General features: G+C 38.0%; 3 protein-coding genes across 3 annotated transcripts; 2 read left to right on the forward strand and 1 right to left on the reverse strand.

Moving 5' to 3' along the window:
* Window positions 1-19,011: 19,011 nt before the first annotated feature.
* LOC149404857 (uncharacterized) lies at window positions 19,012-22,228 on the forward strand. Its single transcript, XM_089606682.1, has 3 exons — window positions 19,012-19,680; window positions 20,841-21,754; window positions 21,840-22,228. Exons 1-3 carry the CDS (start codon window positions 19,149-19,151, stop codon window positions 21,954-21,956), a joined length of 1,563 nt encoding a protein of 520 aa, XP_089462808.1. The 5' UTR covers window positions 19,012-19,148; the 3' UTR covers window positions 21,957-22,228.
* Window positions 22,229-25,064: 2,836 nt separating this feature from the next.
* LOC149404858 (uncharacterized) lies at window positions 25,065-27,136 on the forward strand. Its single transcript, XM_089607701.1, has 5 exons — window positions 25,065-25,158; window positions 25,438-26,486; window positions 26,561-26,636; window positions 26,724-26,813; window positions 26,934-27,136. The coding sequence occupies exons 1-5, from the start codon at window positions 25,065-25,067 to the stop codon at window positions 27,134-27,136; spliced, it is 1,512 nt and encodes a 503-aa protein (XP_089463827.1).
* Window positions 27,137-68,857: 41,721 nt separating this feature from the next.
* LOC149404859 (uncharacterized) lies at window positions 68,858-70,550 on the reverse strand. The gene is made up of 3 exons (XM_089607702.1): window positions 70,056-70,550; window positions 69,423-69,938; window positions 68,858-68,911 (listed from the first exon to the last, which is right to left on the reverse strand). The coding sequence occupies exons 1-3, from the start codon at window positions 70,548-70,550 to the stop codon at window positions 68,858-68,860; spliced, it is 1,065 nt and encodes a 354-aa protein (XP_089463828.1).
* Between the last annotated feature and the right edge of the window lie 1,539 nt (window positions 70,551-72,089).

Consider the following 72,089-nt stretch of genomic DNA (forward strand, 5'->3'; position numbering starts at 1 on the left):
ATTTTAATGAATGAAAGCCCATGACAACCATAAACATACGATACAAGATCTAAGTTATAGCATACAAGCATGGCAAAGATGGTTTGATTTGTGTTGATCGTATCCTAATTGACTCTTATAAAGTTAAAACGAGATGAACCCAATCACATCGGTTCATGGATATTGGTTGAGCACAATCATATGTCTCAATAGAAAAATAAACCATTATCAAAAATATTTAATTAATCAAGGCCCAATCATATGTCCTTTAGAAAAACAAATCGATATCAAAATCATTTATTTTTCAATGTTTTAAATAATATTTACTTGGGCCCAGCCCATATAAATAATTTAAATAAAAATTCAAAATTTTTTTTTTTTTCTTTCCGGAAATTTTTTTTTTTTTTTTTTAATTTTCGGTGGGCCTTAAGGCCCACCGGGCATCCAGGCCCAAGCCCGGACTATCGTCGAGCCCACCCGCCACGGTGGGACTCGACCCGAGTCATCGGCCCGTGCGCCAGGAGGGCTGCACGGCCGACTGGTGCAGCACGGAGGCAGGGGCGGTCTTTTGGCCGTCCCTTGCGTTCTTCTTGTCCCGCCTTCACGGCGGGATTTTCCTTCCGTCGTGGTGGTTCTCCGATGGTCCCTCCATCACTCCTCGTTGTGGGTCCGTCTCTCGCCGATCGTCGTGATCAAGAACGTCGCTCGTCGGATTACAACAATAATAATAATAATAAAAGATTTACAAAAACAACCTATACCCTTTGAATTTCGGGTGTACAAAAAAAAATCTAGAAAAGCGAGAATCAAAAATTCTACGATCAACCACAAATCACAATTCACATAATCATATATTGAATTGCATGAACTTCATATCAAAATATAAATTCATTCAAACCATATTAAATTTAATCACATGAACGAATCAATTAATTAAGTAAATCGACTAGCTCTGATACCACTTGTCGGGGATGATTCCCCCATATAACCATATAAGTGCGGAAAAGTAATTAATTACGCTAATCATGAGCTAATTAATTTAATGATTATATGACAAGATCTAGATTTACGTTAATTAATATTATGAGAGAGCATATAAGTCAAGCAACCGAAACAAGAGTAAACAAGTACTTACATTGATTTTCGGTTCACGAACTGAAAGCTTTCACAATCCGTCTTCGTCTTGAACGTACAAGCTTCCACACGATCAAGCAAAGAACTCATTCTTCAAGGACTCGATGTGATGACACCTTAGTCTTCCGAAACGTAATCTCCGAGATGAATAAGAAGGATGAGTGGGCACAATCCTTATCTCACTAGATCACGAAACTAGGTGTTTCGAGATCTCGCTCTTATTTTACTAAGAATGGAAACGAATTTCCGAGGGGATGAGAAGTAGAAGTGCACGGCCAAGGAGGCTAGGTTGCACGAAATTTTCACTCAAAATTGCTTCAAATAATTACTTATTTTTGCCTTCTCATGAACCCCTATTTATAGTAGTAAAAGGAGATATTCATGGAATCTTCCAGAATATTTTATTTCCTTTTATTGTGTTCACACTAGAGGATTTAATCTAGGCCCTTGGATCTCAACAAGTGAATCCTACTTTTTCTCTCATCCATCAGATCAATATCTATGGGATATTATTCTTTTATTTAAATAGAGAATAATTTATTTAGTGAGATAATAAATGAGAATATATTATTCTCCTAAATACTTTCCTTTAAGTAAGGAGAAAATATATGACAATATCTTATATTTTTCTCTCTCCTTTATTTAAACAACTAAAGAGAAAATATTGGTAAATACCAATATTATGAAAATCGAATTTGGAGGCACACGGCCAAGGGATTTGCGCAACTTCTAATGCCGAAACCCTAATTCGATTTTTCATGTGTGTAAGGCCCAATTGCTTAAAACCCAATTAATCATTTATTTACTTGGTCCAACAACAAACAAATAATTAATAATTGTTTATTTACTTGATCAAACAATAAATAAACAACTCTACCATAAATATTTATTTAATTCTGCGAATACCTGTTTTCCAGAATTAATGCTGTCAATCACAATTACAACAAGTGAGATTTAATAATGATAAACATTATTATACGAAAGTCCTTATCCGCCTTTATCAGATCCGAATCGGGGACTATGGACCTAGTAATAGGAGCTTAACAAATCCGATGAAAAAGACCAAATAGTCATTTCTCTTTTATCCAACGATTCGTCTAATCTTGGTCAAATACTCCACCATGTAAGCCAAGACTGAACTCTCCTTTATACTAGAATTATATTTACTCATCGTGACGAGTGTCCACTGATATAGTCAGTTCGTGATCAAGATCCTCCAGGTTCAACCCGTATCGAGAGAAGTCAATTTTTCCGTTATACTTCTCTTGATACATATTAGCCCTAAGCATTGTTGCTTACCCAGCGAAAGATTCTTTCGAACGTTACTTACTTCGAAAGTGCGCGCAATCTATCGGTTCTGGAATCAACCCTTAGGTGAGAGAACATTAACCTTCTTTCAGGAAGGCTGGATTCCGTATCTGTAAATCACTTCCCACTCGAATTATGCTCTGAGAAAACTCCCAAGACAAAAGCTATGATTAGCATGAATAGCCTTTTAGCGAATGAGTCAAAGAGCTCAGTAACATAACCCAGTGTCCATGATCACTTCAGGATTTAGATCAAGTCTCACTGTGACCATCATAGTGGCCTTGGTTAGTGTGTCGTAACGGTCCTTAAACGACACATCTACACCAAGACCTGTCCAGGTCGTACACTTACCACAAGTGTAGAATGCTCCCACATAGTGATCAGCCTTCACCCATGTGTTCCACATATATGACTTTAGATATAGTTTTCCAGGCGTATATCAGTCATCGACCATGTTTTAGCACACCGCCTGAACTCAGGTGCCCAGCACGTGACTCAGTTAGATACGGAGGCTATGGAATAATGAATGTTTAATAAATCTCATTAAATAAGAAATAACGCTTTCAATTCAAATAGATAATAAATGTCAAACTTTATTTTATTAATAATTTCAACGAGAATTTACATAAGTATCTTCTCGTGGGCAAGAATTCCTAACACTTTACTCACAGCGAAGAAGATTCAAGTACACAATTGCAAGATACCTCTTCTGAGTAGGTCAAAATTTACATTCAAAGTCTTAAGGATTGAAAGGACAATCAAATCCGATTACTGATTGTTAGGAGAACTATTGATGTTTGATCTTGAGAGATAGAGAGTTGCGACTCTATAACTTTGTCACAGTTATCGTAAATGTACATATTTAACGAGACCAGTGACACAAGGTTCAAAGGAAAAACATATAAATGCTCAATACCTTAGTGGCACAAATGAAAAGTTACATTTGTAACTACCACAATCTTCAAGTAAGACAAAACTTCTCGTGACACATCATATTCATTTAACATGTCAATGAGTTAGGTCTTGATTGGTGTATAAAAAAAATCAATAGTTGGTGATATCACTATGTCTTGTTGGACTTGTGAGACTTACATATATATAATTTGTGTATAAGATTGCTGAAAATACAATGTATATCTTGTCATACTTTGTTCTTAAGAATTTGACTAAATAAACAAACGCTGGTAATAATGAGTGAATTCATTTTACTAAAGCATAGTGACATGTTAGCTATATCTCACATTGTTTTTCTTATTTATAAATGATAAAGGAATTGAAGAAAATAATATCTAGAAGGGTAAACTGTTAATTATGAATCCCGTCGAATTAGTGATATTCACGAAGCGTAACTGATAAGTACTACGTGGACCAATATAGTCATTATAGTATTGCATAAAAAACGCAAACACGTATAAATCAAAATATTTTCGGCATCATTCCTTAAGTGGAGTTGAGTAATATAAAAATGAAAGCACACAAAATGTTTGTGAACTTTTGAGTTCGAACACATACTCTAAGTTTTATTCATATGGATCCACGAGTTCTCAACACTAGACAAAATTATTAGGAAATAATGAACTAGCATAAAAAGTCCAAAAAACAGATTTGAACATTACTTCGGAAACCGAAATGAGTTTTAGGCAATTTTCTTCGGGACAATTATTGAATTTGGGCATATAGTTTCACTAGCATAAATTAGGATGGCAAACCCTATATATGTGATCTATGGTCATGTGTCACTTAATTAAAAAAAGGCAAAGATTTGTCGCAAATTGATCACATAGTGTCTGCTTTGGCTTAGAACTTTTGAAGAACATTGATGTTGTGTCAACCAATAATTGTGTCATGAATTTATTTGTACATATATGGCCATGTATAATTGTTATAATTTCGCCAAAATGCTAAAATTGAATGGTTAAGAATGTATACCAAAATGACACCTGTAATTATTTCATGAGTGATTTGTGAATTGATTTAATAGATATAAGCCATGTATAAGGAATTGATGAAGTGTATAGGGTCGAGTAAGGCATCCATGATAAGTTCATATTTGGTAGGATCACTTAACACCTTACAAAATTTAAACTAGTTAGAATTTCGGTATTTAAAGGCAAGGAGAGAAAAATGAGTTAATTAACTCATTTTTTGGGCTAGCTCGTGCTCACCCTCCTCTATCCTGCTCCCTTAATGTCTGACCTAAGTTTTGTGCTTTTGGTGCATATTTGATTTGATATCATCGTTTGTTCACTAAAGCCCACACTTATATCCTAATGAGCGGTGCCTTGAATTTATAGTGTTGAATTCTAATCATGGTTGTATGATGTTTATAAAGACTCTCAGAGCTTGTGAATCTAGAAGGGGAGGATCACCATCAATCTTTGGTATTATAAAGACCATTTTCAGCTTATGGAAATAAAGAGTTTTTTTTTTCGCCATGTTAGAAAGACTCTTAAATTGTTTAAAATTATTATATATGTTTCAAGAGTATATGTGTGTGTGTGTATATATATATATATATATATATATATATATATATATATATATATATATATTATTTAGGTAATAAATATGTGGCCATTTAAGACAAATGTATCGGTTTACAAACCTTTGAATTATAGTATTTAAATTATATGTATATATATGCGTGCACAAAAATTATTTAGTATAATGAAAAAAAATATAGGAGACGTCTTCTTTCATTCCAAAATCAATTAACTTTATTTAGATATAATGTTCCTTTTCCAAATTTGTTTCAAAAGATTTTGCCTCTTCAATGTATGTAATAATAACATGTGCAATCTATTTGAGTTTAGAAAAGTTTGACATAATAACATATTTTGGTGGAATTCGAAAAAAATCACATTTAATAAAACCATTATAATGAAACATAAGCAATATACATAATAATATGTAAATTAATAACAAATATTACTACCAACCTCTTGTAGCGTGTTTGATCTTTGAGAAGCCTTTAGATATCTTTGAGAATCTACAAATAAGCTCTAAGAAAGTGTGTATAATTTATTTGTGGGTACAAGTGAATCAAGTGACAAAAAGTTATTTTATTAGTCATATGTCTACTTGAAATTCTCAACAAACTTAAAACAATGAATAGTAGAGTGCCTATAAAAAGAGAGAAATAGAGAAGACTTATTTCAAAAATAAAATGTTGTTGCAAGACGTATTTTTGGTTGTTGTTTGTAAGGCTATTTATATCCTTCCAAAACCGTGTGTAGGTGTACTTAAATCCATCCATTATAGAGTCAAGGCCAACACCCACATCAAGATTGAAACTATCTCTCTCTCTCTCTCTCTCTCTCTCTCTCTCTCTCTCTCTCTCTCTCTCTCTCTCTCTCAGTTAGGTACATGGCAAAGTCAATGATCATTGTGAAAAGGGAATGAGCAAATGATGATTAAGCACACAATTAAGTCATTTATATTGAAAAATTAGATGTACTATTTTTGTGATGTCTCTTAATGATGTTTTAGTAAATTAAGCAACACCAACTAATTTTCCAGATTGATGCAACATATTAAACTGTAAATAAAGAGGCAATGAATTGGTAACCCAATTCGGCCAATCGTGCCTACTTCTAGAGGGATGATACTCCTAGTGGAAAGAGAACTTCACTAGCTAGTAGAATAAATATAATAGAGAAAAATCATGAATGATCACCTTTCAGGTTTTCTAAACCTCAAAACTACCCATGTGAATTATAACTCAGGCTCCCCATGTATTAGAGCTCCCATCACTTTTCCACTCAACTCACTCACCAAGTGATTGAATAACGCTTATAACAATGCGTGTTTTGAAGTACCAATAAAAAAAACCCAACTCTGTATATTACTCTAACAATGACAATTACGAAAAAGACACAGTATTTCGGCAGTGGCAACTCAGATAAAATCTTAAGTGTGTAACCCTACTCAAGTTGGTAAACATTCATTTTTTACATGACACATTTCCAACTACGAGTCCTTTGCTAGGCTTTCCTAAAGCTGTCGCTGAAACCTCATTGGTCAATAAAAAAACGCGGAAGCAAATTAGACAAAAAATACTTTATGGAATTCCACGTCACAGATGCCGACTTAAATTTAGACAAGACATGTCATAGCATAGATTTCCAACATCACAGAGAACAATCGTTTTTCCAATAACAAAAACAGTCAATCCATAGTAATAACAAACTCCCATTTTGGTTTTTTGTAGGCAAAAGACTCAGCAACCAATGAGACTATAAACTCAGCAAAAACTCACTCATAATCAAAGCCGAGAGTCCTTAGAAGGACAACAAGATAGAGAGAACAATGCAATCAATCACACACAGTACATATCATCATGTCACATTGATGACTAACCAAGATAAGAAGAGACTTAAAAGCAGAAGTCTTCATGACATAGAGAAAACAATGCTTCAAACATACATACTACGCCCTCTATTTGCCTCAAGAAAGACGAAGTGATCACTAGGACAAATAACATAGCCAAGTCTCATGAACATAACTAGAGAGTAGAGAGCTATAAATAATATAAACTTAAAGAAGAGATGTTCATGTGGAATCCAGGAAAAGAAAAAGATGAAAGAAGGAGCAGTTTAGAAGCTGGGTAAATACCTATATCTAACCATCCTCCTAGGTGCTTTCCACCAGTGATTTCTTTAACTACATCAACCTTGGAAGGGAGCCGATCAACTGAAGAAGGAGCAGTTTTTCCTAGAAAATCATTGATGGCATGCGAAGAGAACTCAAAACTATTGCCACACACATAGGCCTTCATATAATCAGGAGATTCTGGATCTTTGATCTTCTCAGTAAGATTCATTATGAACTCTTTGACCAATGGTAGTAACACTCATCATCAAGTCAGCATCCTTGATGTACTGACTGATCTTAAAACACTAAAATGCCTCTTCAAAAAGTACAAACTCATGAGCTATACTTCTCTTCATAACAAACTTTCATCTGCTAGCGTCTTGGAGAGAATGGAAGGAGATACCATCTAGATGCCCGTCAGGAACGTCGTTCCTTGGTTTCTTATTCTTTTTCTGTGATTTCCTCTAATCTTTTTCTTCCTCTTTTAGGATGTTCGCTACATAGTCAGACACATCATCTGGAACATCTTATTCCTCTTTTACAACCATCTTTTTTTCCTTCTCAACAGTATTCTTCCTTTTGGAAGCAGGTTCTTCTTTTGCATATCTCTTTCTCTTCTTAACTTCTTTCTTCTTTTAAACAGGCTTCTTCATTGTAGAAGTCTTATTCTTAGTAGTCTTATTCTTCTCTTTCTCTTAAATGGAATTGGGATCCTTAACACAGTGGGGATATCACTAGCCATGGCATTCATGAAATCTTCCTTTGAGATGGTTCCCACAATCTTGAATCCAACATCACCTTGCTGAATCCGCTTAGCGATATCAATAGAGTTATACCCAGACTCTTTGAGATCAGCAACCATCTGAGCTAAGGTGAGATTATCATCAGTGACATGTTCTTCACTCTAAACTTCAGGATTTTGGACTCCCTCAGAAGTTCTAGGAGATGTTGTCACAATAGAAGTAGGGACATCAGGTTTAGGAATCCCAACTCCAACTTCGACGTGAACACCAGAGGGACACGTGTTCTTGGGCTCGTTAGATCCAATTCCTAGGTTCATCATAGCACCTATAGAAAGACCCTCTAGGACATAATCACTAAGAACATCAGGCTTAGAGACATTTTATGAAACCTAATGTCTTACTCAGGAAGAGATTACCTTTGTCAGCATTTCCGCTAACCTTTTCCTCAGGTCTTTCCGGAAGGGATGCATACGAGTCAGACTCAGTGGATGAGATTTCAGAGTAATCACCGACAAGATCAGTAATTCCGAGTGGTTCTTGGAAATTTGAGAGGAAAACACAATGTCCTTCACAATCACTCCACGCATGACTGTGTGAGGAGAAAGATCAGCCTTTAGATCAGTGGGTAAATCCTTAGAAGATGAATCTCTAGCCTGACCATCGATTCCCTGAAGGGTTTTTCCCACGAATGTCCTCACTCCGTACTTGTTGATCACAACCTTCTCAGACACACCTTCTTCTTTGAATCCTTATTCTGAGCATCAAAATTCGAGGTTCCTCGTCGAGTGAACACCATTTTCTCGAACAAGAGATTTCTGTAGAAAATTAGGGCGGATTTGAGAAACACACTGAGAAAGAAATATGGATTCTTGAAATTTGAAATGAATGTGAAATAGGTCTGAGCATAGCAGGTGGTTGCAATCAAATAACATTTCCTTGAAAAATAAACCATCCCACAGAGGTATGTGCCAAAATACATGGACAAGATAGCTTGACTAAACAGTATACCATTTTTGAACACTGTGGGCCCAAAATGAAATGAAAACTTGGCTCGCACAATCTTTGACTCATCAATTAATCGCTATAAGTCATATAAACACACCCCCAAAGCTGCTCTTAATTTCCCAAAATGAGCATGTTAAGAGTTTTGGTGAAGATATCTACCAATCGATTTTCAGTGCTAACATGCTCAACTGTGATAATCTTGTAATCAACAAGATCTTTGATAAAATGATGGAGAATATCAATGTGTTTAGTCTTGTTGTGCTGAACAGGATTCTTCGCTATGCTGATAACACTCATGTTGTTGTTGTCAATGGTGCCCACAAGAAGAGTTGTAGTCTTTACTTATTTACATTTGATGTAATAAAGTCTCACGAAGAGTCTTGTAATTGCTTATTTATTAATAAAAGTTGAAACGTTCATTCATTCTTCCTTGTCTGAAGCTTTATGATAAAACCTTAGTCTTTAGTCCATAAACAAATCTAACAACACATGACGAGATAAATGTAGATTTGCGTGAACAAACTCTTCATGGTTTGCTTAAAACAACATATTCGTAATCTAAGGATCAAAGGACTATTGATCTAAGTACGATTGTTAGGAGAATCTATGATGTCTGGTTATGGGACAATGAGAGTTGGAGACTCTATAGTTCTTCTAGGTATCTTCTAAAGGTACTGAATTGACCAGTGCACTTCTAGAGACAAGATAAGAACAAACCATTCAACCTCTTATGTCTCGAGGTCACTACATATGAATTGCATCATGCTTACCTCAATCCTGAAATGAGACATGCCATTTCATAGCTTACGTATTCTCATTTGAGAAAGTCAGAGTTTGGATTCACTATGTGATTCTTAACAAGACCTATGGGTGAAGTAGTAAGTTATAAAGATGTCATGAGTAACTTTGTGAAGTTCTCATAGATATGGAATTCATGTACAAGATTGTTTAAATGCAATGTATATCACCTCATGTTTTGTTCCTTGGAATGTGAATAAATGAACTGGCCAGTGTCCAAATTGAGTCATGACTCTTTTGGATGAATCAATGTGACTTGTTAGCTCCTCGTCAATACATTGTTTCTAACTTATTCACAAGCGACAAAGGAGTTGAAGAAATAACAGCTAGAAGGGTAAAATTGTAATTTTGTAAATCCCGACTAGCTGATGATATTCATGAAGGGTAAACATAGATAATATTCAGTGGATCCACTCATCACAATTTAGTTGAATTCTTGAGTAGAAAATAAATTCATTTGAACCGAGAGATTCTCAGTGTCAACTCTTTAGTGGAGTCAGTTGACATTAAGCTAAACTTGTAAAAGGTTTGTGAACTTTTGAGTCCAAGTGTTTTAGCTCAAGCTTTGTTCATTTGGATCCATGAGGTCACTGTCACAAATCATATCGAGTATGAATAATTAAACTAGAAGCTAAGTCAAAACAAGAACGAGACAAGTTTTACGAAAATTGTCTAAATGGTATTTTTGGACATAGGACGAAATGAATGTTAATAAATTTTTTGACATTGTCATATGATGACAAATGAAACTTAAACCACTCGGCCATGAATAGTTTATTGGGGCTTGAAGATTAATTTCATTTCATGGAATTTTATTTGAAAATTCTTAATGGGCTTTTCTTATGTTGTCATGAACAAATGAAGAAAAATCTAGAAGCTCCTTGTAGAGGCCTTGCACGTCCAACCCAAGGAAAAGAAGGCTGAATTTCGTTCATGTCATAGTGTGAAAGAGAGTTTATTTTGTGCATTAATGTATGTAGATACTTGCCAAAAGAAAAAGAGGAAACAAATTTCCTCTATGAGGAATGTATTTGGGCGGCCAACAAGGAGCAAACAAAAGAGGAAACAAATCCAAGGTATTCTAGAAGACTAGCTTGGACGTCCATGAGGTAGAAAATGAAGAAATAATATTTGCTCATGAATATGTGATATTCTATAGAAGAAGAAACTACCTTATTGAAGGTAAAACCTCTCCTATAAATAGAGCCCTTATTCTTCTCATTTTTCTCATTCCACATAAGTTAGAGATTGAGAGCTTCTCTCTCTAGACCTTGTGGCCGCCCCTCTCCCATTCTCTCTCTAAGTTCTTTTCGTTTTTGTTTTGGCATCTAGGTCCACATTTGACCTAGTGTTTTAGCTCTTCGACTCTTAGACTTGTTCTTGAGTCATCGTGTTTAAAAGTGCCCACACACTAATTCCTTTCTTTCTCGAGTGATTATTGTGATAGAAACTTTCATAGTTGCTCGAGTTCCCGATGAAAGAAGAGAGACGTGCTGCGAGGGGAGACGAACGTTTCAACCTTCCAAAGGCTTCTCAACGTTCAAGCTTCACAGAGGTTAGTAAATAAATAATGCTCTTAATAGTTTTAATTTGTATGTACTTGCTCTTTGTCTAGGTTAGTAAAATCGTTTTACTTGTTTAAAAGAAAATTTTTAAATTCCGCCGCTTGCTTGAAGCGTTAAATCTTTTCTTACCCTAGATCAATTCCAACAGTTGTCACAGTAAAGTGTCATGACATCATGAGAGGCATCATATTCTTCCAGAATATCCTTCATCCAAACAAGTTGAGTGCAACTGATTCTTACTGCAACGTACTCAACTTCTGCAGTAGACAGGGAGACACAATTTTGTTTCTTACTGAACTTGGATATGAGATTGTTCCCGAGAAAGAAGCATCCACCACAGGTACTCTTTTGATCATCAATATTTCCCATCCAGTCAGCATCACATAAAACAACTACGAAGGAGTTGGTGTCATAAGAGTAGAGAATCCCATAATCAGAAGTTGCATGAATGTACTTGATGATTCTCTTGACAAAACTCAGGTGACTAGCCTTTCGATTGGCTTGATATCGTGCACAGACACCAACATAGACAGCTATATCAAGTCTGCTTCCAGTAAGATATAGAAGACTACCTATCAGACTTCTGTAGATGTTGGTATCAATAGCCTATCCATTCTCATCCTTAGAGATTGTAACATGAGTGGTAGCAGGAGTTCTCTTAGGTTTTCCATTTTTCAAACCGAATTTCTTCTCAATATTCTTGGCATATTTGCTTTGTGAGAGAAAATTTTTGTCCTCCATCTGTTTGATATGAAATCCCAAGAAAAAGGTGAGCTTACCAACCATGCTCATCTCGAATTCAAATTGCATCTGTTGAACGAAATGCTTCACCACAGTCCGGGACATTCTACCAAAGACAATATCATCAGCATAAATTTGAGCTATTATTAGTTCAGAGTTGGAATTCTTGATGAATAGAGCTATATCTGCCTTCCTCTAGTGTATCCATTCTGAGTAAGATATTATGTGAGACGCTTATACCAAGCACGAGGGGCTTGCTTGAGACCATAGAGAGCTTTTCTGAGTTTGTAAACATGATTTGAAAACTTGGAATCCCTAAATCCTTTTGGTTGTTCAATAAATACATCTTCATTAAGAAATCCATTTAGAAAGGCACTCTTGACATACATCTGGTATAGCTTGAAATGAAGGTGACATGAGTCACCAAGCAGCAATCTAATGGTTTCAAGATTTGCCGCAAGAGCGAAAGTTTCTTTGTAGTTTACTCCTTCTACTGAGAGTATCCTTGAGCAACAAGTATGACCTTGTTTCGAGTAATATGTCCATGCTCATCGGATTTTTTCTTAAAATTCCACTTGTTACTAGTGACATTTACAGTCTCAAGTCTTGGAACAAGTTCTCATACCTTCATTCCTTTCAGACTGAACCAATTCTTCCTGCATAATATTTACCCAATATTCATCATAAAGAGCTTTAGTGACAATCTTTGGCTCAATCTTGAAAGTGAAGCAAACACTTTCGATCATCTCCAAGTTGTTTACTGGATCCTTTCTATGAGTAGTGACTCAATCATTTAGAATTCCAATGATGAAGTCAGTAGGATGGTTCTTCTTGACCCTACTATAGGGTTTTTTGATATGGGCATTTACAACAACTTCTTCTTCACTTGAGCCAGAGTCAGAGTCTTCATTGTCATTGCTGGTGTTAGTAACACCATTTGAGACATCACTAGTGAAAGAGCTGGGAGTAATCACCACTTCAACTTCATCTCTAATACTCTCAAGTCTCTACTCGTCATTAATGATAACATTGATTGAATCCATGAAAACCTTGGTACGCTTGTTGTAAACCCTGAATGCACGGCTGTTGATGGAGTAACCAAGAAATATACCTTCATCACTTTTCGAATACAGCTTCTTTCTAGAGTCACGATCAGACAAAATGTAACTACAATGCCAAAAACATGAAAATAATTGAAACTAGGATTTTCTCCCCCTCCATATTTTATAGTTTGAGGAGAATGTATCTGGTTGAATAGAAACCCTGTTGTGAATATGACATGCAGTGTTGACTGCTTCAGCCAAAAATCTGTAAGAAATCTGTTTAGCAGGATTTCTTGCGTTCAACTATTCCATTCTGTTGATGAGTGATAGAGGCAGAGAACTCATGCATGATTCCCTCTGAGTTGCAAAAGTCAGTGAACTGACTATTATCAAATTCTCTATCGTAATCACTTTGATCCTCACAATTTTGCCTGTAATTGACTCTTTCTCGCGTTGTAACATGAGACAAATGGAGTGAAAGCCTGGAAAGATTCAGTTTTCTCACGCAAAAACTCAACCGAAGTGTATCTCGAATAGTCATCAACACAAATGAAAAATGTATTTCTTTTTCCCCCAAGACTCTCAACTTGCATAGAACCCATGAGATGTATATGAATGAGTTCAAGAATTCTACAAGTAGTGATATGACTTACACTTTTGTGAGAAGCTCTGGTCTATTTTTCAATTTGGCATTCCCCACAAATATTTCCTTCCTTGATATTCAACTCAGGAAGACCACGAACAGCTTCCTTGAAGGCAATCTTTATTCCTAGGTTTGTAACCCTGAGTAGCTTTATATCTGCTGAACAATGCACCAGATTGACCATTGTTGGCACTTGGACGCTTCTCAAGCCTTCTCATGATCCTGCCAAAGTTCTTAGCAAGAATTGCTAAGGTATCATCATTAGAATCATTAGCAGCATTAGAATTATGAGCGATGGAGTCAGAATTCACTGCTTTGAATGGAGCCAATGAGTTGATCCTCTTTCATCTTCGAGGTATCATGCACTTCATCAAATTTAGTGACTTTGATCTTGAATCTCTATGGTAAGGATCGAAGGATCTTCTTTACCATCTTGACATCAGACATAGGTTCACCAAGAGAGTGAGATTCATTAGAGAGATCTCTCACATGAACATAGAAGTCGTTGATGGTCTCATCCTCCAACATCTTCAGGTCCTAAAACTTTGTAGTTACTAGTTGAAGAGGCAAGTTCTTCACTTTGTCAGTGCCCTCATAAGAAGTTTCCAAAATCTTTCAAGCTTCTTTTGCACTTACACAAGTGTTGATCAGCCTCAAGACATTCTTGTCCGCTTCATTATAAATACATTGAGTGCTTTGGAGTTAGCAAGAAAAAAATCATCTTCAGTGGGATCCCACTATCTCTTAGTCTTCATGACAGAGTTAATTCCATCTTGGATGAGCTTTGTTGGAGGACTTCATTCATTCACAACAGCTTTCCAAGTCTTATGGTCGATTGACTTGATGAGAACATTCATCCTGCGTTCCCATAAGTGTAGTTCGAGCCATCGAGTAGCGGAGCACGACTCACAAAACCACCTTCACTGAAAGCATCCATCTCAACGAAAATAGTCAAATTACCAGACCATTCCCTAAATAGGCAGGGTGCTCGATCTTATATCAATTGAAAATAGATGTAATATTTTCTTGATGTCTCTTAGTGATGTTTTAGCAAGTTAAAAGCAACACCAATTAATTTCCCAGATTAATGCAACAAATTAAATTGCAAATAAAGAGGCAAAGAACTGATAACCCAGTTCGGCCAATCGTGCCTACCTTGGAGGTATGATACTCCTGGTGGAAATAGAACTTCACTAACTTGTAGAATAAGTACAATGGCAAACAACCCTGAATGATCACCATTCAGGTTTCCTAAACTTCAAAACTACCCAGGTGAATTCTAACCCAGGTTCCCCTGTGTTTGAGCTCTCCTCACTTTCCACTCAACTAACTCACCAAGTGATTGAACAACGCTTATAACAATGCATGTTTTACAGTACCAATACAACAAAACCCAACTCTGTATATTGCTCTAACAATGGCAATCAAGAGCAACAGAGTAATATCACACAAAAGACAAGGTATTTCGGTTAAGGCAAATCATATTGAACCCTAAGCGTGCAACGCTACTCAAGAGGGTAAATGTTCATTTTTTATATGACACATTCCCAACTCAGAGTCCTTTGCTAGGGTTTCCTAAAACAATCGTTGAAACCTCATTGGTTGATCTAAAAAAGCACGAAAGCAAATAAAAAAAAAAGAAATTTTTCATAAATTCTACGTCACATATGCTAATGTGAATTTAGACAGCACATGTCACAACACAGATGTTCCAACCTCATAGAGAACAACATTTTTTCCAATAACAAAATGTGGGTGTAGAGTTAGACCTTCCTTCTTAAAAATACTATTGGAGCGTCAAGCCCAATAATCTATGAAGCCCATTTGATAAACGACTTGTGAGATAAGGAGTTCGACATAAAGCTCTTGTCGTTTATTACTTATCGTCGTAAACATCTAATGAATTACTTGCGCCTGGCCCATACCCTGCTACGAACTCGGTCCACATTCACCAATGACCATCAAGCAATCGAAGTCAGCGTGGAGAAGCGACCTCGCCCCAAAATCCGTAGAGTTGACTACTTGTACCGAGCCAATCCAATCAAGGGATGGGAAATGGCAGAATGAGAGACAATAAAGGACGAAGTCGCCAGTACGTGTCTCCGGAGATATCGCACTTCATCATACTATAAATTTATTTATTTCGTGAAGAAATGCTCGTTCTTTTTCATTATTATCATTATATATACATACATATCTCGATTATATCTCTGAGCTCATCAATCATATTTGAATTGCTGAGTTCGGCTTTAGTAGTTGAGATCGAACTTTTAATACAATCGTCCTTATTCTTGCTTTATTCTTGCATACTTTATAATATATATATATATATATATATATATATATATATATATATATATATAACTTTAAAATAAGAGAAACTCGTAACTCTAACATGACCAAGTCATTTCGCAAACTACCTAATCAAAGATTCGTAAAGAAGAGCATTGATCATTGACTCATAAAATGAAGATGAATAATCATAACAAATTATGTCTAATTTCAGGATTTTGGTCAACTTCTGTGTATTTATACATAGTAACTTTAACAATTTAAGTGTTAAATGGTTTTGGTATTAAGTCTTAGAAAGTACACTGATCATATTCAATATATTCATAAGATGGAAAAAGTATAAAGTCTCCAACACACTTAAATTGTTTTGATATTAAGTCTTAGAAAGTACACTGATCATATTCAATATATTCATAAGATGAAAAAAGTATAAAGTCTCCAACTCTCTATGTTTCATAAAGAAACATTATAAGTTCTCCTAACAATCATCTATTGGAATATCAATTGTCTATTTGTTTATAAGATTGTGAATATTATTATAAACAACCTCATAAGATATGTTATGCAAGTCTGTATTTGATTATTTACATGTGGTGCGTTGTTTCAAGACAAAGACTATTTAATCATATCATAAATTTAAATGAATAAGAATGGATGTTTAATTTTATTCATTAAAATTGAGCTTTACATAAAGTTGTCTTTGAAAATGACTTATAACACACAATTAAATACATTATTTACATCTACTTGTGAGCATTTAACCCAATATATATATTTGCGCAACCACTAATGCTCTTTGACTACCCATATGATGCTAGTTTCCTACCTCATAACTCAACAAAACACATATGCATTAACGCAACACAGCTTCATCATCAAAAGTTAGGGAACATATCTATACCATCCAATTTTTTTTTAATGTCACATGTTATAACTTTCAACACTCATTCTATAATTCTCGTTAGTCAAGTATATTGATGAGGCCATTGTATATTCTATTTTAAGTTCTCTTCACTAAGAAAGTGTGTGTACTAGGCTACAAGTTCTTCTTTATTTCTCTCACCTATCGGCCATGAATCCGATCAAGTGGTTCGACACTCTTGGTACCTATTTCTACAATAGATGTTATGATGAGAGTGAGTACCGTTGGATCATTCAACGTAATATAATCCCACCTTCTAAGATGACTAATTATCGCTTACTTACTTTATGAGATATCTTTCACTCACATTACCCACAGATGTTCAATATTAATATCATCAACATCGCAACAACATTTTAGTTGAGAACTTCTTTCTCATATTTTATGGGCCGACATAATCATCTTTTAATTATATTTAGTCAAAACGTATCTTTTCACGTACGCCAATTGATCATTTTTTGTAACTTTCAACAACAAAGCATATCGTGACATGAGATAAACCCAATAAGATATGGATGTGATACATGTACAAAATGGAAGTGAGAGAACTCCAGAAGTTGTCTAGTAGTAAGAGTGATTCTTGAGACCTTGTTAGTCTCTGAGTTGATTCTCTCTGGACGTAATAATTGAGGTCACTGAGGTAATCTACTCGTCAATTATGTCAGAGCCTCGTAAATTTTAGTCGGGTGACACAGGTCTAACTTATACAATAAAAAAATAGAAGTAATATATATATATATATATATATATATATATATATATATATATCAAAACGTAAAAAAAAAAATAGAAGTGATATATATCAAAACCTAAAGAGGAGCAATGTGTTGAACTTCTTGATTATTTTTGTTCAAAAAGGAAAATATAGGTGTCATTTTCTAATTTCACAATTATCAGATACACAAAAAATAAAGTGAGAAATTTTTAGTAGATGAAATTGGGATATATAAGAATAATGTCCACATGAACTATATAAACCTCTAGGTCTTAACTGCAATGTATGATATATTTCCTTTTTAGTTTTGATCAGTGAGTTAATTATGATTAGTTTGCTGATGATAGTCTAATTGCAAACAGAATGATGTTGTCTATTATTATCATTTGGAGTTTGGGCATACTCACATCACATCACATACACATACACGCGATACAAGAAAGAAAAAAAACAATACAACTGGTAAAGGCTAATAAGTAAAAAAAACACACGTACACATACACTATGAATTTTCCAAAAACAATATCATGTACTTTTTTTTTGGTCAAAGAAAAAACGATGTCATGAATCCATGATAAATAATTTTTTTTTTCTTCAATCCATGATACATAATTATCAACTGTGATAATAGATATTTGTGTGGGAAGCAGTTGATTTTTTTATTTTGTTTTTTTTAGCTTGAAAAGTTGAAAAATAATAAAACTCAAAAAGACAAAGAAAGTTTGGGATATGCCTTGTTGGCAAAACTGGCATAACACCATATGCTTTGGCTGCTTTTGTTTGTGTGATTGAGTGATCTCTTCTTAAAGTTAGCAATTTCTCTACAGTCAACATACAGTATGAAAACAGTGTGTTACATGCTATATATCAAAGTATTTCTTTTTGTATTGACCGTTTAGAAACTAGAAAATACCCACCCTTTATTTTTCTTATTCTTCTTCTTCGATCTTTCAACTATTTTATCACAGAACCGAAATAATGACAGACAATTTAAAAAAAAAAAACCAAGACAGCTCAATTTTTGGTGTAATAATATGTCATTAATGACATATATTTGGTTGTAAGTATTTAAATATATGATAATAAAAATGCGACACTCTATTGTATAAAATGTGGAAATTAGATTGCTCATTGGTGGTAGTCTCAGCACCGTCACTCTATAGCATACTATAATATTTTGTCTTTTTTGCCAACCATTTTACGCTTGTAAAAGCATAAATTGACAACATGAATTTCATTATTGATGCGAACAAAAATAAATTAATTTGCAAGACATGCGAAAAAAAAAAAACAATAAAATAAAAACTTAAGAACCCTATCCGGAATTTTAAAAAATAATGATATAGCGCCTACGTCTTGTAGTAAGGAAATATAGAAAATAACTATTATTAGAATCTCGTAACACAGAATTTCTCGCTGAATCAATGGCAACAAATATAATAATTAAATAAATAAAGCCAAAATAGATATATTTGTTTTGGCTTTCGCTCGTGTTATCATTATTATATATAAATGGTCTAATCTAGAAGAATTGCCATGCCATCAAAGCCCATAGAAAATAACAAGTAAAGAAAATAAAAATAAATCTAAAATAGAAATAACTGTTATAATCACCATTCTCTCTCTCTTCGAAGCAGAAGAAGAAACCAAACCAAACCTCCATAGCCATGGCTGTGATACCGGAGAAGGTCGTGGAGACAGTTGAGGAGATCATGAGGATTTTCAAGTCGCTTCCTCCGAGGCCGACCATTGAAGAGGTCGAAGCGGCGGCGACGGTGATTAAGTCGGTCAACGCCGACGAGGAGACGAGGCTCGCCGAGATCGACCGCCGTCAGGCTCCGACGGAAATCCCTCGCGAGCTCTTCGGTGTGCTTCAGGAGGTTCGCCGGAACGAGGTTCGGGTTCGGAGCTTTGAGCAGAAGCGCGAGGCTCTCCACGTCGTCGAGGTCGACCGAATGTTTCAGATCTTCGACGATCTGATCCAGAGAGCGTCGGATATCGTCTCCGGTCACGGAGATCCGGGCCCGAGAGTCGCCGCGATCTCTGCGGCGCCGATTAAGGACGAGAGTGTGGTTTCGGCGGCGAGGGTGAAGAAATCGGCGGTGAGGGGTGAGAGCGTGGAGTTCGAGAGTGTGGAGAGAAATGGCGGTCCCAAGGTTCTTGAGAGGAGTTCTTCGGCCAAGGCTTCGCTCTTTGCAGGTTCGTTTCGTTTCATTTCGTTGATGGAAGATTATGCATTATTGTGGATAACCGCTGCTGATTATTTTATTTCTTAGGTATGTTATTTATTCGTCTAACTTGTCATTTAAAGAGGAAGAGGAAAAATCTTTTGTGTTTGAGATATTTATGTGTTTCCTGCGAACTGCTGATTTTTATTCCTTTTTCCTTTTCTGCCAAAGAAGATTCTTAAATCGGTTTTTTTAAGTTAGTTTTGTTCTTTCTTCTTCTTGAACGTAGCTTTTTGTTGATTCTGTACTGTAGAATTGCGAGAATTGTCTATTCTTCTCCTCTAAGAAACTTTCATTTCCTCTGTATTAGCCCCGGTTTCAAGCCTATTTTATTTAAATATTTTCCTGTAACGTAGTAGAGAACCAAACCAGGTTAAGCCTAATTCAGAGACTGTGTTTCAGTGTTTGAACTTAGAATATAGTTTTTGGTTTGTTTATGGGCATTGCGTTTGGAAATTTTGTTCTGAAGATATCTCGATCGACATGGATTTCTCTTAACATGTTTGCCTGATGTTGATAGTCTTAAGAGATCTTTGAGTAGTTTAGGAGGTACCAAATTGTTTTAGGTCCTTAAACTAGCTGTGTAGAAGTTGGGTCAAGTTAGGTAAAAATTGGGCGTTCTCTAATCGCCACGGTAAGATAAGTCTAAAGGTGGTCAATGCACAACTTGTTAATGAGTGTTGTTTTAGTTGTTAACTAAAACTAGCCATAATGAAGAAGGAACTTTATGTGGATAAGAGATATATTTTCAAGGGACTAGTTTATGTCCACATTTGGTTGAACCCTACAAATCTAGAGCAGTTTGTGGTATTACGCAGGTATAAGAAAATTTTAGTTGAACATAATTACAAACATGTGACTAAGCAAAAAAGTGATGGAAGCTTTTTCTCAGCAAGACAGTATCTAGAAGATTAACATGTGATATCCAAGCTTTTTTTTTTTTAAAATATAATAAAAGGACTTTTGATATGGTTGGCTTCTTACAAAGGACTTTTTTGCTGTGTGTCCTTTGGTCAGCAAGCTATTCATAGGTTTTTGATGTTCTATTTAGTAGATATGTCATTTGTGTTGAGTTTTCTTTGATGGGTTGGTCCCGTTTCAGCTTTTCTGATTATTATTCTTTGGGTTCAGGAGGAGACTCTAAGAAACTGAACCTGATGAAAGTCGCTGCGCTCATCGAAAACATTGCAAAAAGTGGATCGGTGGTTCTTGATCTCAAAGGGAAATTGACAGATAATATGGAGTGGCTTCCCGATTCTATCGGGAAACTATCCGAGATCACAACATTAGACTTGTCCGAAAATCGAATCATGGCTCTTCCACCGACAATTTGTCGCCTGAGAGCCTTAACGAAGCTCGATATCCACTCGAATCAAATCGTCAACCTCCCCGATTCCTTCGGCGACTTAGTCAACCTCACCGATCTCGACCTCCACGCGAACCGGTTAAAATCCCTTCCGGAATCCTTCGGAAACTTGAAGAAGCTCATCAATCTCGATTTGAGCTCAAACGACTTGACCCATTTGCCAGAGTTCCTTGGGCAATTGACCTGTCTGAAGGTGCTGATTGTCGAGACCAACGAGCTCGAGGAATTGCCTTACTCGATCGGAAGTTGCACAAATCTCGTGGAGCTAAGATTAGACTTCAATCAGTTGAGGGCTCTTCCAGAGGCTGTGGGAAAGCTCGAGTCCCTTGAGATTCTCACTTTGCACTACAACAGAATCAAAGGGTTACCCACAACTATAGGCAATCTCACCAACTTGAAGGAGCTTGACGTGAGTTTTAACGAGCTTGACCACTTTCCTGAGAACCTAGGATTCGCTACAAATCTCCGAAAATTGAACGCGGGGAAGAACTTTGCAGACCTTCGAGCCTTGCCACGATCAATCGGAAACCTCGAATTGCTTGAAGAGTTGGATATAAGCGACGACCAGATCACACAATTACCTGAATCTTTCAGATTCTTATCTAACCTCAAGCTTTTCCGCGCCGACGAGACTCCCCTAGAAATCCCGCCTAGACACATAATCAAACTTGGAGCCCAGGTAACGAGAGAAATATTTCGTAACAACTTTATTTTTTTCTTTCTTTAGTGACAAGGTATTGATAAAATTTCTTTGGATTTGCCAGGCAGTTGTTCAGTTCATGTCCGATTACTCTGCCAAGAGAGACACCAAAACAATGCCATTGCCAAAGAAGAGTTCTTCTTGGCTCTTGTGCTGCGTAAATCCTCAAGCTGAGGAGTAGGTCAGTCCACCAAGGAAGAGCACATAATTAAAAAAAAAAAAAAAAAACCTTGCCTAATTCATTTGTTGTTTCCCAATTCCCTTTCTGTTCAGTTTAAATAATTCAGTTACATAGTCTACCACATCAAAAATTTCAGGTTGTTTATTAATTGGATTGAGAACGAGACCTTGTATATATCTACATGATCATATGTACATGTATTGAGAAAGAGTATGTATTGTGTATTAAAAATTTATTTTAGTTCCAAAACATGTTCATAGATTCCTAAATAATGTCCTTTCAAGTTTTTCCTGTTCTGTTTCCATTTTTTTTATATATTTTATTATTATAAATCATGGTTTGTTGTTAAATGAGTTCGGGTAGAAGAATCCGGGTTCTGCCAGGTAAGCTCTTACGTCATTATTGGGTTTTTAAACCAAAGTCCGAGGCAAAGACCAAAGAGAGACAACAAAAATTTCCCAATTGAATATTGACTATTTTCCTGAAGGAATAGCATCAGATCTTAATATAGCTGGAGTGCTGGACTGATCATTTAAGAAACTCTCGGGGCCTTATACTCGTTCCTCAGCTTGGCATGCTTTTGTTTTCTCTCTCTCTCTCTCTGGATATTTCCAAGCATTATATACATATATATATATATATATATATATGTATGTGTGTATATATATACAACTTTGTTTGAGCTTGTTTGGTGGTGAAATGTGGACTAGACAGCTGTGTTTGGGTTGTGAAGACAAGAAGCAAATGAAGTGTCGTGTGAAGTAGCATTTATGTGAGAACTTGCCATGCGAGGCATGGGATTCGGATCGGTGACAGTTGGATCTGTTGTTGGTTATATAATTATTGACCAATATTTAGCTGTCTAATATCAGATTCTCTCTCGTTTCTCACAAATTTCTTTTTATATATATATATACTTTTTTTTTTTTTACTATATATGAATTTTATATTTCTTTTTGTATTGGGTTGTTTGAAGTAGGCTTACTTTGAAGTTTTGAACGCATGAAGCGAACTAGTCCAACAGGATAACTTTTAAAGTTTAAAACCACGTAGGAAGGTGATAAAAGTTATGAGTGTATCGTTTTCGAGATTATTGATACTGCAATATTGTTGACTTTGATATGTTTTCGTGACTAATGATGATGCGATTATTGTTGACATAACTTATGTTCGGTATACGTCGGTTTATAATATTATTGATCAGTTTCGTTAATATTTTTAAGCTGTAATTGGTCAGATCAGAACTAACAAAAATTAATGTATAAAGACTCGAGTCTAACGAATGATTTTTATCCGCATATATTTAAAACTAGTAATTGATTAGAAATATAATTAGCAATAAAATATTGATTTTATTATTATATCATTAAAATAATTATTCATTACTGTCATTATAATAACAAATCAACATCATTCTTGATATATTATAAAAAAATAATATGAATTTATATTTGATGTTTAAAAAATCAATTTCGTATCATGATACAGACTTTCAAACGTTCTCTACATGCATCCAATATAATATTTAATCTACCAATTTAAAATTTAAACCATGATAGTTTTTATTTGGAGTCACCCAGCAACATAAGAGTATAATCGGTATCTTTTTTACAATTAAATCAAATCACTTCATTTGGATCGTATTTTATACATGAATATTAATTTTAGTAGGTTTAACCAAGGTTTTAAATTCCGGGGGAACCGGACGGGAACCGGTCCGGTTCCCCCTTTTTTGAAGTACCGGCACCGGAACCACCAAAACCGGACGTTTCCGGTGATTCCGGGGGAACCGGACCGGGATCCGAAAAGGAACCCGGTTCTCACTTCCCGGTCCGGTTCACTTAAAAAAAAGGAAAAAACCGCCTATTTAAACCCGGATTCCCCCAAATGTTCTTCATTTCTGTCGGTTTGAGCTCGCCAAGATCCCGACTCGTCCCAGGCCAAATCTTCTCACTTCCTGACCGGATCCCGCCAACCCGCCAGGTTCCCGACGCCACAGAGGCAATTTCTGCCCAGATCCTGGCGGTATCGTCATTTCCCGGTGAGCTTCCCGACCTAAATATTTTTTGGATGATTCTGAGTTTAATTTTTGAAATTTTTTTATTATTCTTGATGATTAAGTATAAATTGATAGTTGTGAACTTAAATGTAATGTTAATTTAAGGTTTGTGTTCATGTTTATAATTTTTTTGTAATTAATCCGAATTATTTGGTAATTTGTTGATTAGTTAGTGATGATTAAGGTTATTTTGAACTTGTTTATTGATTTATGGTATATTGTTATGAATTGTTTTTAATTTTAGAGTTTGTGTTCATGTTTATAATTTTTTTGTAATTAATATGAATTATTTGGTAATTTTGTGATTAGTTAGTGATAATTAAGGTTATGTTGAACTTGTTTATTGATTTATGAAGAAATTGTTATGACTTGATTTTAATTTTAGAGTTTGTGTTCATGATTCTATTTTTTTTTTTGTAATAAATCCGAATTATTTTGTAATTTTGTGATTAGTTAGTGATGATTAAGGTTATGTGTTGAACTTGTTTATTGATTTATGAAGAATTTGTTATGAATTGTTTTTAATTTTAGAGTTTGTGTTCATGTTTATGATTTTTTTGTAATGATTATGGTTATATTAAACTTTGTTATGAATTATTTTAAATTTTCATTTAGATCCGGGAACCCTTTAGAGTTTGTGAATACGATTCATGATTGTTAGTGTAATTTAATTTACTAAAGGTAATTTGTTAATTGGTAGATTACAACTTGAAAGAATGTTGGCCCCCGACCCAGCTAGGAGGTATTGTACACCCGTTCCCGGAAAAAGTAGCGCACACCAGTGTATATTTTGCGAGCACATTATGGGAGGTGGCGGCATCACGAGAGTGAAAAACCACCTAGCCCATGTAGACCCAACGAAGAGTGTCAAATTCTGTGAAAAAGTCTCTCCTGAAGTGAAAACAGAGATGCAAGCTTTACTTCAAGGCAATGTCGTAAAAAAGAAGAAGAAACAGTTGTTGGATTCTACGTTTCGCAAGACATTGGCTAAAAATGTTGGCGTGGAAGAATAAGACGAAGATGACTACGAAGCGCAATTACGAGCAGTGATGAAGAGGTCAAGACAAGAGGCGGCTAAAGACGGAATGCGAGGCTCGGATGATGTCGGGGCCCGGCAGTGGTTCTACGGCAAAATCTCCACCAGTTGCTCCGTCATTATATAAGTCAGCGAGTGCGAAGAAAACAAAAATTGATGAGATGGTGGATCCGAAGAAGAGAACGTGGCTCGGAAGACACATAACAAAATTCTTTGTTCACCAACATGTGCCGGCGAGTAAGGCCGCCTCGCATGAGTTAAAAAACATGATAGCGTCCGCTCAAGATCTAGGTAATCCTCAATTCGTGATAAGTAATTCTATTTTCATATTGTCGAATCGCATGTGTTCTTGAAACGTTAGCATGATGTATATTGGCATATTGCAGGTCCAGGCGTTCCTATACCAACTCCGTATGAAATTCATAACAAGTACCTCGATATGGAGGTTGCAGACGCGGAGAACTACCTTGAAGAACAAAAGAAGCGGTGGGTAAAATACGGCTGCACCATACTCACTGATGGTTGGACGTGGCCGACCAGACTGAGCATCATAAACATTATGGTTTATTGTGCTGGTGCAACGGTGTTCTTAAAGTCCGTTGATGCATCAAAGCATTCGAAAACAGGGGAGTACATCTACGGAATATTGAGGTCAGTGCTCAAAGAAATCGGAAAACACAATGTCGTCCAAGTTGTGACCGACAACGGTTCAAACTACAGGAGTGCCGGGTTGAAACTACAATGCAAGTACCATGTGTACTGGACACCTTGCGCCGCACATTGTCTAGATCTGATGTTTGAAGATATTGGGAAGAGAGATAGTGTTAAGCATACTATCAAAGCTGCGAGGGATGCGACTAAGTTCATCTACAACCACATCACTGTGTTGTTCAAGTTACGGGAGACATCCCCAGGTGAAATCATCCGTCCCGGCGCAACAAGATATGCCACGAACTATCTAGCTCTCAGAAGTCTCCGAGAGAAGAGAGCTGCGTTGAGGACGATGTTCAGTAGTCAATGGTGGGATGATTCCAAATTGAGTGCAACTCCTACAGGTAGATCCATATCCGAGACTTGTTTAAATCCCAGATTTTGGCATTCGGTGGACGAAGTGTGTGCCATATTCGAGCCGATGTACACCATTCTTCGATTAGTCGACACTGAGGTGCATCCCACGATGGGATTACTATACTACGTCTTCCACGAGATGAAAAAGAAGTTGGAAGCGATGAGTGGGAAGAAATGGGTTGTCGACATCGTGAACCACAGATGGAGTACTCAAATGGAACATCCATTACACATTGCAGCTTTCTTCCTAAATCCAAAGTTGATGTTTAACCCGGATATAACCATGAACAATACTCACATGGCCGCTGTCACAACGGTATTCGACTTCTTGCATCCGGATCTTGATGCGTCAACTCTTGGGAGAGAGGTATAAAACTATAAATTGTTACAAGCTATATCACATTATGAATATATGAGTCTTATTTGATTTTCTAATTATAGTTAATCGCATTTCGAGACGCTCGAGGGGACTTCTCACAAAGAAGTGTTGTTTCGGTACGAGGCACCCTTTGTGCATGTAAGCTTGTGAGATGAATTGTATGCATTAACTATGTCATGGAATGGTAAGAAATGACATGATATGATTTATGTCACATGATTGCAGGTGAGTGGTGGGAGCTTTACGGAAATCGGACCCCGACTTTACAGACGTTGGCCATTCGAATTTTGTCACAAACTTCATCCGCCTCCGCTTGTGAGAGGAATTGGAGTACATTTGCCCTCGTCCACACAAAACAAAGGAACCGTCTAGCGTACAGCAGACTCGAGAAGCTTGTTTTCTGCTCATACAACATGAAGTTGCAGCTCCGTGAAGCAAGTTGGATTCACGACAACAACCTCAACCCGATGGATCCTTTGGATATCATCGAACGAGCTTTCGAACGCTCGGGGAATGACAATGAGGGAGACGACGAAATGCTCCGCTGCATTGACGAAGTTCACATGGACGATGTCAACCAGAACCCGGATCCGGCAATAGCTGAAGCGGCTCGAGAGCATGGAGTTGATCCGGAGTGAGTGCTGAACGAGGACGTCCAACCTCAACGCGGATCCGGAGACAGTTCGGATTCAGATGGTAGAGGTTCAAGCCGTAGATCAAGCGGAGCAGGTGGAGGTGCAGGTAACGGTGGATCAGGGAGAGGTGATGGAGGTTCCTATCGGTCTGGGGGTTCTTTTACTGCTGGAGGCACTTCATTTGGTGATGTCGGCGGTGCTCAAGTTGGATACGCACCATCGCAAGAAGATTTTGATCGTCTTCATCACCCTGCCTTTTTTGATTCAGGATACAGGCGCGGAGGTCAGGGCGGAGGTATGAATGATGCCATGTCATTCACGTCTAGCAATGACGTTGATGACTTGTCCTACAACTTCGGATCGGTATCAATTGGTCCTCAAGGCACGGAGTCCTCTTATGATGACGGATCTTCCAGTTACAACCAGGACTACTATCCATCAAGTCACGCTCCCGAAATGGTGCGACCATTTCCAGGTTATCCCATCCACTCCATGTCTGTTGCTTCATCTCAGTATGAGTACGACTATCACTTGGACAGGTACTTTCATGCATGTGCTCATTATATGACTTGATATGATTACTGTATGACCGGTGCATACGATCGCTTTAAGTAGTCATTTGTATTCCTCCTATGTTGAATTTGTTGAACTATAATATTTGGTGGATTGTGTTGAACTTTATCATTTTGGTTTGTACTATTGAACTTACTTTTTGTTGTGTTTGTAATTTGGTATTGTGTTGAAACATTCTACACTATTTTTAATTTTATGAATTTTATCCTACGTACTTTGTATGTTTTTTTGTATATTTCTTTTCTGAATTCCCCTCGGTAAATACAGTATTTGACGGTATTCCTCTACGGTAACGGTAAGTTCAACGGTACCGGTTTCCTTTTTTTTCCTGCTTTCCCCGGTATTCCTTTACGGTACCGGGGGTTACCAGTAAATTCGAAAGCTCGGAACGGTAACGGTAACGGTAACGGTATTTCGATCCTTAGTTTTAACCACTTTGGACGTGTTCTAGATAAAGCTATTAATAAATATTACTATTAATGATTTTGATGGAGTGAGAAACAGTGATTTAACTTACTAGCCAATTTGAATTAATGAACTTGTAGAATACTCCATGTTTGTCTAAAACAAAGAAAATAATCAAAATTAAAAAAAAAATAGAAAATTTATATACAAATGTAGTTATTTTACCTACCCTTGTATATTATTATTTTACATGGGTAAATATTTTAATTAAACTCTAAATGTTTTCTACATAGTATCAAATTTTGAGCATTTTGCTATTAAAAAAAACAGTCTACTACGTTTAAAAACTCAAAACCTTGGCTATTTTCTAATCATTTATTTAAGCACGACTATTTTATCTAATTTTTACATATAGAAATTAGAATTATGATAAATTACTTGTGATGGACAATTCGTTTAGATAAATAACTAAGATTTGTACTAATAATTTGGTGTAGTAATTTCATATTAAAATTTGAAAGCGGTAATATTTTTGTGTTCAAATTTGGCTGATTTTAACAAATGTGGAATATTTATTAGAAAAATTAGTCGATCTAAGCCATAGCAAACGTTGTAATTGTAATATATCCAACGTTTCGTCAAAATTTCAATTATAGCCAAAATTGATGACGTGTCATATTTATGTAAGATGGTAGTGGCTATATTAACCTTGGATTGAATTTGGCTTAGCAAAACTATAGCCCACGTTTTGTGCGTTTATTTGTTGTCGATTATTATATATTCGGTAATTATCTTATTATGTATTTATTTATATTAATTAACGTTATTTACCCTGATAAGTTGACTTTCCTATTTTATAGCCACATATAATGGAAATGATTATATTTCCTGTTTGGTTGATATTATAAGCACTTCAATCTACATTTACAGAAATTAACCATTGTTAATAACACTAAGAATACAAGATGATTTGTATTAGCAAGCAATATAAATTTACAGAAATTAACAACACTGAAATAATCAATTACACTAAGTATTCCTAATTTATTTCCGAAATTTGAACGGGTCATGAGCCATGACGTGTATTCATTATTCTGTTTTACTTTCCTTCAATTTATATTTACTTTCCTTTTTGTATACATTACCCAATACCAATAAATGTAGTTGACTTATTCAATCAATTAATATTTCATTTCCCTTTTAATTACATTACCGAATATCCTATTATGAATTCAAATATCTGAAATTAAATTGTTGTATGCACTATAATTGGGTCAAACCTGTGCTACTGTTTTGTTCACTTAAGTATAAGCATAAGGGTAAACTAGGTATTTTATAGCCGTAAATTTCAGTAAATGGTTAGATTGCAAAATTTACAAAACTTTGGCAAGATTCCAAAAACCATGTTTCAAAATGGCTACGTTGCTAGTTTGCCCTATTTATTATTTTGGAAAAGCTTAAATTCAAATTGCTAATTGTTGTAGCACTCTTAAATGATTTGAATTATACATATGAGATCCAAAATTTACACTTGATAACGAAAATTTTTTATGGTTATGTTCTTACAAATAATTTCAAGAAAAAAAATTTAGATACCGGAAAATTTTAATATCGTTTTCGATAGATTATTTATAAATCATAAATTAAAAAAAAATCAGGGTTTTCGATGAAATTTATAAAACAAAAAATTAGAAAAATAGCCAAGTTAAACATTTGATATTGCTAAATAGCCAAGGTTTGGTAAATATTAGGTAAATATCCATAAATGATGACGTGACATAATATGACAATGGCTATTTACTTGATATTTACGTTTGTAAATATATAAAAATGGCTATTTACCTAATATTTACCAAACCTTGGCTATTTAGCAATTCTCAATGTTTAAGTTGGCTATTTTGCTAAATTACCCTTTATAAAATATGTTTGATTGTTTTAACGTTACTATGCCATTTTTTTGGTGTCGGAAATGGGTGTTTGACTATGTAAAAATAAGTACAAGGGTTTCAACGTAAGAATGATAGACCTACGGCTAATGCATTAGCCAAAGGGTCTTTAAATAGATGTTTATGAGAACTACATTCCACTCTATTGAAAAAAATAATTATGCAATCGTCTTCGCCATTAAATACTCGTTGAAGTCATGGGTCGATCTCATTCTTATCCGCGTAGCATAATAGCCATTTACGCCGTTTACAGTGTAATCGTTGATGATCTCGAACGATTGACTTCAGGTTTTCTAATATCTACATTTTCTTTGTGATATTTGAAATTACTAAATGTGTATTGTGAAGGTTGTTCAACTATATCGGCTTGAGCAACTATTTTAACAACTATCCTGCTGGTGCAAGAATAATTAAACAAGCAATCGAACAAGCGTATAAACAAAAAGTAATAAAGGACACATAAAATTGGTAACAATGTTCGGTGATAAAGTACATACTCAGGAGGACTAATACGACGTCCAGTGGTTGAAAGCAATTCACTATAATAATCAAAGGTACAAGGATTCAAATTTGTAGACTCCCTCTCAAACAATCGTCTCCTCCGATCTCCGATGAACTGCAATTTGAGCTTCCCTCAGATCTGAGACTCTCTCTCACTTCCACTCTACTCTTCCTCCCGATAATCGCACAATCTTCTACTGAAGATCTTCTCAGCGTATCAACGCAAAACATGGACTCACAACCTCTGTACGAATTGAGCACAACAACAGTAAGAAATCTTGAACCAATTATCGATGTAGATCTCCAGGGTATAGAGATTGATTCAAGAATAAGGTCGGCGTGTATTGACCTAAAAGTGCCAGTTGACCTAATGAAGCCCTAGGCGAGTTTTATTAAGGTCAATAATAGAATCTCCGCGAATTAAATTGATTAGGAAACCAAATCCGATCGTATGTCTATAAGAATCAGAACTTAAAATATTATGTTTTTAGTTCAGTTCGCGCAAACTGCCTCGTCTCTTGTACAACTCAAGTCTTGAACAAGTAGTTGCGCCATCGTCTTGAATAACTTAAAATACACAAGTTTTCCAAACTAAGACCATGCCACAAAAGGAATCAACACTATCAACTAGTTGAGCTCATGTAGTCAAACATCGATGATCTCATTATTTTGCTTTTATCTTTTCGATGAGTTTGAGCATCTTGAACTATTATGTGGAAGTTTTAGATACATTGAGATATATTTATCAGATTCGAGGTTAGTTTTTCGGTTTCTGAATCACATGAAACACACAATTAGATGTTGAAAACAAGACTCGTGGTGGAGGTATAATTTAAGTGATGCTTTTCAGTTTTATTTCTGTGGTACACGATTTATTTCTCTAATTTTCATTTTTATATTTAAAAAATTAGATGAAGAAATTGCATTATTTAGGAGTATAGAATGTGAGAGTGTCTCGTGAGAATGGAACCGAGTAGGGCATATTGATGGCTAAGCCATGATTCTCATGTTGCCCAAATATGTTGTGTGGGTTGAGGAAACTCCCACGTGGGGTTGCTTCCCTTTCGGTAGTTGATATTTATTACTATTTTCTGTTCGTCGGATATAAAAATAACTTGTAAACCAAAAAAAAAAAAAAAAAATTGTACATTTTCTTTATACCTGTTTTAATATCTTTAGACAGAATGATGCAGTTTATAGCAAAAATGATCATAGTTCACGTAGCAATAATGGCAACCGAACATGACATATCATTGTAACTTATCTCTATGGTTTAGTTTGGCAATACGAGGTCATGAACGTCTCATGTGATGCTACATTATCAAAAGTCTCATGTGATGCTACATTATCAATAATGATACTTGATGTGCCTTTTTATACTAAATTAGTTTTTTTTATTGCGGGCTTTGGTGAAACTATTTTTTTAATAAAATAAAATTTTGACTAGAATTTTAAAAGTTAAGAATAAAAAAAGTTAAGAATTGACTAATTAATTGCAACAAATTCTTCGTAGTTTCATGTATATATAGAAAAAAAAAGATAGTAGCATTTTCAATAACAGAAACGAAAAGAGAATGAAAGATAAAACATATCTATTTCACACAGTAATGCAACATAAATCAAGATATCTTTGCACACATGAAAATAAATAAATAAAATATGAAGGGAGAGATAAATAAATATTGACGTTAATGTACATGTGGAATGAGTAAACCTATTCTGAATATACTAAATGTAATAAATATATGTATAAGAACCTAAAATCACAAAATTGCTTGACAAAGTGTCACCTAAAACTACATTTGAAATCATGAAGTTAAATTGGGTTTTAAATACTAAAGAGTATCAATTGTTGACCCTCTCATTTTCCTTCACTGCTTTGCATGCATTAAAAAAAAAAACCATAATAATATCCATATGAAATAGAATCATGTATATTGAACAAATACTCACCCATCCTATCCACACAAAAAACACGAAGGAATAAACACAAAATTATAAGTTTTAAATATTCCCTCGATCCACACACGCATACAAACATTATGTTGTCTCCATAAACACGAGTAGCAATTAGAATCATTGTCCATAGCAGATTAAAGCATATTAGCAATCTCGCGGATTTGTTCATTCATTTGAGTGGAGATTTCAGCACTTCCTTAGTCATGATATTTACTCCAAAAAAATAAAGATTTTGCTTTCCAAACATCATTCCTCCTACAACAATCAAATACTAATTCATATGAATTTGACTGTATTAAAATGTTTTGGAAGTAATCTCTAAGCATGTTTTTTTAACCCTTCAGTATCATTCATGGGCTTTGATCCAATGTCAGTGAACCAGAATGATTTATTGACCCCAAAAGTCATATAATTTTAATCAAATTTCGATGATAATATGTGGGAAAAACTCATCAGCATTATCAATTGTCTTCTTTGGTTTTGTAAGAAAGACAGTCAGAGATTGGTAAAAATATTTTATTTAAATAAGAAGCGGTACTTATCAGATTCTATTCCTTTACGGATTCTAAAGGGCAGTCATTCAGTTAAGTACTACCCAATTTCAATCAACAGTCAGACGGATTACAGAGGCTTCGTTTATTCAAAGAGATGGCATATAAATGATGAAAAAAACAGAAGAGGAATTTTAGTCATATTGTTAATAATATAGACAGGAAAAATAAGACAAATTGCATATAATTATTTTAAATAAATAAACTAAAAACAGCTTGTTACGCCAATCTCTGATTTAAGGTCTCGAGAATGAGATACCTTAAACTTCAAGAAAGATCTCCGATCATCCTCGCCGATAAGACTTCGAAAAAGAAAAGATCAACACACGAAGATTTTACCCTGGTTCAGCCACTAGCGATCTACTCCAGCATCTGATTTCCACTATCAACGAAATACAATGAATCAATCAGTTTGAACAAAAAAACCGAGAAACCCTAGAATTACCCCCAAATCGTGTTTCTGAGAATCAACACAATTTCTCTCTAATTCTCACTTTCTCTCTCTAATTCTAACTCAGTGGAATGTGTTACAAGTGATTTCCCAACCCGATATATCTTATTTTAACCACTATAAGAAAACTTAAGTCACAAGCTATCGTTGGATTAAGATCCAACGGTCACCTGCAACTTAAAACCCAAAAAAGGTTTTCAACACGTTTTCAACTAGACTAGGATCTATCCTAATGATGTTGAGTTCAATTACAGCAATTCTCCACCTTGAACAAAGCATCCTTGTATCATGTAGTGAAGATCAGATCTCATCCCTTAAGATCAGATAAGTCCTAATTTTTTTTCCTATACAAGTTATCGATAACAGAATTCCCTCTACCAAATAAGTTGGCAGAACTTCGGGAATCGCTTCCTCGTCCTCGTCCGCCGCTGCCTGACGCGCTGCCGCTTGTTCCGCTGCTTCCGTAAGGACGGTCTCGCAAGAAATCCATAGAACCAGGCGAATAACCCGGTGTAGAACCTGACGTCTGCTGATCTGTGCCACCTGGTTGCGGTGCAGGCGGAGGTTGGAGAGTCGTGGGAGGATGGTTGTGCATTTGGGACTGGGTGAGGAAGGCGATCTGTTGCCGCATCTCCTGTAGCTCGGCTTGTTGAACGGTCATCTGAGCTCGCATCTCGCTAACCAATGGATCATTCTAAGATGACGAACTTGATGAGCCTCTATCTAGCGCTTGGGCCACACCCAGCGATGACCTTGAGATCGAAGGCCCTATCCCGATTTCCCAGTCTCCGCGTACCCCCAAAACTTCGTGCATCGTGTACTCCTCTGCATCTTCTTGGGAGATCACGGTGTTTTGCTCCTTCGCTTGTCGCAAAATATCTATCGTCATGGCGGTGACTTGATCCTTCACTAAACAACCAGCAAAAGTTATCAGATAAGAATAATTTAAGTAATTAAATATAGTAAATAAAACAAGTAACTTACAAATTGCGACTTCACAAAGTCCGTCGTCCATGACCCCTTAGCGTCATGGTGTTTTTTCTGACCATATCATTAAAGCCGAGCCCATACTCTCATCTCTCTTTCGCTTTAATTTTTCAACGTTAAAATAAGAATCATATATATATTGCATCTTAATATTAAGCGACTTACGTTCTTCGAGCGATGACCAAAAAAACTAAGCAACCCTTGTCTCGCCTTCGTCTTCTTCTTCTTCTCCAAATTTTCCCGGTTGCGGAGAGACTTCGCATGCAAGACATAAATTCATTAAATTCAATATTAAGAAATTCAAATAACCCTCAGAAGTTCAACTCATACCTTATGCTCCGGCGAGTCGAACGTCTCTATTACCTTCAACCAGGCCTCCTGGTTATAGCCTTCAGGATTTTCATTTCTAGCGAGAACCTTACTCCTACAAAACGTCTTGAAGAAGAGCTGCGACAATCTCGACTTCTGGCCACGGCATATCCTCTTCGCATCGCGAATGATAGCCATATCAATCTCGTTGCGAATAGGATCTGCTGACACAAGCTCGTCAGTGTTAGGATGAGCGTACACAAAGTGGTACTCGTTATGAATCGAGCTCATAAGAGCCGCCACACTTTGAGCAGACACGTGATTCCAGTCAGGGAGGTCGACGGGAGTTGTACTCTTGATCAGGTTTCCTATGCGGTTTTGGAACGTCCCGATCAATGGGTTTTGCTCCTTGACGTCTTGGTAGAACGCCTGCTTGTTGTCAATGGTGCCCACAAGAAGAGTTGTAGTCTTTATTTTGTACATTTGATTTAATAAAGTCTCATGAAGACTCTTGCTTGTAATTGCCTATCTATTCATTAATAAAGTTGAAATGTTCATTCATTCTTTCTTTGTTTGAAGCTTTATGATAAAACCTTAGTCTTTTAGTCCATAAACAAACTTAACAACTTACGAAGAGACAAATGTAGATTTGCATGAACAAACTCTTCGTAGTTTGCTTAAAACGATATATTCGCAATCTTAGAGTCAAAGGACTATTGACCTCAGTATGATTGTTAGAAGAATCTATGATGTCTGGTTATGAGGCATTGAGAGTTGGGGACTCTATAGTTCTTCTAGGTATCTTCCGAAGGTACTGAATTGACCAGTGCACTTCTAGAGACAATATAAGAACAAACCATTTAACCTCTTATGTCTCGAAGTCACTATGTACGAATTGCATCATGCTTACCTTAATCCTGAAATGAGACATGCCATTTCACACCTTAGTATTCTCATTTGAGAAAGTCAAAGTTCGGACTCACTATGTGATTCCGAACAAGGCCTATTGGTGAAGTACTAAGTTGTGAGTCTGTCATGAGTAACTTTGTGAAGTTCTCATAGATATGGAATTCATGTACAAGATTGCTGAAATGCAATGTATGTCACCTCATGCTTTGTTCCTTGGAGTGTGAATAAATGAACTGGCCAGTGTCCAAATTGAGTCCTGACTCTTTTGGATGAAACAATGTGACTTGTTAGCTCCTCGTCAATACATTGTTTCTAACTTATTCACAAGCGACAAAGGAGTTGAGGAAATAACAGCTAGAAGGGTAAAATGGTAATTTAGTAAATCCCGACTAGCTGATGACATTCATGAAGGGTAAACATAGATAATATTCAGTGGATCCGCTCATCATAATTAGGTCGAATTCTTGAGTAGAAAACAAATTCATTTGAACCGAGAGATTTTCAGTGTCAGCTCTTTAGTGGAGTCAGTTGGCATTAAGCTAAACTTGGAATAAGTTTGTGAACTTTTGAGTCCAAGTTTTTAGCTCAAGCTTTGTTCATTTGGGTCCATGAGGTCACTGTCACGAATCACATCGATAGGAATAGTTAAACTGGAAGCTAAGTCAAAACAAGAACGAAAATAGTCAAAAGGGTATTTTTGTCTTTTGAGACATATGATGAAATGAATGTCAATAAATTTTTTGACAAGTTCATTTGATGACTTAATGTCACTCGGCCATAACTTGATTATTGGGCCTTGTGAATTAATTTCGTTTCATATGAATTTTATTGAAAATTCTTAATGGACTTTTCTCATGTTGTCATGAACAAATGAAGAAGCTTCTAGAAGCTCCTTCTAGATGAGAATAGGCGCCCATAATACCCAAGGAAAGAGAGTTTATTTTGTGCATAAATGTATTTAGATACTTGCCAAAAGAAAAAGAGGAAACAAATTTGCATGTAGATGCACAAGGAATTTCGGCCAAGAAAGTAATGGGCAAGCCAAGGAACAAAAAAGGAAACAAATCCAAGCCTCTAGGAGGCAGCCTTGGGCGCCCAACATGAAATGGGAAATAAGGGATTTTTGCTCATGAATATGTGATATTCTATAGAAGAGGAAAGTACCTTATTGAAGGTAAAACCTCTCCTATAAATAGGAGCCCCATTCCTCACATTTCATTCATCCTAAGTTTAAGAGATTGAGAGACTCTCTCTCTAGAACTTGGCCGAAAATCCTCTCTCTCTCTCTCTCTAATTTATTTTCGATTTTTTCTTGTCTTGGCACCTAGGTCCTCACTCGACCTAGTGTTTAGCTCTGCGACTTCGAGACTTGTTCTTAAGTCGTAGTGTTTAAAAGTGCCCACTCACTGATTCCTTCTTTTCGAGTGATTTAGTGATAGAAACTTTCGTGGTTGCTCGAGGTGCCGAGGAAAGAAAGAGAGACGTGCTGCGAGGGGAGACGAGCGTTGCAAACTTTCCACAAGCTTCTTCAAAGTTCAAGCTTCAAGAAAGGTTAGTAAACTTCTAGCTCATATTGGTTTTTTAATTACATGTACTTGCACTTGTCTAGGTTAGTAAACTCCTCCTCGGCATCTGCAGGGGATCACGATCTCCTCCTGATGGGTCCTGACCTAAAGAAGTCGACATACTGCAAAATGAATTGTAGTTTGTATTTATTATTTAATTAGTATTCGACGATCGTGGTTATTACATGGTGTTAGTTATTCATCGTCGTCACTTGCTGTAATGTTAGTATCAACATTAACATCATCTCTCTCAAAAACGGTGCATGCCTCATCTTCTTCATCATCATCAACAACAGTAACAAGCTCGGCCGTAGTGGTTTGGTGTCGATGATTAAGACGGTCGATGTTTGACAATTCTATTGTCAACGGAATCGAGGCTGAAGAGGTCGGGTCAATTTCAGGAATGTCCCATATCCCTCGATGATTGTATTCCTGAACGGTTTCCCATTCGCGACCCTTAACGAGATCTTGGATGTAAAACACTTGCTTCGCCTGAGTCGCGAGTATATACGGCTCTTCTGTAAACCACTCTTTGGCGATATACGAACTCGTTGCTCCGGTGATCTTATCAACGTGCACTATACGCCCTGCATTGTACTTGTCACCATACCATATGTATTTGAACAGTACGATACGACAATTATGTCTATAGTTTAGCATGATGACGTCTTCCATCCGACCGTAAAAATTGTACTCATTCACGGGCACACAAACACCGCTGTTCTGGATGATTCATTGGTTATCACGATGACGAGTGATGAACTTCACGCCATTCACAAAGCATCTTGGATAGTGATGAGCAATTTGCAACGATCCGATAGACAATGTGTAAAGCTCATCGGACATGTCGGAACCACTAATTTTCATGTCATAAATCTGGATACGAAACAAAGCAAATGAAGATGTCATTAGCATTTTTTGTGTGCTTTCAAAAAATGAATTCTTTAATTTTACCTTTTTCGCAAACCAAATTTTGATTTCTTTTCTATGCATTACTTCAATATCAGAATCTTCAGCTCTCGCTTCAGAGTTATTTTGAATAAGTTCCAAATGCTCACTGTTAACGTTATGTAATTAGATGTAAATCAATGAGGTAATGTACATATTAAAATGAACGATTCACTTACATCAAATACAGATCAACTTCTAGACAATTGGTATAAATGTAGGGATTATTCCTATTCTATGACTTGTACCATGATTTTGGACCAAAATCTACTAAACCCAAATAAATCCTAAACTATGACTTAATGAAATAAGTAATTACATATTTATCCTTCATATTTAGTTTTTTTATTAGTTAATTAATAAAAAAAATTATTTAGTTTATATTATGAAAACAAACATCATTACAAAAACCCGGAGAGCAGCCCTGGGAATCTCCGACGCTGAAGCTTCTGGGAACGACGGTCATGGCCGCCGGAGAGCAGCCCATGGCCATCCCGGCGGCGGCGACCTCGAAGTGTCCGCCGGAATAGCCCGCCATGGATTCCGCGTAGAATTTCTGTGGTTTCTAAAGTTAAAAAACAAAGAAAAAACGATTCTCTAGATTCTGGATCATTTTGAAAAGTTTTTGAAAATTTATGGGTTTTCGTTGAAGATTTATTGACGTTGATGTCAATAAAAATACATATTTATTGACATCAATGTCAATAAATTTTCAAAGGAATTTTTCAAAATCGTTGAAGATAAATCTTCAACGAAAACCCAGAAACGTTGAAGATTTATTGACATTAATGTCAATAAAAATGCATATTTATTGACATTAATGTCAATAAGTCTTCAACGTTTCTGGGTTTTCGTTGAAGATTTGATTTTGGATAATTTTGAAAAGTTTCTGAAAATTTTTGGGTTTTCGTTGAAGATTTATTTACATTAATGTCAATAAAAATGCATATTTATAGACATCAATGTCAATAAATCTTCAACGAAAACCCAAAAATTTTCAAACGCTTTTCAAAATTTTCCAGAATCCCGAGAATCGTTTTTTCTTTGTTTTTTAACTTCAAAAACCACAGAAATTCAACGACTTAAACACTTTGAATAGGATCAAATTTTTTTCATGAAAATCTCTAACCATAAACTAAAAAGACAAATTGAAAAAACAAAGATGAACCCAAACAAAGATGACGAACTGAAAAACGAAAAGAGAGAGTGGAAGAGAGCTGAACCCAAAACGAAAAGAAAGTCAAATAATTAAATAAGAAAGAAAATCAAATATTATTAAAAGTAAAGGTATTTTTGTATTTAGTGAAAATAGGTAGTCATAGTTTAGGATTTATTTGGGTTTAGTAGATTTTGGTCCAAAATCTTGGTACAAGTCATAGAATAAGAATAATCCCATAAATGTACCACTCCGTTTTCTCTTTCTGGTCATCGTCTAAAACTATCGACTTCATCATCCCGTAAGGTACACAGTTTTCGGACCGGAAAACATAAAGTTCCCGCACTTTAACTTCATCGACAGTTTTCTTGTCTTCGAGATACCTTGCAACAAATGTCAATGCCTCTTCTACAAAGTACGCTTCCGTAATAGAGCCTTCTTGCCTAGCTCTATTTCTAACAAAATGTTTTAACGTTCCAAGGTATCTCTCAACTGGGTACATCCATCGTATATGCACAGGACCGTTACACAACGCTTAATCTGATAGATGAATTGCCACGTGAACCATGATCGTGAAAAAAGCTGGTGGAAATATCATCTCAAGCTTACAAAATATCACAACGATGGAATCTTGCGCATTTTCGAGATCTTCCACTCTCAGGGTTCTAGAACTTATCAACTTGAAAAAGATGCGAAGCTTGGATATCCTCTTCTATATCGATTTTGGGACAAAAGGGCGAATACTATCAGCCAACAGCCTCTACAAGATCACGTGATAATCGTGCGACTTAAAACCAGCTTCCCGCCAGCAGTCACATTTTTCTTCAAATTTCCAGCGAGCCCGTCTGGGAATTTGACAGATTAGAGGAACTCGGTAAACCCGTCTTTGTCAAGGGTTAACGTGTACGCTGCTGGCGGTTTGTACCACCCATTCCTTTGTTGTCCCAAGTGTAGAGAAGTCTTGATTTTCAAGTCCATTAAGTCAAATCTCGACTTCTCCATATAATAGTTCTTCTTTTCCAAGCTGAGCATCGTCCCGAGAAGATTCTCGCATACATTCTTCTCTATATGCATGACGTCCATGTTGTGCTTCAACTCCAACTCTGACCAGTAAGAAAACTCATAGAAGATGCTCTTTTTGGTCCAATTCAATTCGCAATCAACACGTTTTCGTTTACCGGCATGTTTGCCAGCTGTCATGCAAAAAACACTAGCCAATTGATTATGTCTTGCGCAGTCAACTTGACAGGTTTACGACGTTTCTCGTGACGATCTATATAGTGATCAGTGCTTTTCCTCAATCTATGACGCGTAGGTAAGAATCGTCGATGTGTTGTCAATGGTGTCCACAAGAAGAGTAGTAGTGTCTATTTATGTACATTTGATGTCATATAGTCTTACGAAGACTCTTGCTTGTAATTGCCTATTCATTTAATAATAAAGTTGAAACGTTCATTCATTCTTTCTTTGTTTGAAGCCCTTAGTCTTTTAGTCCATAAACAAACTTAACAACTTACGAAGAGACAAATGTAGATTTGCATGAACAAACTCTTCGTAGTTTGTTTAAAACGATATATTCGCAATCTTAGGGTCAAAGGACTATTGACCTCAGTACGATTGTTAGAAGAATCTATGATGTCTGGTTATGAGGCATTGAGAGTTGGAGACTCTATAGTTCTTCTAGGTATCTTCCGAAGGTACTGAATTGACCAGTGCACTTCTAGAGACAAGATAAGAACAAACCATTTAACCTCTTATGTCTCGAAGTCACTATGTATGAATTGCATCATGCTTACCTTAATCCAGAAATGAGACATGTCATTTCACACCTTAGTATTCTCATTTGAGAAAGTCAGAGTTCGGACTCACTATGTGATTCCGAACAGGGCCTATTGGTGAAGTACTAAGTTGTGAGTATGTCATGAGTAACTTTGTGAAGTTCTCATAGATATGGAATTCATGTACAAGATTGCTGAAATGCAATGCATGTCACCTCATGCTTTGTTCCTTGGAGTGTGAATAAATGAACTGGCCAGTGTCCAAATTGAGTCCTGACTCTTTTGGATGAAACAATGTGACTTGTTAGCTCCTCGTCAATACATTGTTTCTAACTTATTCACAACGACAAAGGAGTTGAGGAAATAACAGCTAGAAGGGTAAAATGGTAATTTAGTAAATCCCGACTAGCTGATGACATTCATGAAGGGTAAACATAGATAATATTCAGTGGATCCGCTCATCATAATTAGGTCGAATTCTTGAGTAGAAAATAAATTCATTTGGACCGAGAGATTTTCAGTGTCAGCTCTTTAGTGGAGTCAGTTGGCATTAAGCTAAACTTGGAAAAGGTTTGTGAACTTTTGAGTCCAAGTGTTTAGCTCAAGCTTTGTTCATTTGGGTCCATGAGGTCACTATCACGAATCACATCGATAGGAATAGTTAAACTGGAAGCTAAGTCAAAACAAGAACGAAAATAGTTAAAAGGGTATTTTTGTCTTTTGAGACAAAGGATGAAATGAATGTCAATAAATTTTTTGACAAGTTCATTTGATGACTTAATGTCACTCGGCCATGACTTGATCATTGGGCCTAGTGAATTAATTTCGTTTCATAAGAATTTTATTGAAAATTCTAAATGGGCCTTTTCTTATGTTGTCATGAACAAGTGAAGAAAATTCTAGAAGCCTTTTCTAGACATAATGGGCGCCCAACATACCCATAGGAAGAGAGAATATTTTGTGCATAAATGTATCAAGATACTTGCCAAAAGAAAAAGAGGAAACAAATTTGCATAAGGATGCTTAAGGGAATTCGGCCAAGTAGAGTCAAGGCAAGGCAAGGAACAAAAAAGGAAACAAATCCAAGCCTTCTAGAAGGCTGCCTTGGCCGTGTGACTTAAGTGGGAAAGAGGCAATATTTGCTCATGAATATGTGATATTCTATAGAAGAGGAAACTACCTTATTGAAGGTAAAGCCTCTCCTATAAATAGGAGCCTCATTTCCTCACATTTCATTCATCCAAGTTTAAGAGATTTGAGAGACTCTCTCTCTCTAGAACTTGTGGCCGAAATCCTCTCTCTCTCTCTAGTTTATTTTCGATTTTTTGCTTTGGCACCTAGGTCCTCACTTGACCTAGAGTTTAGCTCTGCGACTTCGAGACTCGTTCTTAAGTCGTAGTGTTTAAAAGTGCCCACTCACTGATTCCTTTTATTTCGAGTGATTTAGTGATAGAAACTATCGTGGTTGCTCGAGGTGCCGAGGAAAGAAAGAGAGACGTGCTGCGAGGGGAGACGAGCGTTGCAAACTTTCCAAAAGCTTCTTCAAGGTTCAAGCTTCAAGAAAGGTTAGTAAACTTCTAGTTCACATTAATTTTTAATTACATGTACTTGCTCTTTGTCTAGGTTAGTAAAAAACTGTTTTTACTTGTAAAAGAAAATTTTTAAAATTCCGCCGCTTACCGAAGCGTTAATTATTTTCTTAAACCCTAGATCGATTCCAACGAATGGTATCAGAGCTATGGTCAAAGAGATGCATGTACATGTTTTTAAAATTATGAGCTTGAAAATCGTTTTCGAAAGTTTACTAATTTTGTGACAAGTTAGAATTGTTATCTTAGACTTTTTTTAATTTATTGCTCATGCCTTTAAATTAAAAACCATGTTGTTTTTCTATGATTTTGGGATGTTTTTAAAACACATTAGAATCAGTTCTAAAAGTTTTTAAACTTTTATATTGAAAAACATGTTTTAAAGGTTTGAGAAATTTCGAGTAAAATTTTGTGACTAGTTTTGTTATCTTGCTAATTTCTTATTTTTACTTGAATCGCTTTATGCTTGTTGTTATTTCTTTTATGCCTTGTTATTACCTTGCTAATAAAACACAAATAAAAGCTTTAACAACCTTCATAAAACGTTCCGTTACACTCGATTCTTTTTCGCACCTAAAAAGGACCGAGCTTTAATTATTTCTTTTTCTTTGAGCTGGAGTAAACCCGCATTAAAAGTGGCATAACTCTCTGCTCAGAAATCGAAATTTAATGATTCTTGAATCAAATTAAAGCTCTGTCTGTCCTCTGTCCAATGCCACCGGTTTTGGCTCAAAAGGACATCGGAGCCGCTAGATATGCCGATTTTACTCCGAGGTGCGCGGCTGTCTGAAACTCCAGTTTTTTAGAAATCCGGATTTTCAAACCCCACTACCATGAGTTATAGAACTCTAATGAGAAAATTTTCATGAGCAAAAATGTTTTTCATATGATTATAAACATGATGTGTAAGATTAAAAGTTTTGATTTTTGAAAGATTAATTGAAATTGAGTTTTTACAAAACTAGTTTGTATTTTGAAAAACCGTTTTCACTTTCAAACTTGAAAATATTTTGTCACCCAAATCAAATAAGTTTTCAAAATGTTTTCAAAACTATATCTATATCACATATGTTCAAAATCTATATGCTCTTGAAAATTTGAGTGGGAGGTCTCCTTGTAGACAAACCGAAAAATAAAAAGATGTGTAATCTCAAACTTTCAAGTGTTCGAGTGAGTTGAAGTTCACACTTCCCTCATGCACTTTCCCGAAATAGAAAATAGGAAAAGATCGAGTATGTACCTTGTGCCTTTATGCACTAATACTACTTTGAACATGTCGATCTAGGATTCTCTTCTAGTTGTCCGCTCTGTCGCTCTCTAACTAGGAAATCTGTTTCCGAACTTATAAGAGTCGATGAACCAACTCCAAAAACTAAGTGGGAGGGTTATACTTGTTGTTTGTAACCCACGATCCCCAACACTAATGAAAAGTGCAAGTGTCGCCGGACTAAGAGTCACCCTCGTGGCCCTCTCTTAAATGAGAGTACTCAAGGGCGCTTTGCTCTGATCATTGCTCAATGAGCTACGACCGAGAGTGAGACGATGATGGCAAGGCCTCCCCTTGGGGGATTGTTTTTCAAAGTTGACCTTTTGGACTAAGTGGTTGGTTGCACACTTAGGCTCAATCCCTAGTAATCCTCCCTTGAGGCCCTGCGAAAGGATGTGAGTGATCAAACCAATTTAAAAGGTGGCTAGTCAAAATAGATGTATTGACATCTTGGCTTAGCATTAATGATGTGTCATTTACTTATAAAAGGAGATTTTTTGCGGCCTTCTCTTGAGGGAGTAAATTATCGTTTGGTTTATAACACCTTTGGATTTTATAAAAGTCTTAATAAAACTTAAATCCTAAACCAAAGACTAATCATAAACTTGTTTCAACTTATATAGGCAATATGTCTCTCAACCATCTCTCTATCTTTCTTTCCTCGATCAAACTCGAAAACGAAAACTACGTAGATTCGAAACATAACCTCGACATAATCCTTACCAAGCACAAATGGGTACTCACCACCCCGTGTCCTCCTCTGACGAATGATGATTCGACTCAAGAGGACAATGACGCCTTAGCGGCCTGGCTTCGATCCGATGAGATTGTGAGGTGCTATATCTTGGCATCTATGAACAATATGCTGAAAGAGCAACATCGTGACATCGAGACCGCTGCCGAAATGCTCTACAATCTCCTTGAGATGTTTGGAGGGCAAGGGTGTCAAACAAGGCAACAAGCAGTCCGACAGTTTATGAACTGTCATATGAGGGCTAGGACTCGTGTTAGAGACTTTATGATACTGATCATTAGTCATCTGAGTAAAATGGAAATCCTAGGATCTGAGATTGATGGGAAGAATGTCATATATATGATCTTAGAAACTCTCCCCGCGTCTCTTGATACCTCCAAGATGAACTACTCCATTAACAAGCTAGAGTACACTGTTACCAAGCTTATGATGGAATTTCATACTGCTGTAGGTCTCACTAAGAGAAAGAGGAATAAAGGAGAGGCACATGCTACTGAGCACAAAGCCTCCGCCTCTGGAACTAAGAAGAGACCTCACAAGGCCGATAAAAAGAACTGTCCTGCCTATCTCAAAGCAAAGGAACATAGTATTGTACTAGTTGCCGAAGCATGCTTAGTAGCTGATAATGTATCAACGTGGATTCTTGACTCCGCTGCTACTAACCATATTTGTTGTTCCTTGAATGGTTTCAAGAAAACCAAAAGCTTAGAGGAAGGCGAGTTCTGTTTCAAATGGGTTGATGGGAGCCTGGTATCTGCCAAGGCTGTGGGATCCGTGACGCTGTCTTTTGAAGACCGCACTTTAAACTTGAATAATGTTTATTTTGTTCCTACCTTTGGGAAGAACTTAATATCCGTTGCTCGTCTTCTTGAGCAAGATTATTGTTTAAAGTTCATTAAGAATGGAATTCGTATTTCGTTTCCTGATAATTCTTTTCTCACTGATGCATATATGAAGAATGCTATTTTTTACATCTATCCCACTCAACCTTCTCTTTTAGACACCGAAATAGATAACGATCTAATTAGGGAGCCAAAGAGGATCAAACTTTCTGAATCCTCCGATCTAACAAAATCAACATACCTCTGGCACTTGAGACTTGGTCATATCAGTCTAGATAGGATTAAGAGACTTGTGAGGGACGGTCCACTCCAAGACTCTGCAATAGGTTCACTACCTACTTGTGAATCCTGCATAGAAGGAAAAATGACCAAGCGACCTTTCTCCGATAAGGGTCGAAGAGCCACTGAGTTGCTGGAACTAGTACATTCTGATGTATGTGGTCCGCTCAGCCAACAGGCACGTGGAGGATACGAATACTTCGTTACCTTCACCGATGATTACTCGCGATATGGTTTTGTCTATTTGCTCAAACACAAATCCGAGACCTTTAACGTATTTAAGGTCTTTAGGGCTTTAGTGGAAAAGCAAACTAGCAAAGTGATCAAAACCCTTCGATCTGATCGAGGTGGTGAGTATATGTCTGGAGAGTTCGATGAATTTCTTAAAGAAGAGGGTATCGCTTCTCAGCTTACCGCACCTGGCACACCTCAACAAAACGGAGTGTCAGAGAGAAGAAACCGAACTCTTATGGAGATGGTTAGATCAATGATGAGTTACTCATCACTCCCTCTTTCCTTTTGGGGATATGCCCTCGAAACAGCCGCTTATATTCTGAACCAAGTTCCGTCCAAAAAGGCAAGGCAAGGAACAAAAAAGGAAACAAATCCAAGCCTTCTAGAAGGTTGCCTTGGCCGTGTGACTTAAGTGGGAAAGAGGCAATATTTGCTCATGAATATGTGATATTCTATAGAAGAGGAAACTACCTTATTGAAGGTAAAGCCTCTCCTATAAATAGGAGCCTCATTTCCTCACATTTCATTCATCCAAGTTTAAGAGATTTGAGAGACTCTCTCTCTAGAACTTGTGGCTGAAATTCTCTCTCTCTCTCTCTCTCTAGTTTATTTTCGATTTTTTGCTTTGGCACCTAGGTCCTCACTTGACATAGAGTTTAGCTCTGCGACTTCGAGACTCGTTCTTAAGTCGTAGTGTTTAAAAGTGCCCACTCACTGATTCCTTTTATTTCGAGTGATTTAGTGATAGAAACTATCGTGGTTGCTCGAGGTGCCGAGGAAAGAAAGAGAGACGTGCTGCGAGGGGAGACGAGCGTTGCAAACTTTCCAAAAGCTTCTTCAAGGTTCAAGCTTCAAGAAAGGTTAGTAAACTTCTAGCTCACATTAATTTTTAATTACATGTACTTGCTCTTTGTCTAGGTTAGTAAAAAACTGTTTTTACTTGTAAAAGAAAATTTTTAAAATTCCGCCGCTTACCGAAGCGTTAATTATTTTCTTAAACCCTAGATCGATTCCAACACGATGGTCATAGTAGACGATCCCGTTTCTGACTTTCATAGATGGCGTCTCGAGGTTGCACGTAGGGCACACAAGATACCATTGGCCACTCCATACCGAAAAATACGATCGAGCCAGAAAGTTGCTTATCGTCCATAGAAGCGCGGAACGCAATCGAAACACTTTATCGTTCGCCCCATCTCGCATTTGGAACCCAATATCCCATAATTCTTTCAGCTCTTCAACAACTGGTTGTAAGAGCACGTCCATGTCTTTTCCAGGTGAGCTCGGCCCAGGTATCAAAAGCGTTAGTATCAGGTACTCTTTTTTTATGCACAACCAAGGCGGCAAGTTGTACGCAGTTAGTACCATGAGCCACATACTGTACGCTAGACTCATTTTCCAAACTGTTTGAACCTATCAGAAGCTAGTCCCAGCCGTATGTTGCGAGGCTCTGCAGCAAAATCTGGATATCTCTCGTCTATATTCTTCCACGTCGAACCATCCGCATGATGTCGCAAAACGCCTTCTTCCTTGACGCAATCTCGTTCGTGCCGCTGCATCTCAAGCGACGTGTGTCGAGAAGCGTACAATCGCTTTAATCGATCTTTCAAGGGAAAGAATTGCAATATCTTTTGTGATATATTCTTCTTGATTGGCTTCCATCTGCTCTCATCACAAATTGGGCACACTTCAGCTTTCTCGAGATCTTTTTGGCTTCCATCTGCTGTCATTGCAAATTAGGCACACTTAAGCTTTCTCGAGATCTTTTCGAAATAACACACAATCGTTGATGCACGCGTCGATCATATCGTATCACATGCCGAAACGCTTCAGCTTCGCCTTGGCCTCGTAGTATTTTTCCAGAATTCGGTTACTAATTGGATGAGACTTCCTCAAGAGCTGCAACAATTCTGTAAACGACTTGTTCGTATGATTCGTGACTTTGATGTGGATCAACGAAACCAGGAACGACAAAGACGAAAACTAGTTGCATCCAGGGTCCAATTCTGCTTCCAACTCGGTGAATAAGTCTTCCACTTGCTTCTCTGCATCCACTTCACTCGGAGTCGGATCCGCAAAGTCGTCGAAGTCCTCGTGATCCATTATATCATGGAGAGCATCGTGCAATCCACCTACTCATTTCTGGTTAGTTTTGCTGACATCTTCTACTTGGGTAAGCACATGACGTTCGCCGTGATGATATTATTCGGTGTATCCCGGGGTAAACCCCTTGTTCAAAAGGTGATTCTTTACGACCCCGATGTCCTGTCATCTCACGTTATTGCAAGACTTACAAGGACAATGATATTGACCATTTTCGTTCGGGAGTCTGCTTGCAAGGCAGATAAACTCGTTAATCCCTGTTTTATACTGCAAACTCAACCGATTGATCTCGGTAATCCAATCTCTACTTGGATTTGACATTCCGTTGAATGAGAAGAGAAATTGAGAGATAAAAAAGAATTGTTAGAATTCATTTTGTAAGAGTGAATTGTTGGGAAATTGAAAGGTAAAAATGAATCGTTAGGATTCATTTCGTAAGAAAATTGAGATGAAAAAATGAATCGTTAATATTTGAAAGAGTCGAGAGTCAATTCGTAAGAGTGAAAGAGAAATTGTGAAAGACATGTATTAATTTTGAAACGAAATTGTTAGAATACGTTATTTATACAAATTCACAACTGATTTCATTTACGAGTTAACTGATTTCGACAAATTAGTTAATTTCGTTAAAATATATTATCGAAAGAGTTAATTTTTTGATAAATAAGTTTTATTCTACAAAAAATTGGTAGAGATTTACCTATAATATTGACTAATCAAAATCTGCAATTTAAAAACAAAATACATGTAAAACCAACCAGGACTACCATATTAACATACTAAATACTAAACCGAGCATGCGTGGCTCGGTCGCAGTAAATTTAAATTAAATTTAACATGTTACTAATTCATTTTAAAATATATTCATATATATTACTAATTATTCTAACTAAACATGTTACTAATTAATTAATTAACCAAATTTTCAACAAATTGTAATCAAATTAAACAAAACATGTTACAATTACTTTAAATTACACTAAACATGTTATTAATTAATTTAACAAAAAATTGGCTACGTAAGCAACCTAAACTATATGAATTGTAAATTAGCCAACATTTGGTAAATACTTTGTAAATAGCCAACTTGCATACGTGTCAGCCTATTAACTACCTTTTTTACATGTTTGGCTGGATTAAATAAGTAGTTTATTAATCTGTTAATAAGTTAAGTTGGCTATTTACAAGAAATTAACGAAAGGTGGGCTATATCTCAATTCATTATAACCGTGTGGCTATATAACTTAATAACCCTTAATTTAATATGTTACTTTTAACTTAATTCATCTAATCTAACATGTTACATATTAAATAATCTAACATGTTACTAATTTAATCTAACCTTCACCGAGGCGACGACTAGATGAGGAGGAGCTGCGAGGCAGTGGGCTTTGACGCGGACTGCGGCGAGGTTGGGGACGGCCTGTGGTGAGGTCGGGGACGGGCTCGACTCACTGCTTCCGGCGGCTGCGAGCGGGGCTGGCCCGGGGGCTAGGACGTCCGTCGGGCCGAGAGAGGGTTGCTCGTTTACTCGTCCGAAGAGCCAATGTTTGGGATCGATGGCGGTGACGCCCGAGAGAAGCCGCGTTGGAATAACGGTCTTCCGACGATGGCATGGCTGGAGAGCAACGGTCGGCGATGGTAACGCTCGGGAGGGTTGGGCGGGCCGAGGGGCTGGGACGTCCGTCGAGCCTAGGGAAGGTTGGACGGTGGGCCGAGGGGGCTGGGCCGAGGGAGGGCCGAGTGGGCTGGGCCGAGGGCGGGTTGGGCAACGGTGAGCTGAGGTGGCTGGGCGGAGGGAGGGCGTCCATGCGCGGGCGTCCGAGCGCAGGTCGGAGAGAGAGAGAGAGTGAGGACGCGCTGGTTGAGGGTCGATGGGAGGGCTAGGCCGAGGTTGAGCTCGCCAGAGACGGGCCGAGGGGAGGGCTGGGCTGCGGCTGGTTGGAGAGAGGGAGTGAGATTAAGAGAGAGGGTGAGACAGAGAGAGAGAAAGAGACGTACCGGAGGAGCTCACCGGAGACACTTGCAGAGAGAAAGAGAGACGGAGTTGCAGAGAGTTAGAGAGAGAGGTGACGAAATCGGGCGAGGAAGAAGAAGGCTCGGGTATTTATAATACACTAAGATTATTGGGTGCGACGCCGTCGCACCTAATAAACATATTTGGCGCAACATGTCGCACCCGACGTTGCACCGAATATGAAATTACACAGCTAAAAAGTTTCGGGGGGATTTTTAGACCGTTTTAAATTTTAAAACCTTTAGGTGCGACAATAGTCACACCTAAAGGTATTAGGTGCGACGTTATATTATCCGGTGCGACACTGTCGCACCGAATACCACTTAACTTTAGCGAAATATTTAGTTACCTGGAAGGGTATCAGGTGCGACATGGTGCGATTTGTCGCACCTAATACCCTTCCGCACAAAAAATATAAATTTGTAGTAGTGTATGTTTTGACCTCTCGTGGAAGACTTGATGCTTGAGTAGGTGAAGAGCACTTTGACTGTCACTGTGAACGGTGACTTGATCTTGATTGTAGCCAAGTTCACTGACCAGTCCTTTCATCCAGAGAGCTTCCTTCACGACTTCAGCAATAGCCATATACTCTGCTTCCATTGTTGATAATGCCACAATTTATTATAAGCATGCCTTCTAGCTCACTACTCCACCACACACCTTGAACACATATCCAGTTATGGATTTCCATGTGTCAATACTTCATGCGTAGTCAGAGTCCACGAAGCCTTCAACCTGCACATTGTCAGTTCTATACATGTCTCATATAATGCCATAGTTTAAAGTTCCTTTAAGGTGTCTGAGAATCCATAATGCCCTTTTCCAGGGTTTGTCATAAACCTAGACACCGGACTGATGGCATATGCAAGGTCTGGTCTTGAACATATCATACAGAACATCAGACTACCAACAACACTTGCACAAGGAACTTTAGACATGTAATTTAAGTCTCCACTGGTAACTGGTTGCTGAGAAGTGGAGAGCTTAAAATGATTTGAAAGGGGAGTTATTACTGAGTTTGATCCAGCCATCTCAAATCTTTCGAGCACTTTTGTCATGTAGCTCATCTGATGAAGACACATCCTCTTGTCTTTTCTGTTCCTGACAATCTCCATACCTAAAATCCTTCTAGCAGGACCAAGGTCTTTCATTTGAAACCGATTTCTCAGCGGCTCCTTCAACCTGTTAATCTCAGTCTTATCTTTGCAAACAATTAGCATGTCATCAACATACAAGAGTAGATATATCATGGTGGATTTATTCAGGGATTTGAAACAGACACACCAATCATAATTACTTCTTTTAAACATGTGTTCAATCATGAAATGATCAAACTTGAGATACCACTATCTTGAGATTGCTTGAGGCCATACAGAGACTTGTGTAGTAAGCAAACTCTTGAATATTTATCTCCAATCTCAAAGCCTTCTAGTTGCTGCATGTACAATGTCTCATCCAACTCTCCATATAGAAAGGCTGTCTTGACATCCATCTGTTCCAATTCAAGGTCAAAATTAGCAACTAAATATAGAATAGTACGAATTGACCTGTGTTTGACCAGTGGAGAATACATTGTAGTCAATTCCTTCAGTTTGTGAAAAACCCTTGGCAACCAGTCTGGCTTTGAATCTAGGAGCTTCAACACCCGGAATCCCTTCTTTGACTTTGAAGATCCATCTTGAGCCTATGATCTTCTTCCCTTGTGGTTTGTCAACCACTGTCTAGGTCTCATTTTCCTTCAGGGACTTCAGTTTTTCAATCATGGCATCATGCCAGGATTTCTTTTGCTTGCATTGAACAACTTCCTTGTAATTCCTTGGTTCTTCTTCTAGCAGTTCTGAGGCTGACATGAATGCATACGCTGTCAAGTCATAACCAAATCTTTGTGTTGGCTTTGAGACTCTCCTTTCTCTATCCCTGACTAGGTTATAGTCAGTGACATCTTCTACCTGTTCATCTTCATCTGTTGTTTGCTCTTGATTTTCTTGTGGAGGCTGATCAGAGGTGTCATCCTCCAGTACCTATGTGGTTGAACATCGATGACTGATATGTGCCTGGAAAGCCTTATCTTAAGTCATATATGTGGAACACAAGTAAAGGTTGATCACTTAGTGGAAGGATTCTGCACTTGTGGTAAGTGTATGACCCGGACAGATTTTGACTGTAGATGTGTCGTTTGAGTACCGTTACGACACACTAGTCAGGGTTACAAATGATGGTCACAGTGACACTTGATCTTAATCCTGAAGTGATCATGGAATTCTAGGTCGTGTTACCGGGTTCTTTGATTCATCACGTTAAAGGCCAATGAAGGTTGAATAAATGGATGTTTTGGGAACTCGGGACATGATCGTAAAAGGGAAATGTTTTACAGATACGGAATCCAGCCTTCTTGAAAGAAGGTTAATGTTCTCTCACCTAAGGGTTGATTCTAGAACCGATTGATTGTGCACACTTCCGAAGTTGGCTTACGTTCGGTTGAATCTTTCGCTGGGGAAGCAACGATGCTTAAGTCTTATATGTACCGAGAAAGGTATAACAGAACAAATTGACCTATCACGATACGGGCAGAACCCGAAGGGTCATTATCACGCACTGACTAAATCAGTGGACACTCGTCACGATGAGTAAATATAATTCTAGTATTAAAGGAGAGTGCAGTCTTAGCTTACACGGTGGAGTATTGACTAAGATTAGACAAATCGATCGAAAAAAAGAAAGCAATATTTCGTCTTTTTGATCGAATTTGTTAAGCTTCAACTACTAGGACCATCATCCCCGATTCGGCTTCGATAAAGGCGGATAAGAACGTTAATATAATAGTATGTATTATTATTATAATCTCACTTGTTGTAATAGTGATTGACAACATTAAATTCCAAAAAGGTATTTTGGGAATTAAATAAATATTTATAGTAAAGCTGTTTATTTATTGCTAGATCAAGTAAATAAACTTATTATTTATTGTTGGACAAGTAAATATGTGTTTAATGGGCTTAAATCTATTGGGCCTTGAAAAAGCAAAAAATCGCCTACCCCCTTACGGTGTTGGACGTTTTTTGCACTCGTGTGGTAACCAATATTTTTTCTGTTTTTCTGTTCCTAAATTATAGGAGAATAAATAGGAGATATATTTTCATATATTCTCTCCTAATATTTAGGCTAAATATTAGGATGATATTTAGGAGAATATCTAGGAGAATATAATTTCCTAGATTTTCTCAACAGAAAATATTTTATACTATTGTATAAAATAAAATCCTAGATATTGATATAATGGATGAGAGAAAAAATAGGATTCACTTGTTTAGATCCAATGGCTGAGATTTAATCCACTTGTGTGAATACAATAAAAGGAAATAATATTTTTTTAGAATATTCTGGAATATTCTATAAAGATACCTTTTAAACTGCTATAAATAGAGGGCTGATGTGAAGTAAAATTTAATAGAAATAGCCAAGGAATTCCGTGGCCTCTCTCTCTCCTTGAGTTGGCCGACTTTTCCTCATCTTCCTCCCATCGGAATTGCTTCAATTCCATTATTAGAAATAAGAGAGAAAGATCGGAAACACCCTGTTTCCAGATCTAGTGAGATATAACGAAGCCCACTCTTTTTTCTTATCTTCCCCGGAGATTAAGTTTCTAAAGACTTTGGTGTCATCACATCGAGTCCTTGAAGGAGGAGTTCCAGATCTGATCATGTGGAGGCTTGTACGTTTAAGACGAAGACGGAGTGTGAAAGCTTTCGGTTCGTGAGCCAAAAACTGTAAGTTTTCGTAAACTCGTCTTTTAACTGATATGGTTGCTTGATGAAGTTTCTTATGATTAATTAATTAAGTAATCTCGATCTTGTTTGATAACCATGTTAATAATTAGTTCTTGTTAGCGTAATTATTCTTTCCCGCATTTTAATTGGTTATTTAAGGTGCATCAATCACTAACAGTTTTCACAACTTCTGCCCAGAAGGAGTGAGGTAGCTTGGCATGTTGTAGCATACACCTCACTCTTTCCATGATGGTTCTGTTGAACCTTTGTGCAAGACCATTATGTTGAGGAGTATGAACAACAGTAAAGTGTCTCTGAATACCTTCACTATTGCAAAAGTAAGTAAAGATATCTGAACAATATTCAAGCCCATTATCAGTTCTTAAAACCTTAACTTTCCTTCCAGTTTGGTTTTTTACTTTGACTTTCCAGTTTTTTAAACTTTCAAAAGCATCACTCTTGTTCTTGAGTATATATACCCAAGCTCTTCTTAAATAATCATCAACGATGGAGCTTTAATACATGTTACCTCCACGAGAGTTGGTTCTGGCTGGGCCCCACAGATCAGAGTCAATATAGTCTAGAACTCCACCTGTTTTGTGTAGTGCCCTTACAAAACTTGCTTCTGTTAGCCTTTCCATAGACACAATCCTCACAGAACTCTAGTTTTCCCAGCTTGGTAGTGGCAAAACATCCTTTCTTCTCCAAAGCATTGAAACAGTTTTCACTAACATGGCCTAGTCTCAGATGCCCAAGGCTAGCTGTCTTATCCTTGTTAATCACATTCATAGCACCAACAAGAGTAGTCGCTTCCAAGAAATATAGGCGCCATTATGTCTCATACCCTTTAAAACTACTTTTGTTCCTTTAGTCACAACCAAGGTACCATTTTATGATTTGAACGAATAACCTTGAGCTTCAAGGGTTCCAAGAGATATCAAATTTCTTTTCAAATCAGTAATGTACCTCACATCTTTCATGATCATGACAGATCCATCATGTAGTTTGAGGTGGATATTACATATGTCCTTGACCTTGTAGGCTTTGTCATTTCCAAGCAGCACCGAGCCTCCATCATCAAGATTGAGGTTTTGAAGCCATTCCTTGTGTGGAGTCATGTGATAAGTGCACCCACTGTCAAGAACCCATGTCTTTGTTGACTCTCCTTGTGAGACCGTGAGAGCTTCAGCACTGTCATAGCATTTCTCTGCAAGTGCTACATTCCCTTGCTTGATGAAGGTCTTGTCACGATCTGGGCAATCCTTCTTCATATGTCCCTGCTTATGACAGTGGTAACATTTATAAGGAAAATATTCAGGGTTATCGCCCTTAGGCTTGGACTTATCCTTATTTTTGCCTTTTCACGTCTTCTTGGATTTTCCTTGAACATTGAGTCCTTCAGCAGTTTGCTTTCTCTCTGGCTTGGTCTCGAGGTCTTTGGCCTTCAACGTAACTTGAACATCCTCGAGAGACAAGGTTTCTCTTCCATATTTCAGGGCATCGACGAGCGAAGAATATGACTTGGGAAGAGCATTCAAGATCATCACGACATGATCTTGATCGTCGACTGATACTTCGAGGTTTGCGAGATTGATGATGATCTTGTTGAAATCGTCAAGACTCTCTGAGATAGGCTTGTCTTCTTGAATCTTGAAAGAATGCAGTTTTCCTTTGAGGTAGATCAGGTTCATGAGGGATTTAGCTATATACAATGACTCGAGCTTGGACCAAATTCCAGATGCAGTCTTTTTCGACGAAACTTCGCGTAGATCATCGTGACTAAGATGTAGGATCAGGGTAGTTAACGCCATGTCGAGGATTGCCTATTTCTCTTGTGCGGATAACGAGTTTGGCAGCTCTTTCTCTCCATGTAGAGCCTTCGCGATCTTCAGCTGAACCATCAAAATCCTTCATGCGTGTATACTGTTGGAAATTGAGTAAAATTAAATAGATGTTTTAATCAGCTCAATTTAATTTGTTCACTAAAAGAAAAAATAGTGTGTTGTTGATTGAGAAAGTGAGTTTGTGTGTGGGAAAGAGTCCCACATGGAACAAAATACTAAGGTGAATGCGAAAGTGACGAAGTCATTTCAGCTCGACTGGGCGAGGTCGACTGGACGAAGTGACGAAGTCATTTCATCTCGACTAGGCGAGGTCGACTGGACGAAGTGACGAAGTCATTTCAGCTCGACTAGGCGAGGTCGACTGGACGAAGTGACGAAGTCATTTCTGCTCGACTGGGCGAGGTCGAACTCCAGGCGAGCTCGACCTCCAGGCGAAACGGCACGATCCGCGGGCTTCTCGCGACGATTCTCGCCAACGGTCGCGTCTTCTCATTTAGTAGTTATTTTTAGTTACCGTTCGAACTAACGGTCACGTCGCTTCGAAACGAGCTATCGTTTGGCCAACGGTCGTGTCGTTTGCGACTATAACCGTAGTTCGACCGAAATAGTGCGTCTGTTCGTCGAACCTCTTCGCGAACAGGTACGATTGCTTATATAATCCGACTTCGGATTCAGTAATCAACACAGGTTTTCGAACCAACTTTCTCAACTCCCGAAACACTAATCCAGAAACACAGTTCTTGCTTATTTTCGGATTTTCACTCTGTCTTGGTGCAGTCCGAATCAGGCTTGTCGTATCCTGCGGTATTCTTGTACAAAAACCTTAAGACACTTTGGGGTACTCGAAATACTATAAGGAAAGCGTTCCTATGCGTGATTCAAGCCTCGAAGTCTTCAATTTTGAAGAATTTTCTAACAATCTTATAGTATCTTGTGCTATGGCTACCGAGGCGTCTGTTTCGAGTTTGAAAGTGATGAGCCAGGACTTCGTCAAGTTGGACCGTTTCGACCGCACCAATTTCACCCGCTGGCAGGACAAGATGTGTTTCTTCCTCACCGCCATGAAGATCTTCTACGTGCTCGACCCGACGTTGGTGCCCATCCCAGAGTCGACGGACGAAGATGATGACGAACTCAAGGCGGACCGGAAGAAGCTTCAAGAGGACGAGCTGCTGTGCCGGGGTCACATTCTGAACACATTGTCAGACCGACTCTACGATCTCTACACCGACAATCCATCGGCGGTCGAGATATGGAAGGCTCTCGAGTACAAGTTCAAGGCTGAAGAAGAAGGTACCAAAAAGTTCATTGTCTCGAGTTACTTTGATTTCAAGATGTTTGATGACAAGCCTATACTTGCTCAAGTTCATGAATTGCAAGTTATAGTCAACAAATTGAGGGCTGTGAAGATAGATATTCCTGAGTCTTTCGAAGTTGGTGCAATTATTGCGAAGTTGCCCAATTCGTGGAAAGGCTATCGGAAGAAACTTCTTCACAATACCGAGGACTTCTCTTTGGAGCAAATCCAGAAACATCTTCAAATCGAGGAGGAATCGAAGATGAGAGAGAAGACGACGGATGCCGGTACTTCCAAGGCAAATGCGGTGAGCGTTAAAGGCAAGAGGAAGTGGAATGACAAGGAAGGAATTTCGGGTTCCAAAAAGGACTCGAAGAAATTCAAGCATTCCGGCAAATCCAAGTCCGGTAACAAGCCCGGGTCCAAGGGGTCCAAAGGGGGCTGCTATGTGTGTGGCAAACCCGGTCACTATGCTCGAGATTGTCGACACCGCAAGACGGATGTGAAAGAGGTCGACGCCACTATGACCGATACTAACATAGTCGCTACGTTGACCGAACTTATGGCGGTCAAAGGCAAGGTTCAAGGGTGGTGGTACGACACTTGTGCTACCGTTCACGTCGCCTATGATAGGGCTGCCTTCAAAACCTATTCTGAAGTCAACGATGGACAAGCGGTTCAGATGGGAAACGAGCATCGCTCTCAAGTTGTAGGCATCGGGAACGTGGATCTCAACTTCACCTCCGGGAAGACGGTCACTTTGACCAATGTTCTCCATGTTCCGGATATGTGTAGGAACCTAGTTAGTGGCGATCTCCTATGCAAACCGGGGATCAAATCTGTGTATGAGTCGGGCAAGCTTATCTTGACTCGTAATGGTGTATTTGTTGGCAAAGGCGATTCCAGTGAAGGGATGGTCAAACTTTGTATCATTGACAATGCTATTAATGAAATTTCTCCTTCTGCTTATATGGTTGATTCCGTTTCTTTATGGCATAGTAAATTAGCACATATTGGTTTTAGCACTATGAAAAGATTAATTAATTGTGGTTTAATTTCATGCAAATCTGATAAATTAGATAAATGTGAAATATGTGTGAAATCTAAAATGATAAAGAAACCGTTTTATAGTGTAGAGAGAAATTCTAAGGTGTTAGATCTTATACACTCTGATATATGTGAATTTAATGGCATGTTAACCCGTGGGGGAAATAGGTATTTTATTACCTTTATTGATGATTGCTCTAGATTTACATATGTGTATCTTTTGAAACATAAAGATGATGCTTTTAATGCTTTTAAGGTGTATAAGGCTGAAGTAGAAAATCAATTAGGAATTAATATTAAAGTCCTTAGAAGTGAAAGGGGCGGTGAATATTTACCTAGTGATTTTAATGCTTTTTGTGAAGAAAATGGCATTGTTCATGAATGTTCCGCACCTAGAACACCACAACAAAACGATTTAGCCGAACGTAAAAATAGGACACTTCAAGAGATGATAAATGCCATGTTAATGCATTCTGAATTACATTTTAGTTTGTGGGGTGAAGCTTTACTTTCCGCATGTCATATTTTAAACCGTATTCCTTTAAAGAAAACCCAAATATCTCCGTACGAGGTATGGAAAGGGCGAACGCCTAATATTGGGTATTTCAAAGTGTGGGGGTGTCTAGCCTACTACAAAAACATGGATCCTAAAAGGACCAAGTTGGGTCCTCGAGGGATACGAAGTGCTTTTATTGGCTATGCTACGAATAGCACGGCATATAGACTTCTAAACTTAGAGTCTAATGTCATAGTAGAATCCCGAGATGTGGAATTCTTTGAGAATCTTAACTCGAATGGAAAAGAATCTCAAAATTCCACTAATGAAGAACCTCGACTAGGCGAGCTCGATCTCCAGGGAGGATCGACCTCAAGGCGAGCTCAAATCCCAGGCGAGCTCGACCAGCAGGAAGGCTCGACCTTAAGGCCAACTCGAACCTCAGGCGAGCTCGACCTCCAGGCAGGTTCGACCTCCAGGCGAGCTAGACCCCAGGTGAGCTCGAACCCAGGCGAGCTCGACCTCCAGGTAGGCTTGATGCCTCGAGAAGAAAGTTCTTCTAGGGTAGTTGTAGAATAACCCGAACTTCGGAGAAGCAAAAGAGTCCGTAAGACTAAGGAAATAGATTCTCATCTTATTTCTTTTTACCTAGTAGACGGAAATAGAGAGAGTTTTGCTCGGAAAATTCCTATTATTCTTCTTATTGAAGATGATCCTAAGACTTATAATGAAGCTGTGGCTTCTCGAGACTCTGCCTTTTGGAAGGATGCTATCCAAGTTGAAATGGATTCTATTATGTCAAACCACACTTGGGAGATTGTCGATCTACCCAAAGGGTCGAGACCTATTGGGTGTAAGTGGGTGTTCCGAAAGAAGTACCATAGTGATGGCACTCTTAACACTTACAAGGCTAGATTAGTAGCCAAAGGATTTCGACAACGAGAAGGAATTGATTACTTTGACACATATGCACCAGTACCAAGGACAACAACAATTAGAGTGTTGTTTGCCTTAGCTTCTTTGTGTAACCTCAATGTTCATCAAATGGATGTCAAGACGGCAATTTAAATGGAGATCTCGATGAGGAGATTTACATGGAGCAGCCGGAAGGTTATGTGCTTCCGGGTAATGAACAAAAGGTTTGCAAACTTGTTAAATCCTTATATGGATTAAAACAAGCACCCAAACAATGGCATCAAAAGTTTGACTCAGTCATACTTTCGAATGGATTTGTTCCTAACGTTTGTGACAAGTGTTTGTACACAAAGGTGCGTGGTAACCTTGTGATCTTCCTATGTCTCTATGTTGATGATATGTTGATCATTAGCAATGAGATGAAAGGAATATTAGAAACGAAGAGGTTTCTATCTTCCACTTTCAAAATGAAAGATCTTGGACAAGTTGATACTATTTTGGGTATCAAGGTTCGTAGAACCAGTGGGGGTTATGAACTTAGTCAATCACACTATGTTGAAAAAGTGCTTGATAAGTACAAACATTTAAATTTCAAAGAAGTGAACACCTCATTTGATCCAAGTGTAAAACTTGAAAAGAATGATGGAAGGGCTGTGGCTCAATTGGAATATGCTAGTGCGGTTGGTTGTCTTATGTACTTGATGCAATGTACTCGACCAGACATAGCATTCGCCGTTAGTAAAATGAGTAGATTTACTAGCAATCCAAGTGCCGAGCATTAGAAGGCCATTGGGAGAATTTTTGGATTTCTTTTGAAAACCAAAAATCTTGGACTTCAATACGGTCAGTTTCCTGCCGTACTAGAAGGATATACTGACGAAAGTTGGATATCGATTGTCGGATATAACAAATCTACGACAGGATGGGTGTTTACACTTGCCGGTGGGGCGGTTTCTTGGAAATCAAAGAAACAAACTTGTATCACTCATTCGACCATGGAATCAGAGTTCGTGGCTCTTGCTTCCGCAGGTCAAGAGGCTGAATGGTTGAGAAATCTTCTTTTAGAAGTTCCATTGGCTAAAGACAATATATCAACCGTGTCGATACATTGTGATAGTCAATCAACTTTAGCAAGAGCATACAGTGAAGTATATAATGGAAAGTCTAGACATATTAGTCTGAGACATGACTATGTGAGGAAATTGATCAAAGATGGAATCATTTTGCTCACATATGTAAGATCAAGCTTTAATATTGCTGATCCGTTCACTAAACCTCTTGCAAGAGATTTGGTGAGATCGACCTCGAGAGGTATGGGTCTTAAACTCTTTGAGTAGCGATCTGACAATGATGGCAACCCAACCTAAGGTTAGGAAATGACTAACAATAGGTTCAATGGGTACGAACAAGTCACTGAATTGGATATTCATAACATTATATAATAATGTCTACTGTTACAATCGGGAGGTTGAGTTTCTTAACTCTTAATGAAGTTCAGTCTTGAGGACAAGTATCTATACGTAACAGAGATACTGTAAGAACTTCACCTATGTGAATTTCGGGATGGTGTCGTTCCAAAGTGAGAGCTGGAGTTTCTCTCATGAAAAATTCACGAGACAGGATGAGCACATGGCCATTAACGGTGCTAAGCGTGTGATATAGGCGAAGAACACTAAAGGGTGTGTGTTGAGTAACACCGATTTATCACAAGGAAAATAGGTTCAAAGCCTGGCTACCTAATTTCCGATAAAGTCTTGTGTTGCTTATACTAAGGATAAGTTCAAATCGAAAGATACCTATCTGTACTAACACTCTTTGTTTCTTTTCTGGATTCTATTTTGACTTTTCTGAACAAGTGGGGGATTGTTGGAAATTGAGTAAAATTAAATAGATATTTTAATCAGGTCAATTTAATTTGTTCACTAAAAGACAAAATAGTGTGTTGTTGATTGAGAAAGTGAGTTTGTGTGTGGGAAAGAGTCCCACATGGAACAAAATACTAAGGTGAATGAGAAAGTGACGAAGTCATTTCAGCTCGACTGGGCGAGGTCGACTGGATGAAGTGACGAAGTCATTTCAGCTCGACCGGGCGAGGTCGACTGGACGAAGTGACGAAGTCATTTTTGCTCGACTGGGCGAGGTCGAACTCCAGGAGAGCTCGACCTCCAGGCGAGATCGACCTCCAGGCGAAACGGCACGATCCGCGGGCTTCTCGCGACGATTCTCGCCAACGGTCGCGTCTTCTCATTTAGTAGTTATTTTTAGTTACCGTTCGAACTAACGGTCACGTCGCGAGCTATCGTTTGGCCAACGGTCGTGTCGTTTGCGACTATAACCGTAGTTCGATCGAAATAGTGCGTCTGTTCGTCGAACCTCTTCGCGAACAGGTACGATTGCTTATTTAATCCGACTTCGGATTCAGTAATCAACACAGGTTTTCGAACCAACTTTCTCAACTCCCGAAACACTAATCCAGAAACACAGTTCTTGCTTATTTTCGGATTTTGACTCTGTCTTGGTGCAGTCCGAATCAGGCTTGTCGTATCCTACGGTATTCTTGTACAAAAACCTTAAGACACTTTGGGGTACTCGAAATACTATAAGGAAAGCGTTCCTATGCATGATTCAAGCTTCGAAGTCTTCAATTTCGAAGAATTTTCTAACATATACCATAGAGAGAAATCGCATTTACCGTCGAAGCGCTCTACTTCGACTCGTCTTGAACCTCATCTTCGTCTGTCTTGATCGTCGAGGTTGGCTTTGATACCAATTGTTACGCCAATCTCTGGTTTAAGCTTTCGAGAATGAGATACCTTAAACTTCAAGAAAGATCTCCGATCGTCTTCGCCAATAAGACTTTGAAAAAGAAAAGATCAACACACGAAGATTTTACCTTGGTTCAGTCACTAAGATCTACTCCAGCCTCTGATCTCCTCTATCAACGAAATACAATGAGTCAATGAGTTTGAACAAAAAAACGAGAAACCTTAGAATTACCCTCAAATCGTGTTTCTAAGAATCAATACGATTTCTCTCTAATTCTCACTTTCTCTCTCTAATTCTAACTCGGTGGAATGTGTTACAAGTGATTTCCCAACCCGATATATCCTATTTATAACGACTTAAAGAAAACTTAAGTCACAAGCTATCGTTGGAGTAAGATCCAACGGTCACTTGCAACTTAAAACCCAAAAAAGGTTTTTAACACATTTTCAACTAGACTATGATCTATCCTAATGATTTTGAGTTCAATTACAACACAGGTAAACCGGATATCACCAAAAAAATGGTAAAGAACGGAAAAGGGAAACGTTGAGGCTCGTTAGACGATTTTCTTAAAACGTTATGTATTTCTCTCCCACCGGGTGCAGGAATAACGTGAGAAACCTCCTCCCAGAATACAACAACGTACGAGAAGAACAAAGCACCAACTTATTCACCTCCGGCGAACTTGAACGCATGCCAGAAAACTACCACCTACAACGAGAGAATTGAGGGAAAAGAATGAAATGATTTTCGTGTGTTCAAACTCTAGTTTCAGTCATTGGCTTGGCTCATTTCTCCCTCCTCTAAATGAGAACAAACCCAACCTTTTAAAGGCTTAGAAGAATGTATAAAACGTTCATGACTTAATGTTGATTCAAACCCATTAAAAAGTGTTAATGGGGTAAGTTAAAAAAACCGTTGCACAATGATGGGATTTCAATGCCCATCAAAGCAGTCATAAAATGGTTGTTGAAAAACGTTCAACCTTAATGTATATTGAAACAGAAGTTACAACCATTTATAACCAGCTCATTACCACACAAACTGCTCCAGCAAACGTCCAAATAAAAATGTCTTTTAACGTATTTTCAGCATCAATTTCTCATTCATCTTAGCTCCGATTTCGGCAAATAAATAACCAATCTTATACCTCTCGCAACGAAGAATAAGAATCAGTCAAAACATTTCAGTTTTGATGAGTGGACCCCACTCATATATTTACCAGAAATTAGCCAATAACTTGATATTGAATTCCCTTCAATATCAATAAACACACAATTTTCCAACAAGGAATACCCATATATACAACTGAGAACCATTTTCCTCATTGAAATGGAAGAAGCCCCGAAAAATCTAAAGAACGATGTTATTCTCTTTGTGTTGAAGAAACAGAATTAATGAAGCGTGCGTAGGAGGATTGATTGTTGTTCCCACTAGTAGAAAAAATGCATTTAATTTCGTTCAAAATGCGCTATTAAAATGATTTCATGACACTTTTTAAGCGTCGTTGGAGCAGGCACTACTTAAATTTTTTTAGGTGTTTGTTCAGAAAGCGCCATCAAAGATGATCCTTTCTAACGGCTCCCAAACAGGGAGCGCCATCAAATATTTTATTTTCATTAAAAAAAATTAATGACACCCTTTTATGCCATAAATATTCTTTTTAATGCTTTTGTTAGATTGCTAGGACGCATGTTCTCTGTGTTGCTTAAGAAATAGGACTATTATCAGCGCAACATAGTACTTAGTTATTGGCTGTGTTTGGTTGAGATTAAAAAGCCTTGTTTTTGTTTTTAGAAAAAACTAAGTTGCTTATCCGGTGTTTGGCAAAACTGTTTTTAACAAAAAAACTTCAAAAGTGATTTTAGATTTTGTACACGAGATGGAAAAGCTAGCTTTTGGAAAAAAAAAGTGTTTTTATGTTTGCCATACAAATTAATATTGTATGACAAGTCTCTATAAATAATGCTCATCAGGTGTGTCCTTCTCTTGAACAGAGAAATTGCCCTATTTGTCACCTATTTGATAACAATTTCCCACTTTCCACCAAAACCCTAATTTCGCCCAAAATGCCACCATCACATGTGTAAAAAGTCAAGTTTGCCATTCACTATCTATTTTCTTAACAAATTTATCTTCACTCCCCAAATTAAGACATAATTCCTCTTTGGGTCTCAGTCACTCTCTCTCTCCTCCTTCGTCCATCTCTTCTCTCTCTCTCTTTCCCCCATCTCGTCCAGGCTCAGAAAACTCGTGAACACAACTCAGAAAAGTCGTCGGAGGAGCTCAGTTATTGTCGGAGGAGCATTCCGAATCTCAGTCCAAAAAAAGAAAAGTTGCAATCCACGAAATAAAACCCTAGGTTCGTTGTTTTTTTCATTTTCCAGGTATACTTTGTCTTCAAATAATGAAGTTTTTGTTGTTTAAAAGCTTGAGTTTGTTATGGGTATGTTATGTGATTTTTGAAGATGACGTTCATTATTCGTTGACATATACGTCAACAATGTTGACTTTAGATGTCAACAATGTTGACTTTAGATGTCAACAATGTTGACATCTAAAGTAAACAAATATTAACTCTGTTGACTTTTTTGTACGCAGTGATGGCGGATATTTATTTATTATTCAAGAACAGTGGTACCTGGGTTGAACCTGGTCGGTATCACGAGAAATGATCTTTCAGAATCGTGGTGCCTTATGACGTCAACTTCGCTAGTTTGATGCAAATCATTTATACGAACTTACGCAAATCACCATCCACTCATACTGTTGGTGTTGCATACTCGATGGCTAGTGCAGTGCAGCTTGTTGAGATAACCAACGATGACACGCTCAAAGGTTACTTATATTTGCGGAGAAGATGGGAAGATGACATGGAGAAATTTCAATTGATATTGGAAGTAAATGAAAAACAATCAGGTCCCGACTCACCAGGGATTGGATCCATTCCCAGCAGCCGTGGTAGTGGTTGTTAGATAATTCTTCGAAATTGAAGACTTCAAGGCTTGAATCACGCATAGGAACGTTTTCCTTATAGTATTTCTAGTACCCCAAAGTGTCTTAAGGTTTACTGTACAAGAATACCGCAGGATACGACAAGCCTAGTTCGGACTGCACCAAGACAGAGTGAAAATCCGAAAATAAGCAAGAACTGTGTTTCTGGATTAGTGTTTCGGGAATTGAGAAAGTTGGTTCGAAAACCTGTATTGATCACTGAATCCGTTAGTTCGAACGGTAACCACAAATAACTGCTAAATGAGGAGGCTCGACCGTTGAAGAGAATTTCTGCGAAAAAGCGGTCGAGCTCACCAGGAGGCCGAGCTCGCCGGGAGGTCGACCAGTCGATCTCGCCCTCAGTCGAACTGAAATGACTTCGTCATTTCGTTCAATCGACCTCGCCCCAATCGAGCTCGTCACTTCCTCATTCACAAACTCACTTTCTCAATCAACAACACACTATTTTGTCTTTTAATGAACAAATTAAATTGAGCTAAATAAAACACCTATTTAATTTTACTCAATTTCTAACAATCCCCCACTTGTTCAGATAAGGCAAAATAGAATCCAGAAAATGAACAAAGAGTGTTATTACAGATAAGTATCTTTCGATTTGAACTTATCCTTAGTATAAGCAACACAAGATTTTATCGGAAATTAGGTAGCTAGGCTTTGAACCTATTTTCCTTGTGATAAAATCGGTATTACTCAACACACACCCTTTAGTGTTCTTCGCCTATATCACACGCTTAGCACCGTTAATGGCCATGTGGTCATCCTGTCTCGTGAATTTTCATGAGAGAAAACTCCAACTCTCACTTTGGGACGGCACCATCCCGAAATTCACATAGGTGAAGTTCTTACAGTATCTCTGTTACGTATAGATACTTGTCCTCAAGACTGAACTTCATTAAGAGTTAAGAAGCTCAACCTCCCGATTGTAACAGTCAACATTATTATATAATGTTATGAATATCCAATTCAATGACTTGTTCGTACCCATTGAACCTATAGTTAGTCATTTCCTAACCTTAGGTTGGGTTGCCATCATTGTCAGATCGCTACTCAAAGAGTTTAAGACGCATACCTCTCGAGGTCGATCTCACCAAATCTCTTGCAAGAAGTTTAGTGAACGGATCAGCAATATTAAAGCTTGATCTTACATATGTGAGCGAAATGATTCAATCTTTGATCAATTTCCTCACATAGTCATGTCTCAGACTAATATGTCAAGACTTTCCATTATACACTTCACTGTATGCTCTTGCTAAAGTTGATTGACTATCACAGTGTATCGACACGGTTGATATATTGTCTTTAGCCAATGGAACTTCTAAAAGAAGATCTCTCAACCATTCAGCCTCTTGACCAGCGGAAGCAAGAGCCACGAACTCTGATTCCATGGTCGAATGAGTGATACATGTTTGTTTCTTTGATTTCCAAGAAACTACCCCGCCGGCAAGTGTAAACACCCATCCCGTCGTAGATTTATTATCTCCGACACTCGATATCCAACTTGCGTCAGTATATCCTTCTAGTACGGCAGGAAACTGACCGTATTGAAGTCCAAGATTTTTGGTTTTCAAAAGAAATCCAAAAATTCTCCCAATGGCCTTCCAATGCTCGGCACTTGGATTGCTAGTAAATCTACTCATTTTACTAACGGCAAATGCTATGTCTGGTCGAGTACATTGCATCAAGTACATAAGACAACCAACCGCACTAGCATATTCCAATTGAGCCACAGCCCTTCCATCATTCTTTTCAAGTTTTACACTTGGATCAAATGGGGTATTCACTTCTTTGAAATTTAAATGTTTGAACTTATCAAGCACTTTTTCAACATAGTGTGATTGACTAAGTTCATAACCCCCACTGGTTCTACGAACCTTGATACCTAAAATAGTATCAACTTGTCCAAGATCTTTCATTTTGAAAGTGGAAGATAGAAACCTCTTCGTTTCTAATATTCCTTTCATCTCATTGCTAATGATCAACATATCATCAACATAGAGACATAGGAAGATCACAAGGTTACCACGCACCTTTGAATACAAACACTTGTCACAAACATTAGGAACAAAACCATTCGAAAGTATGACCGAGTCAAACGTTTGATGCCATTGTTTGGGTGCTTGATTTAATCCATATAAGGATTTAACAAGTTTGCAAACCTTTTGTTCATTACCCGGAAGCACATAACCTTCCGGCTGCTCCATGTAAATCTCCTCATCGAGATCTCCATTTAAGAATGCCGTCTTGACATCCATTTGATGAATATTGAGGTTATACAAAGAAGCCAAGGCAAACAACACTCTAATTGTTGTTGTCCTCGCTACCGATGCATATGTGTCAAAGTAATCAATTCCTTCTCGTTGTCGAAATCATTTGGCTACTAATCTAGCCTTGTAAGTGTTAAGAGTGCCATCACTATGGTACTTCTTTCGGAACACCCACTTACACCCAATAGGTCTCGACCCTTTGGGTAGATCGACAATCTCCCAAGTGTGGTTTGACATAATAGAATCCATTTCATCTTGGATAGCATCCTTCCAAAAAGCAGAGTCTCGAGAAGCCACCGCTTCATTATAAGTTTTAGGATCGTCTTCAATAAGAAGAATAATAGGAATTTTCCGTGCAAAACTCTCTCTATTTCCTTCTACTAGGTAAAAAGAAATGATGCGAGAATCTATTTCCTTAGACTTACGGACTCTTTTGCTTCTCCGAAGTTCGGGTTGTTCTACAACTACCCTAGAAGAACTTTCCTCTCGAGGCATCGAACCTGCCTGGAGATCGAGCTCGCCAGGGGTCGAACTCTCCTGGGGTCGAACTCGCTTGGAGGTCGAACCTCCCTGCTGGTCGAGCTCGCTAGGGGTTTGAGTTCGCCTTGAGGTCGATCCTCCCTGGAGATCGAGCTCGCCTGGTCGAGGTTCTTCATATGTGGAATTTTGAGGTTCTTTTCCTGTCGAGTTAAGATTCTCAAAGAATTCCACATCTCGGGATTCTACTATTACATTAGACTCTAAGTTTAGAAGTCTATATGCCTTGCTATTCATAGCATAGCCAATAAAAACACTTCGCATCCCTCGAGGACCCAACTTGGTCCTTTTAGGATCCATGTTTTTGTAGTAGGCTAGACACCCCCACACTTTGAAATACCCAATATTAGGCTTTCGCCCTTTCCATACCTCGTATGGTGATATTTGGGTTTTCTTTAAAGGAATACGATTTAAAATATGACATGCAGATAGTAAAGCTTCACCCCACAAACTAAAATGCAATTCAGAATGCGTTAACATGGCATTTATCATCTCTTGAAGTGTCCTATTTTTACGTTCGGCTAAACCATTTTGTTGTGGTGTTCTAGGTGCGGAACATTCATGAACAATACCATTTTCTTCACAAAAAGCATTAAAATCACTAGGAAAATATTCACCGCCCCTATCACTTCTAAGGACTTTAATATTTACTCCTAATTGATTTTCTTCTTCAGCCTTATACACTTTAAAAGCATGGAAAGCATCATCTTTAAATTTCAATAAGTACACATATGTAAATCTAGAGCAATCATCAATAAAGGTAATAAAGTACCTATTTCCCCCACGGGTTAACATGCCATTGAATTCACATATATCATAGTGTATAAGATCTAACAACTTAGAATTTCTCTCTACACTATAAAACGGTTTCTTTATCATTTTAGATTTCACACATATTTCACATTTATCCAGTTTAGCGGATTTGCACGAAATTAATCCACATTTAATTAACCTTTTCATAGTGCTAAAACCAAAATGTGCTAATCTACTATGCCATAAAGAAACAGAACCAAGCATGTAAGCAGAAGGAGAAATTTCATTGATAACATTGTCAATAATACATAATTTGACCATCCCTTCACTGGAATAGCCTTTGCCAACAAATACACCATTACGGGTCAAGATAAGCTTGCCCGACTCATACACAGATTTGATCCCCGGTTTGCCTAGGAGATCGCCACTAACTAGGTTCCTACACATATCCGGAACATGGAGAACATTGATCAAAGTGACCGTCTTCCCGGAGGTGAAGTTGAGATCCACGTTCCCGATGCCGACAACTTCAGAGCGATGCTCATTTCCCATCTGAACCGCTTGTCCATCGTTGACTTCAGAATAGGTTTTGAAGGCAGCCCTATCATAGGCGACGTGAACGGTAGCACAAGTGTCGTACCACCACCCTTGAACCTTGCCTTTGACCGCCATGAGTTCGCTCAACGTAGCGACTATGTTAGTATCGGTCATAGTGGCGTCGACCTCTTTCACATCCGTCTTGCGGTGTCGACAATCTCGAGCATAGTGACCGGGTTTGCCACACACATAGCAGCCCCCTTTGGACCCCTTGGATCCGGGCTTGTTGCCGGACTTGGATTTGCCGGAATGCTTGAATTTCTTCGAGTCCTTTTTGGAACCCGAAGAGCCTTCCTTGTCATTCCACTTCCTTTTGCCTTTAGCGCTTACTGCATTGGCCTTGGAAGTACCGGCATCCGACGTCTTCTCTCTCATCTTCGATTCCTCCTCGATTCGAAGATGTTTCTGGATTTGCTCCAAAGAGAAGTCCTCGGTATTGTGAAGAAGTTTCTTTCGATAGCCTTTCCACGAATTGGGCAACTTCGCAATAATTGCACCAACTTGGAAAGGCTCCAGAATATCTATCTTCACAGCCCTCAATTTGTTGACTATAACTTGCAATTCATGAACTTGAGCAAGTATAGACTTGTCATCAAACATCTTGAAATCAAAATAACTCGCGACAAGGAACTTTTTGGTACCTTCTTCTTCGGCCTTGAACTTGTACTCGAGAGCCTTCCATATCTCAACCGCCGATAGATTGTCAGTGTAGAGATCGTAGAGTCGGTCTGACAACGTGTTCAGAATGTGACCCCGGCACAGCAGCTCATCCTCTTGACACTTCTTCCGGTCCGCCTTGAGTTCGTCATCATCTTCGTCCGTCGGCTCTGGGATGGGCACCAACGTCGGGTCGAGCACGTAGAAGATCTTCATGGCGGTGCGGAAGAAACGCATCTTGTCTTGCCAGCGAGTAAATTTAGTGCCGTCGAAGCGATCTAACTTGACGAAGTCCTGGCTCATCACTTTCAGACTTGAAACAGACGCCTCGGTAGCCATAGCACAAGATACTATAAGATTGTTAGATAATTCTTCGAAATTGAAGACTTCGAGGCTTGAATCACGCATAGGAACGCTTTCCTTATAGTATTTCGAGTACCCCAAAGTGTCTTAAGGTTTACTGTACAAGAATACCGCAGAATACGACAAGCCTAGTTCGGACTGCACCAAGACAGAGTGAAAATCCGAAAATAAGCAAGAACTGTGTTTCTGGATTAGTGTTTCGGGAATTGAGAAAGTTGGTTCGAAAACCTGTATTGATCACTGAATCTGAAGTCGGTTTATATAAGCAGTCGTACCTGTTCGCAAAGAAGTTCGACGAACAGACGCACTGTTTCGGTCGAACTGCGAACAGACGCACTGTTTCGGTCGAACTGCGAACAGACGCACTGAATCGGTCGAACTGCGAACAGACGCACTGATTCGGTCAAACTGCGAACAGACGCACTGATTCGGTCGAACTGCGAACAGACGCGTTGTTTCGGTCGATCGAACGGTTATAGTCTCAAACGACACGACCGTTGGCCAAACGATAGTTCATTTTGAAGAGACGTGACCGTTAGTTCGAACGGTAACCACAAATAACTGCTAAATGAGGAGGCTCGACCGTTGAAGAGAATTTCCGCAAAAAAGCGGTCGAGCTCACCAGGAGGCCGAGCTCGCCAGGAGGTCGACCAGTCGATCTCGCCCTAAGTCGAACTGAAATGACTTCGTCATTTCGTTCAATCGACCTCGCCCCAGTCGAGCTCGTCACTTCCTCATTCACAAACTCACTTTCTCAATCAACAACACACTATTTTGTCTTTTAATGAACAAATTAAATTGAGCTAATTAAAACACCTATTTAATTTTACTCAATTTCTAACAGTGGTTGTGTTGGAAATCTACCTAGAAGAGTTTCCGACATGCCATCTATAGCCGAGGAGGGGTATGGTTCGGTCCCAACTCCAAATAAAATTGTGGGATTATATGATTTTATGTTATTTGATGATGCGACACAACGACGAGGCTCTCCCACCACCACAAAACTGTCCTCCACCATAAAACTCGCCTCCACCACCACAAAACTCGCCTCCACCATAAAACTCGTCTCCACTGCGAAACTCGTTTCCACTGCGAAACTCGCCTCCACCACAAAACTCGTCTCCACTGCGAAACTCGCCTCCACCACAAAACCTTCATCCTCCACCATGATCTCCTCTACTACAACGCAATTCCAATCCTCCACTGTATTCGCCGCTGAATTCACATAGCGTCCCAAGTTCATCTACTAGGAAGGTGCAGACGATGACACTATTGTTTTGGAAGACCATTCTCATGTATATATTGAGCTTCATGCACTGTACGCTAATAAAAAAAAGCTTTACAGAAATACTTGAGTTTGTTCCCCGTATTCAACAACTTCACATATAAGACAAAAAAACTCAGACAAAATATCTCTGCACATTGTTTGTCCGGGAGAGGGTTGTAATTGGTCTGTTCGAGCTGTGAGAAAGGCAAACATGGCCATATTTCAAATTAGAAGGTAAATTGTCTTTA

This window comes from Urtica dioica, chromosome 2, assembly GCF_054948205.1.
Source record: "Urtica dioica subsp. dioica isolate 48M chromosome 2, U.dioica_male_clone48M_v1_H2, whole genome shotgun sequence".
Taxonomy (NCBI): Eukaryota; Viridiplantae; Streptophyta; class Magnoliopsida; order Rosales; family Urticaceae; genus Urtica; species Urtica dioica.

Excerpts from the sequence above, each read along its gene's own strand:
- LOC149404857 (XM_089606682.1), top strand. The coding sequence starts at position 19,149 with ATGGCTGTGATACCGGAGAAGGTCGTGGAGACAGTTGAGGAGATCATG. Across the intron at positions 19,681-20,840 it reads CAAGGCTTCGCTCTTTGCAG|GAGGAGACTCTAAGAAACTG; the intron begins GTTCGTTTCGTT and ends CTTTGGGTTCAG. Across the intron at positions 21,755-21,839 it reads TAATCAAACTTGGAGCCCAG|GCAGTTGTTCAGTTCATGTC; the intron begins GTAACGAGAGAA and ends TGGATTTGCCAG.
- LOC149404858 (XM_089607701.1), top strand. The coding sequence starts at position 25,065 with ATGAAGAGGTCAAGACAAGAGGCGGCTAAAGACGGAATGCGAGGCTCG. Across the intron at positions 25,159-25,437 it reads CTACGGCAAAATCTCCACCA|GTCCAGGCGTTCCTATACCA; the intron begins GTTGCTCCGTCA and ends GGCATATTGCAG. Across the intron at positions 26,637-26,723 it reads ACGAGGCACCCTTTGTGCAT|GTGAGTGGTGGGAGCTTTAC; the intron begins GTAAGCTTGTGA and ends ACATGATTGCAG.
- LOC149404859 (XM_089607702.1), bottom strand. The coding sequence starts at position 70,550 with ATGGCTACCGAGGCGTCTGTTTCAAGTCTGAAAGTGATGAGCCAGGAC. Across the intron at positions 69,939-70,055 it reads ATATTCTGGAGCCTTTCCAA|GAATCGAAGATGAGAGAGAA; the intron begins GTTGGTGCAATT and ends CGAATCGAGGAG. Across the intron at positions 68,912-69,422 it reads AGACGGTCACTTTGATCAAT|ATGATGCTTTCCATGCTTTT; the intron begins GTTCTCCATGTT and ends TGAAATTTAAAG.